Consider the following 70,154-nt stretch of genomic DNA (forward strand, 5'->3'; position numbering starts at 1 on the left):
CTGACCACACTAACTACGGCGTCCATTTTTGCAGTGATGGCCGATGAAGCACCTCCCTGGGAGACGGCGTTCTCTGGTGCGTGCGCAGCCCCCGGGGCTGCCCTCGCAGCGATCCAGCACGTCGGCCGATTCAGGCAGCCGTGACGTCCGCAAGGACCTGCGCGGGGGCGGGGGGGTGGGGGCAGGCCTGGGCAGTGCCCTGGGCCAGGGCCAAGGCAGAACTCAGGGGAGGCCGCTGGCTCTAGGCCCTGGGGCGGACGGGGGCTGCTGTCCTGGGGTGGGGTCCACCGGCCAAACCAGCGTAAACCCTTGGGTTCCTCCCTTTTAACTGCCAGGAAGAGGCTCCGGAATTTGGGGACCGTGACTTCTGAGGGTGACACGCAGGGGATGTCCCAGTGGGTGAGGGGCCCTGAGAAGCACCTGCGCTGAGTGACCTGCAGGCCGACCCACCTCGCTGGCCCGCGTCGCCTCCTAGTGTGGCCCGAGCACCAGGGGGACACCGGGGCGGTCACAGAGACCCCGCTGGCCGCGTCCCGCGCCGCCCTTCCCACCCCGTCCTTCCCTGGCAAGCCGCCTGCGAGGCTGCTGTCCCTGCTGTCCCGTCGCTGCTCGACGGCTCCTGGGCTCAGGGCGCACTCAGGCCAGGCGCTGCCCAGTGCCTTCCGCATGGACGGTGCAGAGAGGACAGTTTACACTTCCATTTGGGTGCGATTTCTCAAATCTGTGTTTTAAATAAATTCTTCTAGAAGCATTTTTGCATGAAAAATACACGTAACTGCAGAGGCGACGATACAGCTGACAAGCCGCTGGGAACACAGTGTCCCCGAGGCTGCGGGAGACGGTCGGCCTCTGGTCTCGCTCTCGCTTGCTCTTCTGACGGGCTCTGAGGCTGGGCCGTGGGGCGGGACCCGCGTCACTGGGTTGTTTGTTCCCCGCCACGGGCTCCTGTGCCGCCTGCTGGCGGGGCACCTGCGTCCCCTGCTCTCCCCAAGCGCGGGCGCCACCGCAGCTCCTCCAGAGACCAGCAAGTGGGGCTGGCGGGAGGCACCTCGGCCAGGCCCCGCGCCCTGCCCAGTACTCCCGGCTTCCTCGCTGCCCCGTGCTGTGCCCAGCAGTGATGCACGGGCATTTGCTGGCAGCACGCACACACACACACGCACACCCCCCCCACATGAGTGTGCCGGGGGCTGTCCCTGCACCCTCGGCAACCAGGGTGCTGCAGGGGCAGCGTCCCTGGCGGGGAGGAGTCATGGGGTCTCGCCCTGGCCCTGGCCCCGATGCCTTGCGCTGTGAGAGACGGACCCGCGCTCCAGGCAGCTCTGTGACCCCGCGGTCTCCGAGGCAAAGCCGCAGGAAACAAGAGCAACAGAACTGCGAGGCGGAGGCACGGGCAGGGCGGGTGCGGGGGCAGCTCCTGAGGGAGAGGTGCCGTCCTCTGTCCCCCGGGATCCTGGGACCACGCGGGCTCTGGGGCTGCGGAGCGTCTGCTCGGGCGCTCATTCGTGTCCTTGATCGGCAGACACCCACCCCCCGCAGCCAGCGCTGGTTCGGATCCACCCACATGCTCATGGCTGGCGGCGCTGGGGACGCGGGCTTCGGAGGGGGCGGCCGGTGCCCAGTCACTCCCCGGTGGCCGGGGCTCTGCTTCCGCCGCAGGATTCCTGAGTGCAAACCCATCGCCCAACACAGGAGGGCCTGGCCCCGACTGGGGAGTCACGCCCTTTCCTGTAATGTAGCTCGAAGGCGATCATCAGCGTGAGGCGGTCCTGCCAGGGTCCACACTGGGCCCTGACGAAGTCGTCGACCTCTCTGCCACGTTCCGTGGAATAAACCTTGTCAGTGAAAGAAAAGGAGCCGAGGAAACACGCCAAGCCCTGGGCTTCTAAATAGCATCACGAGGCTCGTCTGGATGCGCCTCTGAGAACGGCGAGGCCCCGGGCAGCCCTGGCCAGCCCTGCCCAGAGAGCAGCGAGTGGGCGCCACACGGCCACCAGGAGACACGGCCAGACGTGAGAGACCCCTCCCCGCAGGCCTGGGCCTCGGCCGCGTGGTCTCAGCAGGCGCCGCTCAGCACACGCCCATGTCACGCAGACACTCACAGTCTGGAGAATCTCAGGAGGCATCGGAGGCTTCAGGTAAGAGGCTGCATCCGGTGTGTCACGGCTTGCCAGCCGACACGTGTGACTGACAGGGCCCGGGACATCCCACTGGCGGTGGACGCAGCACCCACCTCCGGGCCCCCCTGGAACCCCGCAGGCCTGGCGAGCTGAGCCTGGCTGGAGACCAGGCCTCTGGCCACGGGTCCTTCTGGGGCCAGGACCCAGCCAGGCCCCTCTCCTGGCGTGTCCCTGTCCCAAACAGCCCTGGCATGCGGAGAGCAGGCACACCGCCGGGGCTCCCCTCGCCGGAACACAGCAGCTGCCCCGATGCAGCGGCAAGACCTCAACGCACTTTGCGGAAAGGAACAGTTGAACACAGCAGGGTGAGCTCCTGAGGGCGATTTCAGGGAAGTGGGGAGTCGCCATTAAACGCCGGAGCAGTAACTGGGGACACCGAGCACCTCAACACCTGCTGCCTCAGCTTCTCGGGGCCCCAAGGCTGCCGCGTCTTCGGTGTTGTTTCCTGAGGGGCCCCAGGTGGCCGCACCGGCCTGCAGGGCCCGAGGCCAGGCCGGGTGGAGGGGAGCGGCCCCGCCGCCCAGAAGGTGTCGCCGCCCCAGCCCCTCAGAGGCCAGCAGGATGATTTATTGTGGACGCACTGTAATTTGGGGCTCCAAAAAGGACATCAGGGCTTGCGCGGGCGGCTCTCCCCGCGGGATGAGTGGTTTGTATTGATCTACCCACCAGAGGGAGGACCTTGCTGCAGACCCGCCCCGCGAAGCTGCAGGGACGATGAGCGGAGACGCGGGAGTGAGCACGGGGGAGTGGCCGGCGCCCCCAGCACCCCCAGCACCCCCTGGCCTGCAGCCAGGCTGCGGCTCTCTGAGGCCGGCCCCGGCCCCGCGCCGGTGCTCCTCCGCTGTCCACGCCGCGGCCCGACCTGGACCCGCAGGCGCGCGGGGGGCGGGGGAGAGCCCAGGGCCGCCCGCCTGTCCAGCCCGCGCGACTCCCCTTCCCGCCAGCCTCTGCCTGTGCCCGGTCCCCCACCTCCTCCAGCCGGGACGCCGGAGCTGGGCAGCATGAGCGCTCGCCCCCCGCCCACCCCAGCCGCGAGGGAAGAGGACCCGCATCCGCGCCCCCTCTCAACGCCCCGCCAGCCTCGCGGGGCCGGGAAGGCGGCAGGTGCCGGGGCTCCTCCAGCGGCGTGACCCCGGCTGTGACGGGCGGAGAGCGCGCGGGGCAGCGGCTGCGGTCCCCTCGTGTCAGGGCCCGGCACCAGCGCCACCTGCACCTCCGCACCAGCCACCAGCGGCAGCGCCGGTCCTGCGCCCACGGCCACGGCCACACCACGGCGGCCGCCGCGTCAGTGCCCCTCGGGTCCACCGTCACTGCCAGCGTCACCCCAGCCACTGCCGCCGCCAGCCATGCCCACGTGACGGAAGTGTCAGCCTGACCTTTTTAGATTTTTTTGGCTGTTTTATTTCGCACATTTGAGTTCTTCCCTCGCGTCCTTGGGGGCGCGGCCCCGCCACCCCTCTGCCGTCGTCCTGGAACTGGCCGTGCGCGGAGAGAGCCCGCCCCACCAGCTGTCTCCTCGGGCCGGTGCTTGAGCGGCCGGGAGCAGAGCCACGTCTCCCTGGCTCGGAAGGGGCCCGGCAGGGAAGGCTTCCATGTCCTGGAGGTCAGAGTTGCCGCGGACCTCAGGTCGCTCGTTACCGATTTCCCATCAAGTGTCGAGTAAAGCCACTTGCCCGGTGGGGAGCTGGGGCGCCCCCCACCACGTGACAACGGGCGGGAGACCCGCAGAGGGCAGCCTCCAGCACCGGCCATGGGGCCCCGGTCCACCCACGGTCCCTGCGCTGCGCCTGCCGCCGGGGCTGGCGTGCAGGGGGCCACCGAGGGGCTCCTGCCCTTCACCCCACGTCTCCACCGCAAGAACACGGCCGGCGGCACGTTCCCCTCCCCGGCGCCATCGGCACAGCTCGCGAGGCGCCTCCGCCAGGGCCGAGCCAGCCACGCTGCGGCCTGGGGGGAGGCTTGGCCGCGGGGCCCTGAGTCACCCGCGACGGCTGGCGCTTGTGAGGGTCCTGACGCAATGGCGACCTCAGGGAAGACTCAGACAGGCCTGTGCCCCTCGGGCCCTGCGGACCGTTATTTTCTGTCTCCTGCAACTGTAATTTCAGACAAATAAACAATGAAGTCAGACGCTGCCAAGGGGGTTCACTCGGGCGGCGTTACCTTTGCTTCGTGCAGAATAAAACACGAGGCTCCGTCCGCCCAGGAGGAGCAGCAGCACCTGCTCGCACCCCCATAGCCACTGTTTCAAGCGCATCCCGCCAGCCCCCCCCCACCCGAATAATTCTCAAGGAAAACCTGGACATTAACTTCCGAGCAAGACAGCGTGCAGGCCTGCAGCCGCCCAGCGCCAGGCCCAGATAAAGACAGTTAATTATGCCCACGGATATTTATTACCACAAAGTGTCTAAATAAAATGTAGCTCTTAAACTATTATCCAAGTGAACCCAATGATTTTAACTGGTTCTTTTTACTCTGTATTGATAATCTGTAAAGAAAAACATACATAAGCACAATTTCTCAAAACACAACCAACACCAACAAACATAACTCCTCGGTGCAAAGGACATTCTGGGAAGGAAGGATGAGCTCACTTCTGGCCGATGTGACCTTCACCAGAAAACAGCTTTTACGACCCTTCGCCACGACAGTGAGGACTTTGGCCTTTCCAAAAACTCCGTGGTTTGTCCACGAGGGAACCGGCACGAACATCCTTTCACGCTCTCGCATAAAAAATTAGCCATCATAAAAGCCAGGCTGTGAATCATCTCTCTTTGCTCATCTCTGCGTGCTAGATACGAGCAGGGTGTGAGCCGGAGACGGGAGACAGCCGGGACCCGCCAGAACTCGGGGGGACGCGCGCGGGAGCCGGCGAGGAGGCGGGCTCGGGACGCAGGTGAAAAACGGATGTTTACTTTCGGTGTTTTAGTTTGCTATTTTCCTTAAAAGAAAATCTATATAAATTTATATTGTCTGCACTCTGCTCTCCTCTGCTGGTTGGGAAACAGCTGTTCTCCTGCATCGGTCTTGGAATGGCTGGATGGCAAGATTCAATAAGCAGCCGTCCTCCAGGTTAAGTGATGGAATTCATTTAGATGCCACAGAAGTAATCATCCACAAAGACTACATTATTTCTCTTTTATGAATTTTCAAACCTAATACTGATGGGTGGCATGCAATTAAACCTGATCAATATGTAATTTAGGTGGGCTGACATGTTTTCAAATTCTCAGAATATAGATTCTTTCAATATTGCAAGAGCTCAGTGAAATACTCAGCCTTTATAAAACAGCCAAGGCTGCTCGTACAGTACAGGCAAAAATAATAAGTTTAGCCAGGAGATGTATAGAGAAGTGATTACACTTGGAGACGCTCATTTGTGAAAGAAGCCATAATGGGGAAAGCGAGGATATGCTTTATCTTGCTCGCTCTGTCCCCGGCCCCCGGCCCCCGGCCCCCGGCCCCCGGCCCCCGGCCCCGGCCCCGGCCCCCGGCCCCGGCCCCCGGCCCCGGCCCCGGCCCCCGGCCCCCGGCCCTCTCTCTCTGTCTCGCCTCCAAGTAGAAGGCGAGAGAAGGAGGCTCTGTGGGGTTTCGTGAAGGATCATTTTGATAATTTTCATTTGCAGATGCTTTCGAAGTCATTCTGAATATGAATTAAAAGATTCCAGAAGCTTTATTATAAGGAGAATCAATTTCATGCGTATTTATTCACCAGCTTTATTTCCCCAAAATCAAACTGAGACCCAAATTCACAAAAAGCCAAGCAGAGGCAGGCGGGCGGCAGCCGGAGGGTGGGCTGCCCATAATGACCCTTTGTGTTAAGCTAATCAACAAGCTCGGGTACACCGGCTTGTGACCCCAGAGGTGAGGGGTGAGCCGCCAGGACTCCTAATTAGCCGGCTGTCATCTGCACAATAAGAATTACACTTGAGCTCCTATGATTTGACAGGATTCAATTCGGAGTTTCATGCCTGAGGTCTCCGCGCTCTCACCCTGGTTTGCATATCAGGCCAGCCGAGGGCCAGCAGGCGCGGGGCCTCAGGCCCTCTAGGTGACTCTGGCTTCGGCCTCCGCACTGTGCTTTGTTGGTGTCCATTCCACGAGCCCGAGCCCACTGCCCCCCACCGTGGGCAGGATTTTGGGGCAGGGCGAACCCTCGTTCTCACTCTGGCCCCACGGCAGCCGGGCTGGGAAGTCGGCAGGGCTGAAAGGCGCGGGAGCCCGGTGCGTGGTGCTCGGGGTCCTGGCGATCTCAGGGCTGGGCACAGCTGACCGGCAGGACGTGCGCACAGGGAGTCATGCTCTGGGCCCCCAAAGGGCAAGTCAGGGGGGCCCCGCTGGCTGAGCAGGGACCCCCAGGAAACCCACCTGTGTGGCAGGCGCCCCCAGCCCTTGGCAGGTGCCTTGAAAATCCAAGATTCCCCTTTAGAAGTTGAAAAATCTCACTTCCCTACTGTGAAACATTTGAGGCCAACAGAAGAGTGGACAAGGCACCAGTCAGTGCCCCCCCCAACCCGGAGCCCTGCTGTGAGCCCCCCAGGGCAGGGGACGAGGGCCCCCTTCAGGGCGTGGGGGAGGTGCAGGTGCGGGTGCCGCCCTGGGGCCCACAGTGGGGGCCGCTGGGGCCGAGGGTGCGGGGGCACAAGGGGGTGCAGCAACTTGCGGCACCTCGGTTTTGGCAGGGGCTGGCGCTGGGCCCCTCGTGCCTGCGGCCATGCCCAGACGCCCCGGCTGGACGATTTCCTGCGTGGGGACAGGCTGCGCGTCTCGTTGCCCCCCCACCCCCAGGGATGGTCGCCCTGGCGTTGGGGACGCTCTTCCGTGTTAGGAACGTGAACATCGCCTTTGCCTGTGGACTAGAAACCCGCCGGGAGGAGAGGGGGGGACGCTGGCTGCCCGCGGGGGGTGGCAGGAGGACATGTCGTCTCCCCCACCAGCCCCCACGAAGCCTTTGTCCACATCGCAGGGAACCGGCGGCGGAGAAACAGGGGCCTGGTGGGGAAAGCACGCTGGTTCTAAATGCAGGGGCCCCGGGCGGGCGGCTCCTGGTGGGCCCCGGGAGCGCAGGCCGGAGCCAGGAGCCGGAGGTCCAGGGTGGCCTTGGGAGGGTGGGGGTGAGCCGGGCTGTGCAACCCGACCCCCCGCCATCCCGGTGCTCCCCCAAGGACAGAGGGCGCAGACGATCGCGGGGGGCGTCCTTGTCTCCTGACCCTCCTCTTGCTGTCGGTCCACCTGCGAACACCTGCGGGCGCCTGTGCCGGACGCACAGGGCTTCACGGGCATGTGGGCTGCCTGGGCGCCTCCCACGGGCTCCCTCTGCCGCCCGGGCTCCCCGCTGTGCCCAGCCCGCCGGCGTCCAACCCCACGTCGGATTTCCGCGAACGGTCGGTTGAGATCCACGCTCACACTGACACTCAGCGACAGAGGGACGGGGAGAGGCTCCCTCGGGCAGCTGAGACCCCCCTGGTGCTCGGTGAGGGGACTGTTCTAGGCCTGGGCCGCAGCCGCCCCGGCGGAGTGAAGGGGCCGGGAGCCGACAAAGGGCTGGTGCCCCCTCCCTCCGTCCCCGCGGCCCCCTCCGTCCCTGCGGCCCCCTCCGTCCCCGCGGCCCCCCGTCCAGGTGGCGCCCGCGCTCGGGGCTGCTGGGGAAGGCTGGAGGGCGTGAGGCGGGGACTCTCCCTGAGCTATTTGCTGGTCACTGGGACAGAAATGACAAAGGATTCTGTCCATTAGTTTTTCGATACGGTGCTCAATAGGAGGAGGAAATTGATGGTGTAACTGTGGCGTCGCGGCCGGGAAACTTACGACGCGGACAATGGCGCTTTCAATAAAAGGGCTTTTGATTTTCTATGTGTCAAACTGTTTTAATATTAGGGCATTTCTAGGTCAATGAAGGGTTAATGCAGCGTCATAAATCATATCTAAACGAGAGCCCGAGCTGGCTTTGCGTAGAAGGGACTCTGTTAAGGTCAAAAAAGCATAACAAAATCCCAAATGGTGGAGGCTGCGGCCACCGGAGGCCACCTCCGTCTCCCTGCCCCAGCAGGCCCCACGCCGCCTGCGAAGAGCCACAGGAGTCGGGGAATTGGAGATTAATGACCCTGTCTGCGTAGATGGCAATTGCGGGGCCAGCGGGACCCCAGCTCACCCTGTCCGTTAGGGTGGGAATTCACGCACCTGTGGTGCCCGCCGCCGAGGCCGGCCTCCGCCCAGCGCCCCGCTGACCCCAGACGCACCTCCGCGGGCTCCTTCGCGCAGCGTTTCAACGGCCGCTTTGTGTGGTGAACCCTGGGCCGCCGCGTCCCGCAGGGTGGCTGGCAGGGCTGGGCGGCCATCTCCCCGGCCCCGCCAGCCTGTGAAAGCCCCCGGAGCCGCGCTCTCCAGTGGCAGGGACAGTTCTTAAGTTTTTAACTCACTGAAACAATCCTTTCGCCACCATTACCGGAAAAAGCAATTAAAAAGGACGACAAATTCAATAGGATTTAATGAGGAAGCGAGGGAGCGCAGGGAACACCCCTCCGCGTGTGCGTCGTCTCAACCGGCCGCGCCTTTCACCGGCCGAGCGGCCGGGGCCTGGGAAGCCCACTTGGCAGGACAGCGCGGGCAGCCCGCGGGCCGGCGTCCTCAGAGAGCACAGGCACCCGGCCAGGCGTGCCCCGTGGGAAGTCACAGGACGCCAAACCCAAACCAGCCCGGGAACGGGCCGCCAGCACGCGGGCGCCGCCGTGTGTCACTTAAAATCTGCAAGTCCCTGCACTATCGGGCCTCGCGTGAAACGAATGGCTCTGGGAGGGAGCCGCATTGACGGCCGGCGGAGAGCAATTTTCTGTCGTTTAATGAAGGCTGGAGAAGGCGCTTGATAAAGTGCCTGCTCATTACAAGTTGTGTGTGTGTGTCCGGGTGCGGCGGGCGCGCCCGGCTGAGGGAAGGTAATCTCGGCTCAATCTTCTCCGACAAGCTGGAATTGTTACGAGCAATCTTATTTTATTGTGATTTCCCTCGGACGGTACTGAACAAAGAGTCAGGCCGAGCCGCGGCCTGCTGGCCTCTCGCCTTAGTAAAGTGCCGTGAAACACCGTTTGCGCGAGGTTTTCGCCTGCTTTCAGCGCCAGGTGTGCCGTGACGTGACGATGCTGCGTCTCGCTCGCATGCGTAGCATTTTGTTATGATTTAGCAAAGATCCAAGCAACTGGGTTACCCGGGAACACACACGCGGGGCTGCACAGCCGTGGTCTCTGCGCTACCACTCCCCGCGACCGCGTCCACGCCGAGGGCGTCTCATCCCGGCAGCTTAGACACTTTCGGCCGCAGTCAAAAGCCAATTGACCTCAGAGCGTGAACCCATTGAGCAACTCACCAAGGCCATACATACATATAATTATCATGTACATGTTAATTTGAACATGAAAGCAATTAGCTAACATGCAAGGCACCTCGGGCTTCTAGAAGCTGGGCCCGGCTCTGGGTCGCCGAGGCCGGGAAGGTCGGGCCTTGCTCCTCTCCTACCCGCCGCGACCAGCGCGAAGGAGCAGGGGCACCGGGAGTGTTGGGGCTGCTTCTCAACCAGCCCTGGGACGCGGCCTCCGCGGGCGCGGGGAGGTCACCGAGGAGGCCGTGCAGGGTCCGGTGGCCTGGGCGTCCCTGCAGAGCCGCAGTCTGAGGAGGCAGCGGAGACCACAGTGCGGGAGCCGCGTTGGAGGGAGGGTGGCGCTCCCCTGGCGCCCTGCCCCTCCCCGGCCACCTGCCCCCATCCCCCTGGATCCCCTGACCCCCTGGACCCCCTGGTCTCTCTGGCCCTCCTGGCCCCCTGACCACCCCTCCGGCCCTCGGTCCACCCGGCCCCCTGTGGCGCTGCAGGTCCAGAGCACACGGCCGGCCTGCGTCCCCCCCGCCGGCGACCCTCCGCCTGCACTTCCTCCGTCTCGTCTTGGTCCTTGCTTTGGATTTTTCTCCGTGGAAACCTGGCGTTCACCGTCTTGGTGATGTTCGTCGTGTCCTTAAAGCCAGCTAGACTCGGCCGGGAGGCCCGTGCTGTGTGGGTGGGTGCGGCCGCCACCCCGCATCCCGGCCAGAGCCGCAGGCACCAGCCTCCCTGCCCACCCGGAGCCCCCGCGGGCAGCGCAAGGCTCAGGTGAGGGTGAAGGTGAGGGTCTTCCGTCGGGACCGAGAGCTCCGTCTGGGAGCGAGTGCGCCTGCGGGGGCCGCCCGGGCGACTCCGAGCCCTGCAGGCGGCATCGGGGAGCGGCCGGGTGCTGGCCCAGGAGGTGCAGGAAGGCGCGTTTCTGATGCCAGTGCTCTGCTAATTGATTTAATTGCATTATCTTCTAACATCCATTACGGCCCACGCGGAGAGGGACTGCAGCGAGTTAACGGGTCCCACGTTCGGGTAGTAACTCTCTATTAATAAGGGCAGAGCAGACACGGCAATGGAACACCCGAAATGATGGCGCTCCCAGATAAGAATTTAATTTAATGTGTCATTAGCATGTGAAAACTAAAGCGTCCTGTTAGAAATATTTTAAACTCACAACAACAAGCGCCCGCGCCCCCACCCGGGCTGCAGGAACCCGCGTTCCCCAGAAGGCGGAGCTGCCTGGGCCGGCAAGAGCGCTGCGGCGGCATCTCCTTCCGGGCCCGTCCTCCCCGCGCTGCCACGGAGCGCCTGGCAGAAGCGTGAGGCAGCAGCGGGCACTTGCTGACGCGGCTCGGGAGCGGGAAGCCAGGCTCGAGCGCGCTTGCCTGGAGCGGGAGCCACGGCGGGGCAGGGCGCGGGGGCACGTGGGCCGCACCCAGGGGATGTTGCCCACCCCGGAGGGTCCAGTGGCACCTGGGTCAGTCCTGCCATCAGCCGGACCTTATATTCCTGGGAACAAACCCAGAAGATACCAGCCGCTCGGCGCCGCCCCTGGAGTCGCTGCCGGAGTCCCGGGAGGCCCCGGCCACCCAGCGCCTGCTGTGGGTCACCCCGGGGGCGCAGCGGGGCCCCTCGGCTCAGAGGGCGCCGTCTGACAGCGAGGCCCAGATCCCCGCTTGGCCACTCCTGGCGCGCCCGGAGGACTCGGGGCGGGCACAGCCGCATCCCCGTGTGCACACACCTCACGCACATTCTGACTGTTTGTTGACCGAAATGGAAGTTCTTAAGGGAATTTTGAAAACAAGATCCCTGGAAGAAAAAGTTTTTCTGGGCAAAATGCTTACAAGCACCACACGAAAAATGTCACCCCCGGGTGCGTGGCGGCAGCGGACGCGGGAGTCGCTGCGGACATCGCTGGGCGGCACGTGGCGGGGTGTGGGGGGAGCAGGGCGGCTGGGGCGGAGCCGCCAGGCAGAGACAGAGCCGGGGTCCGGCCGCACCGTCGCCCCGGGAGGACAGCAGGTGGCAGCTGTTGGAGGAAACAGGCAGTTTCGAGTTAGGAGCAACTTGCGACAGAAGCGGTGACCTGCATCAGCGACAACTCACGGAGCTGCTCAGCGCCAGGCTGGCGTGGGGCACCAAGAGGACCCAGACACGGCGAAGCGGAGCTCTCTTCAGAGTGGGTTTCTCCAAATCAAACACTTCCTGCTTGATTACATTTTATTTATTTATTTTTTAAAGATTTATTTTTTTATGTATACAAGCACTGGGTACAGTGAGAAGCGCGGGAGGGTGAGAGGATTCACCAGAGCCAGAGCGGGGAGCAGAGCAGGCAGAAGGACCGAAGGACACTGCTGAGGGGAGCAGCGGGCGGCAGGAGAGGTCTGCGCGCCATGCGGGACCCTCGCCAGTGGCCGGGGATTGAACCGGCGCTGCAGAGGCTGCGGGCAGCTTCGCAACCCAGCGCTCAACCGCTGTGCCACCGGGGAGGCCCTTTATTTTATTTTTTAAGATTCATTTATTTTTTTTTATGCAAGAGCTGGGGTGCAGGCCAGAGGTGCAGGGGTGAGAGGACTCACTGGAGACAGAGTGGGGAGCAGAACAGGCAGACTGACTGAAACACACTGCTGAGGGGAGCAGCGGGGAGACAGGAGGGGTCTGCTGCGCCCTGTGGGTCTCTCCCTGGCTGGCCGGGAATCGAACCCGTGCTGCAGAGGCTGCGGACAGCTTCAGAGCGCTGCGCTCAACCCGCTGCGCCACAGGGGGGTTGGGGGGGGGGCTGCATGATTACATTTTAAAAGCAACAAGCAAATATTTCCAAGCCCAGCACGTTTGAAAGGGAGATTCCTTGAGCGCTGCAGGACTGGAAACTCTTGCCGGATTTCAGGGCAAGACGAGGCGTGCGGGGCTCACACAGCACAAGGCACATCTGTCCCTGGAGCAGCCCCCACCAAGGCGGGGAGCGGTGGGGTGACTCGGCCCCCCTTCAGGCCGGCCTCCCATGGGGAGAGGAGTCTGAACAGCAGCCCAGGGCTGCGGCTGGGGGGCTTGGGAGCAGCCGTCTGCAGGAACCGGTCCCCGAACCTTCTTTGAGGCTTCAAGCAGCAAGACAGGCTTCCTGGTTCCAAGCAGCCCACTTCTCGACAGCGGTTTGGCTTATGGGCGCACAGAAGGCTCAAGGCCCTCTCCTGGTGGGGAGGTTCTGCCGCCGGCCCTCCGGGCTCTAACTGGGGAGGCGCTGGGGCTCCCCACACCACCCCCAGGGCCCCAGGCCGAGGCCCGGGCCAGTCCCGCTTACAGGCGCAAACCCGCCCCACGCCAAGGCCTGTGCTCCCAGCGCTGCTCCAGGCTCCCAGCACGGCTGCGTGGACCGGCCACAGCTCAGGGCGCACTGGCCGCTGGCCCGAGGCCCGGAGGGAGGTCCACGTCCCCGTGGCCCCCTTCCCGGAATGCGGACTTGACTTTCCCACGCGTGATTATGCGCCAGCCCCAGGGCTGGAGCAACACAGTCGGGGTTTTAGAACATCTCGTGTCTGCCGGGTCTGAGAAAACTCATGAAACAATCGGGTGAAATTTATAGTAAAATTTGGTCTAAAAATGTCGGCTCAGTGAGGGCAAAGGTCCTGTTTTTCTCACTGTCACTCTCGTGCTTTCACTTATAGCGGAAATTCCAGAAGACTCTGCCGTTTTATTCCCGCCTCCTGCCCACGCTAACACACACGGCAACACCCCAGCACCCCCGAGACGCAGGCGCCCTGGACGATTCACACCTGGGAACTGCTTTTATTTTAAAAGCCCGTTTTCATCACAGAAGTTGCACGTGCACCTGATTTACGCCCTAAAACGAGCACCAGCCGCGCCCCTGGCAGGGGGAACACCGTCCACACGGCACCTCCGGCGCGGCCCGAGGACAGCCGCGTCCCGCCCTGCCGCGCCCAGTGCCAGCCTCGGGGAGCGCCGCCCGCGTCGGCAGCTGCCGGGGGCCCCGCCTCACCCAGCGGCCGTGTGCTCCGTCCTCCGGCTGGCGGCCCTGGCAGCAGCGTGGACACCAGCAGGCGCTGAGGCCAGAGTCCCGGGGCTGCACACGGCGGGGTGCTGACTGGTGGCAGCCCCGGGCCTCTGGCGGGAAAGGGAGGGGCTCGGGAGGGGCAGGTGACCCGAGCACGGGCTTGGTCCCGAGAGCCTGAGTGCCCGGGGAGGGGCCGCCCTTCTCGGGAGAGCCGCACAGGCTGCAGGTGCTTGAGCGAGGGCAGGGGTGCCGCGTGGGGCCGGAGAGGCCGCCCTGGAGCCGGGGCTCCGGGCTCCTGGCTGAGAACACACAGGGGCCGAGGGGACCAGGGCCGGGTCCTGGCTCGGGCTCCCCACGGGAGGAAAGGGCGGGGAGTCACACGCAGGCTGAGGGCGGTGGGGGCCAGCGAGCCCAGCCCAGGAGGCTGCCTCCCGCCCGGGGCTGCACGGCGGCCGTGCCCCCACATGCGTGGGCACCCCCGGCCTCAGCCTCAGCCAGGAGGATGACCGGTGGCCTGGGAGGACACTGGTGGGCGCGCCTGGGTGGGGACGCGGCAAGGGGACACCCAGAGGGGCCCTGGGGATGCTTGAGGCCCTCCTGCGCCCGCCCCGTCCCCGCGCCCGGGTCTTCCCTCGGCCGGAGCCCCCCGAGCCGCCGCTTCTGGATCTCCAAGGAAACAAGCAGAGGCTTCAAAGAGCCTCACCTTGGGTGTCCGCCGAGCAGGGTTTCCTGCCCAGGAAGTTTGGGGTGGGTGGGAGACAACCGCCGCCTCGCGTGGGGTCAGGTGGCGGGGTCACGTCCCTCGTGCGTCCTGGGCCCGCCCGAGGTCAGCTGTGGCCAGGGGTCTCCGCCCATCCCCAGGCCCTGGAGCCGCTTGGGCAGCACCCTTTGCGCCCGGAGAGACGCTCACGGCAGACCCAGGAACCAAGGCCTGTGGGGCGTCCCCTGGGAGGCGCCACGCGACGCGCCGGCTCTCGCCAGCAGGCAGCCGCTCCCGCGTTCCCGGGAAGGTGCCCTCCGGCAGGTGCCCACGCCACTCAGGCCTCCCCTCCCCCACGCAGCAACAAAGAGAAGGCCTCCCGCCGGGGAGAGGCCCTGAGCTGGCCAAGGGGCCAGCGCCCCACGCCCGCGGAGCCGGCTCCCCGGGTGCAAGCGCCAGTCTGATCAGAATATGGTGTATTATCGGATTTCTAATTTTCTGTGGACGGAGCGGCTGTGCTCCAGCCCTCAGCGGCTGTCACCGACGCGGCCAATGAGCACATCCCGAGTTCGCGCACGGCCGGGGTTGCCAAGGAGACGCTGTCCAGGGACCAGGGGTCAGGAGTCAAACTGACCAATATTGAGTAAATTGCATTGGCCTGAATGACTCCCCCTGAGCTGGAGATGATACGGGGGCCAGCGCGGCTGCCGGCAGATGGATGCTGCCTCCGAGCCGGCCCGAGTCGGGGCGTGGGGGCGGGCGCGAGTGTGCCTGAGTGTGAAGTACGGCCGCACAGGGCCGGGCCAGCACCCGGTGGCTGTGAGACACGGGGCGTGGCCGCTCCTTCTGTCTGTCCCCCCCCCCCGCAGGGCCAGCACCGCCCAGCTGGTGGCAGGTGTCCCTCACGGGCCCGCGCTGCCGCGTCCCCCAGCAGGCGACGGTCCGACGAGACCAGACGAGTCTCTATGAGCGGCCCCCACGCGCGCCCGCCACACAGGCCAGCGTCAGCCCCACGGAGCTGCCAGGGAAGAGACTCACTCCCGGGGCGCCGAGAGACGCCTCTGCCGCAGAGGGGAAGGCCTGGGCTCGGCCCCCACACGCCTGCCGCAGACCGTGTGCGGGCCGGGCTGGGTGCAGGGCTGGGGCCTCGCCCGCCGGCCTCACGCCCCCACGCCCGGGGTGGCCCTTCCTGGAGGCGAGGCGGGGCCGTGCGTCCCCACTGACGTGTCAGGGGCTCACGCAGAAATGCTGGCCGGGCGGGAGCCAGGCTTCTACCCGGCTCCGTGAAGGCCAGTGGCCAGCGCGCTCTCCCGACATGTCGCTGCCGCCTGCTCACCGACACCTGTGACGGGGAAGTCGCCTGCCGGCGACCGGGGCAGGGTAGGGAGAGTGTCCGTGGCCACCACGCCTGCTGTCCCCTGGCTCCAGGCCCCCTGGGGTGGGTGCAGGGCAAAGCCCTGTAAACAGCGGGTCCACTGCCTTGGAGAGAGCTCCCTCCGTGGCCGGCTTTTCGCGGGGGGGGGCATCCCCAGAAGGCGCCGAGCCTCCTCCCCCGCCACGGCGCGGCTGCCACCGGGAGCACGTCAGGGCCCGCGTGGGGCGCGCCGGCCAGGGAGCCGCAGCCAGGTCACCCTCTCTTCAAATGTCCTGGCTCCTGTTTTTCACGTTGGGAAAAAACGTCAACATCGGGTGCTTTCGAAAGAGAGTAGAGAGATTTATATTTTAATGAAAGTGACCTGACACGCTCCCTAAATCTACGGACAAGAAGAGCGAACGGCAGCGCCGCGCCGGTGAGGGGACGGAGAGAATCACTGGGCTGCGGAGCAGCACGTTTACAGAAACGCCGGGTTCTGTCTCCGCGCGGCCGGGACGCTGGCCGGAGAGGGCGGGCGCGAGATCATGAAGCTGCCCGCAACCTCCCCGACTGCCCCCCGCCGCCGGGCACCTGCCGCGCTGCCAGGTGAGGCCGGGACCGGCTGGGGCGGCTCCGGCTGGGCGCGCACAGGTGGCCGTCCACACCGAGCCTCGGATCCGGGACCCGAGTCTGAGACGGGAGATTTACGAGGGCGATGCCGGCGAGCCCTATCGCGAACAGTGGGAAGGAAAAGGAATAAATCACGGGGCTTTTCACACGAAGAAGGAAAACCCTTTGTAAGGAGAACCATTCAGAGCACAATCGGCCACTCGTGCCCTGGCGGCAGGAAACACTGGTCTCGAGCCAGGCAGACGCCTCTGCACCGAGGATTTAAGCCGACGAGCAAGTGGCTTCTTCACCAAGTTTCCAGCTTCACCCACTCCCCTGCCCCCCGCTCCCCTGGCCTTCTGCTTCCCTGCCCGGCTCACCTGGCCCCCTGCCCACCTGCCTCCACCCCCGCTCGGCTGGGCCGCCCAACACCTGCGCCCGCTCGCCCGGCCCCTCTCTGCACGCTGTGCACACGGCCGTGCTGGCGCTGAGCCCGCCGCCCTCCCGCCCTCAGCGCCAGCCCCGAGCCGGCCCGGACAGGACTCCAGCGGCCCCCGGCCTCATCCGGAACTCAGAGGGGCTCATGGCATTAAAATGCCTTTGGGGGAAGTACTCGAAGCCTGAGAGCTCCCCAGGGAGCAGTACTCAAGGAAAAGTGACTCTGTGCTTGGGTTTCCACACGGTGCTCCCAGCGGGGGCTCCAGTTTCACCCTGGGGTGACCTTGGCTGCCACCGCTGTGCCTCTGGGCCTGGCTTCTGGCTGCCTGGCCGAGCGGGGCGCCCCCACCCCGCCCCACGTCAGTGCTGAAGCCTGGACCCAGCCTGGCCCTGCTCACAGGACTCCCTGCCGTCCTGGGGGGTACAGACGCTCCCCCGGGGGCCCTCCTGCAGGGACGCCTCCTCCGGTGCCCAGAGAGCTGTCTCCCGGTGCCCCGCAGGAGTGCTGAGCGCAGGCTCCCGGCGGATGGGCAGCTGGGGCGCCCAGGACCAAGACACCCACCAGCTCCCTCTGTGGGCGATAGGGTGGCTGCGGCGTCTCGGGCCGCGGCCAGGGCTTCCCGGCTCGGTCTGCGCTGGCCAGGGGGCCGTCCGGCCGACCGCAGCCCTGGGGCCGCCCTCCCCTCACGCAGCACCCCCCGCCTCTGAGGACCCCACAGCGCCGGGAAGCCCCATGTGCCGCTCGGGCTTGTGCCCCCCCCCGGCAGAAGCACCGCACGTGTACCCCGGGGCCGTGGGAGGCAGCGGCCGGCCGGCCGGACCCCAGGGCACGCAGGTGGGCGTTCTCAGAAGGTGTCATCACCACTTTGCTTCAAAGCCGCTGGATTTCCAGGGTGTCATATATATCAATATTCAAATATAAAGGCAAGGATACCGGTCTCCATAGATCAATAGTAATTATTTTAGAATAGGCGGATACATCGATTTATCCGCGTCTCTGACCCCTTCCCCCATCACAAATGAGCAGGAGGCCCTCCCGTGCACGCGCCCCGCGGCTCACGCTGGCGTCTGCCTGATGGGGGGCCCCCTCCCCCGCAGCCCCTCCCCGCCAACTTCTGGGGGAGGCGGCCGCGGCCTTCACAGCCGGCCCAGCCCCTGGAACGGCTGTTCATCTTCTGAAGCGACCACCAAGCGACGCAGACAGGGGTCACCGTCAGTGGGGGGCTGTGTCCCCAAGGAGCCTGCGGGGAGAGCTGCGTCGGTGGAGCAGCCCCGTCTCGTGCCGAGAGACCCCGGCCCACGCGGGGAGCAGCCGCCGGGGGGCTCCTGCGCGAGGCTCTGGGCGCGGAGGGGCCGCGGTGGGACGAGGACAGAGTCCGGGCGGGAGGGGCAGGCGGGCCCGGCCCGGCCGCAGTTCCGCGTGTTCCCCCAGCGGTTTCCTGACGAGCTGCGGGGCGGGAAGGCAGGGCCTGCGGGCGCCTCTCCCGGTGACAGGGTCCCCCCAGGAGGAGGCCGGTGCTTTCAGAGGCAAGACGCAGAATCACAGCAAACGCCTCGCCCTGGCCTCAGGCGCGCCGAGTAAACTGACCTCCCCAAGGGCTCCGGCTCGCCTCGCGGGACAGACCTCGCAGGGTGTCGGGGTCAGCGCAGGGGTGTCGGGGGTGCCCGCGGTCGCTCAGCCAGCTCTGCCGTTGGGCGGATGCGAGCGGGGGTCTCGCCCCCACCCCAGAGCTCAGGGGACCCGCCTGCGCCCCCCGCAGCAGGAGCCGCAGCCAGTGCCCGGGGGGCGGACGCGCGGGGGAGAGGGCAGGACAAGGCGCGGCGGCCGAGGCCTCACCAACACCGCTGCCGGCGCGCGGGTCACCGGGCATCAGCGCCACCCTTCCAGGCTCTGTTCTCGGACCCGCGAAGCCGCAGAGGGCCCCGGGCCGTGGTGCACACAGAGCGGGGCGCGGGGTCCGCAGTGTCCGCGGTGTCTGCAGCGTCGGCGTCGCGGTCTGGGGCGGAGCTGGGCGCTGCGGGGCCGAGGCCGCGGGGCCCCTGAGCAGCCTGTGGCGGGAGCGGCCCCGGCGCGGGCTCGCTCTTAAGTACAGTAAGTGGCGGGGGTGCGACTGCGTCCTTATTAGAGGAGGTAATGAGGCCTTAAATTGGGGAAAATTTAAAGACCATCGTATTTTATTGGTATAACTTTCCGAAATGATTGCTCCGGAGGCCATTACCCAGGGAGCAGAACAGCACAACGTGGAGACGGCGCCCGTGGCCCTTGGCCCGGGGTGGCGTCCAGCGCTCTCAGCCCGCCCAGGCCGCTTCGCCTCCGAGCCTCCCCACCCCGTGCCTCCCCCGCGCCCCCCCACGTTCTCGACTCACTGGTGCGTGCCCGCCGCACACAGCTGACCAGTGCCCGGCCCTCATGCGCCACGCCCGCCGGCCGGAGCCCTCCCGGACTCGCAGCGGGCTGGGCCTGGAGCCTGCCCTCCTGCGTCCGCGGCGGCTGCCCCTCGCGGCGGCCTGAGCGGTCACCAAGGGAGCCGGCCCCTGCAGCGGAGACTCAGCCGACACCTTCTGCGGGAAACGGATGTCGGATTTATGATTTTATGGCAAATGTACAATCTCGGTCAGGAACTCGAGCGGAGGACACGCGGTCTGTGAGGATGGCGGCTGCTCTTGGCCGAGACAGCGGTGGGCAGGGGCGCGCTGGCCCATCCCAGAGGCCCGTCAGGGGCGCCCGCCCGCCCGCGCTGTCAGCCCGCGATGCTGCCACAGAGAGCAGTGTCGGGGTGGGGTGGGCTCCGGGCCAGCTGGGGCCAGCCGGGCCGGCTCAGGGCGGGCGGGGCTGTCTCGGGACGGGCTTGGGGCTGAGGCCGGGGCCGGAGGCCTGTACACGAGCCTCGGCTGTGCTTGAGCAGGGGGTGGGAGCTGCTTTTCGCAAGAAGTTGGGAAACAGCAAAGAAGAAAGATGAACAACGGCAAAGGCGTTCACAGGGCAAGAGCCGCACGTGGCTGGGGACCGGGAGAGGTGGGGGGGCCACCCCAAACTCAGAGCCAGGAAGGGCGCCCAGGGGTCACGGGGGGGTCACGGAGAGGCGGCCCGGCCCGGTTGCCCTTCAGGAGCGGCTGGTGTGGGTGGCCGAGCAGCCGAGCCCAGCAGGTCTGGTCTGGCTGGGGGGAGACGGGCCTGAGGACGCGAGGCAGGTCCGTGGGGACGCGAAAGGTGTTCAGCACGACCCCACAAGAGAAGTTGGGGACATCGTGACTTTTAGAAAACAGGAAAATTCAAACGTGAGAACAGAGCAGGTCAGCGCTCCTGGACAGCATCACGCGGGGCTCCGGCCGGGCCCGCGAGCTCTGACTCACAACCGCGGGATGGGCTGAGAAGCCGCTCCCCGGACGCCCGGTGCCCTGAGTGAGGCGCGCTCGCCCTGAGAGCCGCCCTGGCCGGGAGCGCCCGCGCCCGCGTCTCGGCACCGTCTGCGCACCCGAGCCGAGGCCAGACGCACACCAGCCCCGCAGCCCCGCGGCGCCCCAGGGGTCTGACCTCTGGCCACAGCCCCGCTCCACGCCGGGAGCTGCCCCCCACTCGTGAAACGCCCGATTCCTTCTGGAGGGTGCGAAGACGTCGGTTGTTACTTAATAACTGAAATCAACAAGTTATAATTCACGAATTTTGTTCCAATATTCTATTTTTCAAGGGCTTCATCAATCTGCTCACGTTGCTCCGATATTCCTTAATGATTTGCTTTACAACGATTGGTTTTTAAGGAGCACAACCCTCTTCAATCAAACCTCGGAAGCGTGGCTCCGGCAAGCCACCTGCGAGGCCCCCCACGGCCCCGAGCGCGGGGTCTGCAGCTGACAACATCGGGGGAGGATGTGCCGGAAATAACAATAAACAATGGCCGGATTTTATTTTCTCTAGCTGCGTATGTAAACGGGAGCTAATTCCTTCAGAAACCGCGGCGCTGCTGAGGGTGACAGAGAGAGGGATGCTTGGCAGCCGACACAATGAATACTTGCTGTAAAAAAAATGTCAAAATGTGGATGTGCCTCCAATCACTTAAAAAATAGAAGGTGATAAGTTGAAAATGTCAGGTAATTGGCAGACAGATAGAAAGTTAAACTGTGTCCTCAGTGAAGAAAATTAACCAGCAGCTGCCAGCGGGGACCCCAAGGTCGTGTGAATGCCAGATCCAAGCAGAGCCCAATCATTCAGAGGGGTCTGGGCTGAGACTCCCTCCCTGGTCATTTCCAGATCTCTCAGGAACTGCCCTGAAGTACTGCCAACATGTGTTCATTTCTAAAAATTACATAGATTGTGATTTATTACCCATCACACTACAAAAATCCACTGTGAATTAAATCAGCCCTTTGTTTAAATTGCTCCTCGGCAATACGTATCATATCATCATAAATGACATTGAAGTTATAATCTGCCGCCGTCCGCCTCGGCCGCTGATAAGGCTCCGCCGGGGACGATCAATACTTACTATTCATTTTTGAAATTATCTTCACATTGATCCCAGAACAAGCACCAGCAACACAGAGGCACAGTGCCCTTAATGCAATAATTATATAAAGGTTTACAGGCTCATCCTCCCGGCCAATAAAAGCTGTCAACCGGCAGGGACAGTTACAATCCCATAATCCATCAAAACCCTGTTCCCTGACCTGTGGGCTTCTGGGCTTTCGGGAGAGCACGGGAAGCCGCGGCGAAGGCGGGGAGCCGGCCAGACAAAGGGGAGCTGAGGCCCGAGGAGCCGGCCGCACGGCACCGCCGCCGTGTTTTTATGAAGGGAACAATGAAGGGACATTTGCTAATTGTGATTCGCCAAGACAGGATGAAGCCGGTCGCTTCTGCTTTCATTTTTCGGTCTTTAATTTATCAGGGTTGACTCTGTACCGGATGGCATGTAGTCATGAAGCAAGCCACGGAGTCACGGAGCAGGCAGGTAGCTCGGCGGGAAGCAGCCCGCCCGAGGGCAGAGGCGGGGCCGGCGTGCGGCTCAGGGCCTCGAGCTCACACTCCAGACACAGACGCACACCAGACAGACACACAGACACACACAGACTGACAGACACACGCACCCCTGCAGACAGAGATGCACAGACACACACCCCCATCACACACACACACAGCCCCAGACACACGTACAGACTACACACAAGAACACACACACACAGTCACACAGAGACGCACAGAGAACCCGAGACTCACGGACACGACCGTTGTGGCTCAGCCACGGCGAGTGAGCACCTGGGCGCCCTGGAGTCCTCCGGAGGCCGCGTCCACACACACGCCCCGCCACCACGCATCACGACCCGGCCATGACCCAGCACGTCTAACGTGCGCCGCTGCCCTTGCTTAGGGAAAGCACTGAGAACAGCAACCGGATGAACCGGGAACCTCGTACTGGCTGCTGGCTGCAGCCGTGATCTGGAACTGATGCTGGCACAGGACGTGCTCCGGGATGGGCAGCGGTGCGTCCCCGAGAGCATGGAGGGGTTCCCTCCTCTGCAAGCTCTGCGGGAGCCCCGAGAGGGCCCCCCACGCGGCCCGCAGGCGCTGCCGGCTGGTGCTGAAAGGACAGCTCCCGGGCCGGGCGGGCGGGCCTGGCAGTTGCGGCTTCCCGCTGGCCCAAAGCCGGCTCCGGCTCCTGGTCAGGGCCCTCCCGTCCCAGGGGGTTGTTTCACGGCGGTGCAGGTCTCGACTGTGCCAAACATGGCAAATTACTGACTTTCATAAGAATTGTTTGGAAAACGTGATTCCTGTTTAAAACTGTTAACGCTCAGAAGGTCGCGCGTCCCCTGGGGCGGGCCGGCCAGGGCCTGCCCTGCACCAGCACCACAGCCGGCGGTGGCAGCTCCAGGCGCTCCTCTGAGACGATGTGAGGGAACTGGAAGCGGGCCCCCCGGGGCCAGGGCAGGCGAACCGCGGGCCCGCACCTGGCGAGGTTGGGGGGCACTGGTTACGAATGCCGGGCAGAGTCCCTGGAGGAACAGGGGAGCAGATCCAGTGCTGGGCGCTCCAGGGGTGCCTTGCGCTCAGCTGAGGTGGGAAGAAGAAGAGCCCGAGAGGACAGCAGGGACCATCGGGCTCAGCAGAGCTGGGCGCGACCAACGGCCCTTTTTGTCGGAGGAGAAACTTGTCTAAATTCAGTTCGGTCACCCAGGGCCCAGGTAAACGAGTCAAATTAGACTCACTTATTCTGAGAGGGCTCCCCAAACATTAACTGCCCGGGAGCGGCTGCCCCTGCGGGCGCGGAACGGGGCGCAGAAGCGGCACCTGCAGGGGTGGCACCTTTTCCAGGACGCCCAACATCAGCTGGATCGACGTGCGGACGGGGCGGGGGTGGTGCAGACGGGGGCGTGGCCAGCCCGGCAGCCCACGGGAGGGCCCGGCGTGGGAGCTAGTTTCTCGAGACCAGAAGACGGGGTTCTTCCCTGCGCCCTCATCCGCGTCTCCCTTCTCCAGAATTCAGGTCCTGGAACATCCCGCTGGAGACACCTCAGCGCCCCACACCGCGCGGGACACGTACGAGGCCCGGGACGCCCGCAACGGTGTCTTGTATTTTTATTTAATTGCTTTCGACTTCTAACAATAGGGGGGTACTGGACTGTGCAGGAGCAGCGGCGCCGGGCGGCCCGCGACGTATCCATTATCTCCCCGCGGGAAGGTCGCCGACCTGTGGCGGTCGGAGCAGCGGAGACATTAGAAATCATGTGCAATTTAATCTTTACACAAATACAGGAAAGTATCACAATGCCTGAATAATGAAGACTCGGGGAGAAAGAGAAGTGTGTCCCGAGGGGAGTCGTCACTCTGCGCTGCGGCCGCGCTGCGGATGACACGGGATTAATAGAGTTTGGGCTGAGGGCGGGTGTCGCCGTCGCCCTGCCGGCCGCCCCCGCTCGCCGCCCTGTCAGCCCACCATTGTTCCCGGGAGCTGTCAGGGCTGGAGCGGACGGTCCCGTCCCTCACTGGGCGGGCGCCGGCGCATCGCGGGCCTGCGGGGACGTGGGGAAACGCGGCCTCCCAGGCGGCGCACCGAAGGCAATAGAGTCGAGCTCGAGTTTGAAACCATCTTCTTTTCCTGATGTTTTGTGGCGGGAACGCCGCCTGCATCGTGGCTTGTGGTCAGAGGCTGGGGTCCCCAGGCACCCCCCCGGCCACGAACCTGGGCCTCCCCTCCTGGCCGGGGGAGAAGTGGCAGAGCCCCCGCGGGCCGGCGTAGCCCCTCCTCGGGCAGCCGGCGGGGGGCGGCCCGTCCCCACTCCTCGCACGCCAGACCCGGCCAACCACGGGGTACAGACCCCGCCCACAGGAGCCAGCGCAGTGGACAGCCTGGGGGGACACCAAGGTCAGGAAGGGCCCACCTCCGCAAGGCAGGGCTTTGGGGTTCAGCTTCTTATATTTAAGCAAACGTCCTGCTGTGGAGCAATTTTAGATTCACACAAAAGGTCGCGAAGAGGTACCAAGGCCCACACGCCCCTTCCGCGGTCAGGGCAGACGTCCAGGGCGCTGAGAACCCAAGGCCGCCAGCCTGCTGGCCCCCTCCCCGGTGCCCCCACACGCCCCGGATCCCTCCCTGCGCCCCCGCCACCCACGGCCCTCCCCGCTGCCCACTGGCCCGGCCTCCCCCGCCGGGGACACGGCTCCCCGCCAGCTGCCCGCCGCATAGAGAAGGCCTCGCCACGGGGCCTGGTGCTGGCTGGCGTGCATTCTGGGCGCCTGATTGGGTGGGGCTGCGCTGCAGAGGCCCGGGGTGGGGGTTCCTGGGGCGCAGGGGCCAGTCCCTGGCAATCCAGGGCCAGCAGCCTCTGCAGGGAGCGGCCCCCACGGCGCCGCCCTGTCCTGCCTCTGCTGCCCCTCTGCAGGGGGTCTCTGCGGCTGCGCCTGTCTGCTCCCCACTCTGCCTCAGGGAGTGCACACCCGCACCTCTGGCCTGCACCCCAGTTCTCATATGCATAAATACATAAAACAAATCTTAAAAAAAAAAGCCTCGGGGTGGGCTGTGGGGTGACCTTGCAGATGTGGCCGCTGCCCACAGCACAGCGCCGTGGCCAGGGCGTGAGGACGGCCCCCCTCCGGCTCCAGTGCACCCGCCTGGCCGCGGTCCCCGGCCCGTGTGGTTGCCTGCAGCCTGGGTCACGAATCGGTGACAATAATCACCTTTATTTAAACTCCAACGAACCACACGCTGAAACAGTTCAAGCTGGTTTGGTCCGTTCTGGGATTCCCCCCACGCCGTGCAGGGCCGAAGTGACCCCTCGGAACACCCGACGCGAATCTCGGGTCCTCGCCCGCGCTGCGCGCCCTCCCCGCCTTCCCAGCGCCCGCGGCTCCGCCAGGGCCAGCGCGGGGGGACAGGCTGGGGGCTTCGCCTGAGGACCTGGGGCGGGGGGTGGGGCGGCGACTGCAGGAAGCTCCAGCGCCCAGAGGTGGAGCCCCGGAGCCCTGGTGCGTTAAGGGAGCCGGCGGCCACGTCCCGCCGAAAGTGGCTTCTTAGCCTGGAAGGACGTTTTGACAATGCAAGCTTCGTGGGGTGGTTTCCCGGGGTGGTTTCCTCAAAGAGCAGTTTATTTCCAGGTAAACTGCTCTTCGAGGTATTTCTCCAGGCGGCGCTGCAGACTGGGCTCCATGGCACGCAAGAGCACGGGTGCCCCGCCCAGGGTGCCCCGCTTGGGGTGCTCCACCCCGGGTGCCCCGCCCGGAGTGCCGACCAGCGGGCTTCAGGGTCAGGCTGCGCTGAGAGCCCGTCCTGTCACCTGGGAGCTTCCGGCTCCACCAGCGCCTCGGGGACTGGGCCTGGCCCAGGGACGTGCCCGAGGAGCACTAGGCGGAGCCCTGAGTTCCAAGACAAGCCCGGCCCTGGCGGAGAGCTGGGCAGGAAGGCCCCTCCTCTCCGCGGTGGCCTCCCGGGAAGGCAGCAGAGGCTCCCGCACCCTCTCCTGACGCTGGAGGGGCCTGGCAGGCGGTCTCCAGGCCAGCTTCGGGGGGGCCACCGCCTAAAGGTCACGTGGGAGGAGCGGCTCCTGCCGTGGGGACGGGTCATGTTCCGGCTGCTTCTCCAGGGCGGTCACGCAGCACTCGGGCTCCGGTGCGTTCTCCGCCCCCGACGAAGACCCGGCGAGGCTGAGCTCCCGGGGCAGCCGAGTGCTCACGGCCAGAATGGGCGAGGAAGGCCGGGCAGGGGGACCAGGCGCCGGCAACTTGGGGGCCTGTGTGGATCCAGCAGGCCAGGTGAGCGAGAGACCGGGCCGTGGAGGCAGTCGGGGCGCCGTGACGGTGAATCAGGCCACTCCTCACGCCGGCCGCCGCCACGGCCCCCGCTGTGCACCCGCGGAAGAGCCTCATGACACGGGGAGGAAACCTGCCCCGCCTCGGACGGGCGACCGAGAGGCCCCCCACCCCGCCCGCAGGCTGCCTGTGGGCCTGCCCGCCCCGGGCTCGAGGCACGGCCACCGGCCACGTCCAACCGCCCCTGTGCTGTCTGACGTGCCGGCCTGGCTGAGCTGCTCCTAGTCTCCCCTGGCGGCGGGACCTGGTGCCCAGCTTCAGTCGGCACGCCAGGGTTTCAGTGGGCTTCAGACGTCAGTCTGTGGAGTCGCCGCTGTGTCCTCAAGCCTCTCGGGCCCTGTCCTTGGTTCACGTTCTGCGACTTTAAATGTGCACCGAAAAATGGACGTTTCTCCCCAAAACGTAGAGCCTGCAGAGACGGCCTCCTCTGGCTTCAGAGGCCGGCGGCCCGCCCGGCCCGCCGCGCCGGGGTTCGCCGGGGTTCCCTGGCGCCGGGCTCAGCGACGCGTCCGCCTCTTCTAATTCCGAGTTCTAGAATCCGGTTTCAACACGCTCTCCTAATTATTTGATATGAAACTTCAAATTTAATTGTGTCTGTTTTAATATAAAGCGTCTTTGGAAAAACACAGAGAATGTTTCATTAGAGCTGCTTCCACCCTTGTTTCCGCGCCAAAGTGCCAATTTACGAGGACATTTCCAAATAGAAACCCCGGGCTCCAGGACCGAATTCAAGATTGCGATTCTGGGGCTGGGACGTCACCCAGCGCACCAGGCACCAGGCGGGTTTGCTTTTGTGTTTTTGTTTCAGTTTTTGGCAGAACCCCTTCTAGGTTTTCCTCCCCTCACATTCAAATCCCTTTTGTTGCCGTAAGTGGAGCGGCACGGTTAGCTGTGCCAGGCACGGGAGGAGGCTGGGGTCGCGCCGTGATTTGAGCAACTGCTCTCCAGCAATGTCCTTGGCCCCCCGAGGAGCTTCCCCACCCCAGGACACCCCTTCTCCTGACGCAGTCCAGCCCCTGAAGTGGGGCACGTGCCCCGGGGCCGACACCTGACGACCCCCACAGGGAGGCCACCGTGCCAGCCCTGATGCCCGGGCTCGGCGTGGGGCGTGGGGCGTGGGGAGCGGAGCCGCCCCAGTGGTGCCAGAGCGCCGGCCGTGGAGCAAGGTGGGCGCGGCGTGTTCAGTTCTCCAAAGGACCAAGCACCGTCTCGACGTGGAATTTCGATTGACAGTCTCCGGAGAGGAACAGATTAACCACCGAGATCTGGACGTGGGGACGTATTTTCATTTTAAAGGAAAGTGCTTACAAATCTCACAGCCAGGGTGCGGAGTGCCCCCGGGCCGGGTGGGGGGAGTCCCGACCCCCAGCTCTGCTCTGCTCCCCACCGCTCGGGAAATAGCGCTGGGCGCTCCCCACGCTGGCAGCCGGCCGCGCAGGGCAGACGTCGGGCCCACTTGCTCTCAAGCAGGCTGTGAGGCCGCAGGCCCAGCCCGAGGACTGGCCCAGCACCGACCGGACGGTCCACTTTTCCTCCTTCCGACCCAGGAGCCTAGTGGGGACCCCCCAAGGGCTCAGTTTGGGGTGCTTGCTCTTCGCCCCCTGCCCTGCCCCAGGAGGAGATGGCCCGTCCTCCTCCTGCCCTCCAGACCAGCGTCCCAGACCCCTCACGTCAGCCTGTGAAGTGCGGCCGAGCGGTTGTACCCGCCCGTGCCCACCGCCTGCCCAGGCCCGCCCCGTGGTGAGGCCGGCCCCTTTGCTGCCCTTTGCTGTAGCACAAGCGCGGGCAGCTTGTCCCAGACCAAGGACCGCTGTCTGCCGCCTGCCCGCCACCTCCGCCCCAGCACAGCTCAGCGCTGGGCTGCCTGTGGGTCTGCGTCGCCATGGACAAGCCTCGGACCCGCGCATGGGCTGGTCCCTGGTGGGCGGGCCAGCGGGTGGGTGAGCCCTGGACGCCGCGTCTGAAACCAGGTCGTGGGCCCGAGTCACCGCCAGCTCAGCAGCCACCCCCCACGCGGCTCAGCAGCCAAGGCGTCCTGCGGGACGGCCTCAATGGTCACCCTGACGTGCGCGCTGGTTCTCCCATCAGAGTGGGAGGCCGGCATGTACACGCGTGTGAGCCGGCGTGTGAGTGCAGACTCGGCCCCACGTGCCTCCTGCCGAGTGGCCCAGCGGTGTCCGCCTGCGTCCCGGGTGGGGACATGCGGGGTCATGCGTCCCCAGCGACGCGGCATTTGGGGGAACAGACTCTGGGCCATTCCGTTGGGGAGCAAGCAAGGTGTGAAATCCACGAGGACGGGGCGGCGGGTCTGAGGGGGGCTCTGCAGAACAGGTGTGGCCCCCGCAGGCTCTGAGGAACGGGCCGGCCTGGCATCCGGGCTTCTCGCCGGGGTCTCGTGTGCTCAAGCAGCCGCAGACCTGCTGGGCCGTGAATGCCCAGGATGCCGTTTGGAGCCGGCCGCTTCCCCGATGGACGGTTCACTGTATTTTGGTCTAGGGGTGTTTTGTGAGGACACCAGGGGCCCCATAAACTGAGAAAGTGGGGGACCCCTCGAAATCCTGAGACTGGGCATCTGAGGCTGATGACACCCCCCTCCTCGCGGGGGACAGTTCACAGAGGCCGCCTGGGAACCCCAGTACCCGATGAGGTTCCGCTGCGCCGTGTCCCCACGGCCGCCTGCCTCGCCCGTGCCCAGGCCGGGCCCTGCCTCGGGGGGAGGGTGGGCAGGGCCTACTCAGCGTGGGACGGGCCGGCCGGGCTTCGGGGCAGCGGGGGGGCGGGGGCGCCGGGCCCTTCAAGCCCGCAGGCGTGAGTAATGAGCGCGCACGCGGGCCCTGCGGCGGCGCCTGACGGAGCGGAGAGCAAGGCCGGGCTCTCTCGGGGCCCCGCTGAGGAACAACGTCTGTGTCTGTAACAAAGAATGATTTAACCCAACGCGCTTTACATGATCCCAGTCAGCGCCTCGGGCAGATGGGAAAAGCGTTCATCATAAACACGAGAAACTGATACCGCCGCCCGCCCTCTCCCGGGCCCTGGCCGCCTGGCCCCGGGCCCATCGCCGGCGGGCCGGGAGCCGCCGCATGAAATGTGTGCTGCGGCGCCGCCTCCCTGGCCTCGGCCCCCAACTTCAGCTTCATTTACACTTGCAAAGTGTATGTGGGATCAAGTCGGGACGGCCGTGCCCGGCGTAATTAAAAGCCGGTGGAAATGGAGAGTCGCTGCGCTCGGGCGGCCTCTCCGCAGCCTTAATTAAAACGGGAAAACTCCCCGAGTGTGTCATGTCCGCAGGATCTCAGAGAGAATCGCTTTCCCCAAAGCACACGAAGTTTTCCGCGAGAACAGGGAGGACGGCGTGTGACAGACGCGCGTGGCCGGCGATCACGCCTCCCGACGGAGAACGTGCGGTGGGCGCGCGGGGCCTGCAAGCTTTCTCGTGAAAACTGCCGTCCTCTCAGCCAATCTCGGGGCCCGGGGTCGCCGGCCAAGCAGCGGGTTGGCGCTGGGGGCGGAACGGAGCACGTCGAGTTGGGCTAAATGTGGGCGCCAGGCGGGCGCAGGCTCGGAGGTGTGCGGGGACCCGCCTAGCCCTGGGTCTTGGAAACGAGCCCGGGAGAGGCTGGTTCCGGGAGGCTCCTGACGACAGGGCAGGATGGCTCTGGGCCTCGGCTCCATGTCACGGCCCACTTTTCAACACTGTGGTCATGTTCGGTCACAACAAATTCGCGTTGTCACCATTTTAAATGGGACCCAGCAGCGGCCTCCAGCGCGTCTCCAGTGTGGCTCAGGCAGGTCACGGCACCGAGGAAAGCCGCCGTCGGCCACGGGCTGGGGCTTGCATACAACCAACTTCCAGACACCGCCACCGGCTGCAGGCGGCCGTGCTCGGGAGCCTCCTCCGGGCCGATTCCAGACCGCGGGCCTGGTCAGGTTCAGTGTCGTACGAGGAACAAGGTCCCTCTCGAGCGCGTGGGCTGCGTGCCCGGGCGGGCATGATCCACAGACAGCGCAGCCCACACGCGTGTGGGGCCTCCACAGCGGGCCAGGCTCAGGCGGCAGCGTTGCTGCCGCGCAGCCGCCGAGGAGGCCGTACGCGGAAGATGGCGGGTGTAATTTCTTTGGAAAAATGATAAGCAAAAGGCTTGAAGTGATTCTAGCGCCGCCACCAGAGCTGCAGTCGCAGGCAGCGTTTGGGCGGTACCTTGGGCCAGAAGATGATCCTCCATTAGCACAGCACACAAATCAGCTTTTCGATTTGTATCAGATTATCTGCATTACCGGCTAATGCTGGCGGACCCGGCCACGCACATCAGCGCTCTCAAGCATCATGTTTCCGAGGGGTAAAATCTCCTCCAAGCACATTTTAATTGTTTTACAAGATAACACACGCTATTTTTGCATGAATAATATTATCCGTATGACATCAAATCTCTTCATTTATTATCACTAATGCTACTTCAAAGAGACGTTAATAGAGTAATTCATTCTGGTACCACGACCTCGGCCAGGAGTACTCGGCGGTTCACACTCATTATGCTGAGCCAAGAGCGGCTTCTGTTATAATATCACTTAATTTATATTCTGAAAAATGCTCCGGGGACCAGGCGCTCTCCTGCATTAGCGCGCGCTAAACGAACGCGCTTGGAGGCCGGGAGTGCGGCTGCGCGGGGCCTGCGGAGGGTCGGGCGGGGGGCGCTGACCCCGGGGACCGCCCACCCCGCGGCCGGTCCGCCCCACCGCTCTCAGGACCCCCACCTGAGGCTCTGGCCACCTGTTGTCCTGGGGTGACCCCTCTCCACGGCCAGGCCTGTCCCCCGCGGGGGCACCGCGGTGGTGGCGGGACCCAGGCTGCCTCAGAACACCGGAGCTGTGTGCGTGTGCATGCACGCGCGTGTGTATGTGTATGTGTGTTAGCTGGAGGAGGCACGTGTGAGAAGAGGTACATGCTGAGGAAAGCATGCTTCCCTTCCTTTTACAAATGTGTCCTCAAATAAATCGAACTCCGTGCGTCCCACAACGCGCACACACGGCACAGCCAGCCTCGGAAACACCCAGGCATTTCTCATCGATTGCTGGATCGGTCATTGTTTTAGTGTAATAAAATTCTTTAGAATTGCTTTTAAAGGTACTTTAAAAAGTGTCTCGGGACATTGTAATGGGCTGGATAAATTTTAATTTATAGTCTTCGCAGAACAGGAGATATTGCCGGGACACGTGGCAAGAACAAATCTCTATTTCAGCGCTGAGAGTGACACGATAAGTATTTTAATTTTGCAGAGAAGTAAGCTGATCCGGCGGATTAAGTGACATCGTAAAAATCACTTCGCAGTTAGTGAAGATTCACAGCAAACACATAATAAATGCATTTGCAGCTCGCGAGTTTATGGAGAGACGCAGGGAAGGAACACATGGCAACGGGGGTCAGACGGTGCCCAGGGGGCTCAGGGCTCGGTCTCGTCCGCCCTCGGCCGCGCCCACGGTCCCGCGGTGGGGCTAGGGCGCCGCTCGTGCCGCTCGTGCCCTCAGTGCGGGTTGTGGGTGTCAGTGGTGGCGCTGGTGGTGGCGGTGCCGCCGGTGGTGCGGGCGGAGGTGGCAGGATGCTGGTGCCGGTGCCGCGGCTGCTCCGGCCGCTCGGGCTGGGGCGGTGGTGGTGACGCGGTGGCGCTGGCTGACGCCCGGCCTGCGGTGATAAACACCGGGAGGGAAAGGGAAGGGCCCTCCCGCCATGTAAGGAACAAAGTGCTTCCAGCTTTGTGCTGCCACATGTCTGGTGCGCGGCTGGTCTCTGCAGGCGCCTCGCGCTCCCCGGGGACAGCGGGCTCCGCGCCGAGGAGCGGCGACCTGTCACTCTGTGTTTTCTTTCCTTCCTCGGCATCCTCTGCGCATGACAGTGAGATTAGGAAGTCTGAACCCTCCAAGTTGCTGAACATTCTGGATTCTACCGAAGCAGGAGGACCCGGGGCCGGGGACGCGGGGCCGGGGACGCGGGCGGACACAGCGGGGAAGGCTGCGCGTTGTGCTGCAGCAGGAAATCGAAGCATGGACCCACAATGTGACCGAAAGTTAACGCAATAACTGATATTTCTGTGACATCAAAATCAATATTGTGAAGTCAAGTATCTAGTCACGTCTGTGCCTCTTTAAATAGCGCAAAACATCGCTGGAGGCTGGACACTCGCTGGCGTGTGTGGCACTTCCGAGCCGCGCGCGCCCGAGCCAGGTGAGAGGCGCAGATGGGACCCCCTCTCCAGCTCTCAGCAGCAGCAGGTCCCGGACTCCCCGCGCCCGCCCTGACGCGCTGGAAGAGGCACAGGCTCTGTGCCGGGGACGTGGTGCCGGTGGTTCTGCAGAGAAAGGAGGCGATGGCCCTCCGGCCCTTGGGGTGGGGGCGCTTGGAATCTCAATTTTGTTGCAGTATCTCCCCTTCCAGGCGGCAGGGAGTGGCGCTGCATGAGGGGGCGGCTACCCGGAAAGCTTGTCCTCTGCCTCCAGCACAGCCCGAGAGGGAGAAACGCTGATGTCTGGTCCCTCCCCTGCAGCTTAAGGAGCGGACGGCTTTCCACAGTGAGACACCAGCGCAGACAAAGGTGGGCACGCGCTGGAGTTTCCACCCGCCCGGGCTGGGGACACGTTACCTTCTGCTTCCATTTTCAAACCCGCAATACACGGTGCCCATTTACTGAGCGGGCGACCCCGCAACAAGCTGCATCTGCTTTGAAACCGACGAAGGACGCACCTTGCCTTACTCACTCCGTATTTAAAAGACACGGTGTGTCCGCCGTTTCCCCGACTGCGTGTCCGACCCACGCGCCGGCCGCCGGGCGGGGGCGCTTCCAGCCCAGTGGCCTCCCCTCCCAGCGAGTCTGCTGCATGGAATCAAACCAGCAGGACAGAACACAGCGTGTCGCACACTGTGCCAGGAATACCCCTGGCCTTTCCAGAAGCAGGCGGCACAGCCCCTCGGGAGCGCGCTTCTCTGCCAGCGCCCGGCGCCCTCGGCGTGGACATCCCGAGAAGGCGGTCCTGGCGGCCGCAGCCGTGCGGACCGGGAGCGGCTCCAGCTTCCCACCAGTGGGGCGGGGCCTGGTGAGAGCTGCCGGCCGCTGCAGCCACTGCCAGGCAAGCCACACCCATGGACACAGCTTCCCCGCGCCTGATATAGAGCCACCAGTGACGGGAGTCCCGACCGTGACCTCCAGGCAGCCCCGGAGCATGGACGGTTGACAGTGTTTAGGGGAAACGAGAGGATTTTTAAGGTCTGAACGTATTTTGCTCATGGCTCCCCTTTTTACAATGATCTCTCCCCACTCAGAGAACATCACTGGATGCGGTTTATGGGCAAGTCTTGTGGGGCAGTCAGCACCGAGGGGCAGGCGCGGCCCTGGGGGGACACAAGCTCAGAGGGGGGCATGGGCACAATCATGACCAGTGGCCTGGGGGACGGAGGGCGAGCTGCCCGGGCTGGGGGCAGCTAGAGGTGCCCGGTGGGGTGAGAGGGAGCAGAACAGATTTTAAAAACCATCACCTGGGGCCTCCCTGGTGGCGCAAGGGGTTAAGACGCAACCTATGAAGCTGTCCACAGCCTCTGCAGCACGAGTTCCATCCCCGGCCAAGGAGCTACCCACATGGTGCAGCAGACCTCTCCTGCCTCCCCGCTGCTCCCCTCAGCAGTGGATTTCAGTAGATCCGCCTGTTCTGCTCCCCGCTCTGTCTCTGGGGAGTCCTCTCACCCACCCCCAAACACACCTCTGGCCTGTACCCCAGCTCTTACATACATACATAAATAAATCTTAAAAAACAACAACTATCACCTGAACAGTTGTACCAAGCCCTCCAGACAACATGTGCTCCATGCCCCCAGACTCGCCACGCTGGCCACGCGGGGCCTCGGCCAGGGACCACGTGAGCATCACCAATGAGGCCTTAGAGGTCAGTGCTCAGGACGTGTGGCCTGTCTAGCTCCAAGGCCTGTACTCTTAGCCAGTTCTGTATCTCAGATCACCGCAGAAGCAAGTCTGCATGACTAACTGCTTTGCAAGTAAAACAGCACATTTAAGAATACCCTGTCTGTAGGTAGGGTGTCTGTCAATGTGTCCCTTCCCACCCCCTCACCTGCCAACCCACCCACCCTCCCACACTCACCCACCCACCCACCTTCCCACCCACCTACTCACCTTCCCACCCACCTACTCACCACCTACCCACCCTCCCACCTACCTACCTACCCACCCACCCCCACCTACCTACCCAGTCACCTACCCACCCACCCTCCCACCTACCTACTCACCTACCCACCCACCTACCTACCCAGTCACCTACCCACCCTCCCACCTACCTACCTACCAACCCACCTGACCCATCCAGCCTATCACCTCTATCGATCCGTCATCGACACGTGCCATCTATGACTCAGTGATCTATGCAGTCTGCCTGCTGTCTCCATCCATCATCCGTCTATCATCCACCGTCCCCTCAGCCACCTGTCAATCACCTACATCTATTTCTCCATCCTTATCGACCACCCATGAGCTGTCATCTCTATCAGCCCGGGGCAGCCACCAGCCAGGAGGGCACACGCCCAGGACTCACGCGGTGTCGAGAACCTTCTGTCTTTCGTGAGAAACTTTTCACTCCAAACTTTCTTTTTCTTGGACGACGTCCTGTTCCGGAGTCCGAAGCTGAGCCTGCACCTGCAGGCCGGCGCCGCCCACAGTGCAAGCCGCAGTGCGCGTGCGAGGGGGCCCGGGCGGCGGGAGACGCGGTGCCAGGCGGCGTGACTGACAGACACGGGCCCATCTATCAGGCGCGGTGACACTGCAGAGACGTGATTTAGTAGTCACTGGTTATTTCAATTTACTCTTTTTGCGTTTTTAATTAGTAAATGAATCCCTCATGGTCAAATGATTAATTGCACAATAACTCACGGCAGAGCCTCCTCTCTGGCCTGGGCTCAGCTCAGCTGGCGAGAACGCGCCGCCCGGCCGCCGCTCGGCTGACAGCATGAGCTACAGCCGGGCATCCGCCAGCCCCGGGCAGGCGTCAGCACTTTCGGAGCAAACGCCCACCTTCCAGGTGCTCGAAACTGAGCTGGGAAAATTCACTTTCCGACGGCAGCTGGGCTGAGCATGTCCACCGGGGACAACGTTTTTAAACCAAACCCGAGCGCCCACGTTGCCCTCGTTGGAACACCAAGCGGCCCGCGAGCGACCATCTTTCTGAGCAAATTCTACAAATAAAGTAAAAAGAAACGAAAGACTGTCTTGGGCGGGGCTCGGGCGTCTCTGGGCCAGGGGCGGCCTGTGTCTGCTCCGTCCTCTTGTCTGGAATAGGCTCTGGCTCCTGGCACAGCTTAGATGTAAAGGAAAGCTGGGCAGAGAGCAGCACCCCTCACGCCCGCCCGGCTCGAGATCCTGCGGCTGCCACACGCGTGTTGTGCACGGTGAACGATGCAATATCCGTCCAATATCCGTGCGTTATTATTACTAAAGGCTGCACTTGTTCCGATTCTCTTCATTTTCACCCCAAGTCCTTGGTCAGTCCCGGGAGACGTCCAGGATGCTGCGGACACTCAATCACCCCGTCTCCGCGGTTGCTGAGGCTGCGAGTCTCCCGGACACCCCGGCTCCCACGACCGTGCGAGTGGTGAAGCCTCGTCTGGCCTCCCCACAGCCAGCCCCACCCAGAGGCTGCCGCGGCTGCCCCCGGGAAGTCCCCCTCACAGCCGTCCCTGCGAGGAAAGCCGCGCGGCCCATACTAGGGGGGCCCAGCCCCGCACCCCGGCGCGGGCCCACGAAGGCGCGGGACGTCCCCTGTGCTGACCGGCGTTTGCCTCTTCTGGCCAGTCACTCCCGTGTTCAATCACTTGCTTGGATCAGCAGACGCGTGAACATGTATTTTGTACCGTGGGTTCTAATCCAGTACTGTGCGTTCATTTTGTTGCCTAACTTGTTGGAGCTGCAGCTGTTCTGGCCGTGGTTTTCACAACAGGCGGTTCCGGGAGAACGCGCCCTCTCCAGTTGCCCCAAGCAGGATCTGCTTCTCGGCAGGCAGCGCCTCCCTCAACCCCACGGCGGGGCACGGACAGAGCAGCGGCCTGCAGGGAGCTGTGGCCAGGGACTGGGCAGGCCACGTGGCCCTGGCAGACTCGACCTCCTGTTCAGCCGGAACAGCCAACTGACAAGCTTTCTGTGGAAGTTGGACTAAAATGAAAGAATAAAATGGCGAAGCAGACCAGCCATACTGGGCTGGCTCCAGCCTGCACGGGCCCTCTCCCCGCAGCTGTGGCCGGAGCCCCTCCGCGACGCACCCCTGGCGGCCCTGGCTCTTACGGCAGGACTCGGCCTCCTGGGGCAGTGGTGCCCGGAGGTGCCAAGCTGGGCCGGGCTGTGGATGTCATGGGAGCCCCCTGGTGCATGGGCAACCCTGCAGGCTGGATGGCAAGCTGAGACCCCCAGTCTCTGCGGGCAGGAGGGTCACCCCAGGACGCGTCCTGGGCACCACCGCAGAGCCCGCAGCGGGGAGCTGACATCTGCTGGGGCGGCAGCCAGCAGGGACCTGGCCCTGGCCAGAGAACACAGCTATTCCCCAGATGCCGCTCAGCCCTCGGGGTCCTCAGCACAGAAAGCCCCTCTTGGGGCCACATTCCAGCGCCCCTCAAAATGGCCACTGAGGGCACAACTTCAGGGCAGACCTTCTGCCACACCCTCTGGCCTGCGCCCAGCCCCAGGCCAGGACCCCACGCTTGCCCTTCCAGCCCAGCCTTCAGGGCCTCAGCGCAGACTCACCTGAGCAGCAGCACTCAAGAGAAGTGGGTTATCGTCTTTAAAACTACTCTAAACTAAAAATTGAGTTAAAGATCTTTAAGTGTAAGACATGCAAGCACAAGGAGCAGCGGGGTGTGGGTTTCCCTTCAGCTGCTGTTGCTAAGGCCTGTGGGGTCCCGAGGCGCGCGGTTTGTCACAGGAGACTGGCACGGGATTACACGCACACAGGGATTCGCACCAGCCGCATGGCATCCAGGGAGCAGGCGGGCAAGCGGCGCACGCAGCCATTTTATGTATAAATGGAAAATCTGTGAAGCGCTGTAAACACCCAGCTACGCGGCCCTCCAGTGCGTGACGCTTCCCTCTGAGCCTGCGCCCTTGGCACGCACGAGTGCGAGGAAGCCTCACACCTTGACGCGAGCTGCCCACTTGACAACATTTGCGAAGATCCAGGTTTCGCTTAAATTCACACACACACACACACACACGCGCGTGCACACACGCACACACCCCATTTGATTTTCGGCCCCAGCTGCGCGCCCGCGGCTCTCAGGTGAATGGTTCCCCGATTCATCCCTCGAGATTCCCTGTTATTTTTTAACTTTTTGACTTGATCACTAAGTTCATAAATTTCCTTTCTTTTATTCTGAGATTCTCACTAAGTCCCCGTTCCCCGTGTGACGCGGCTCCCCTGCACCCGGCCCCGTGAGGAGCCGCGTGCTCCTGCCCCATCCACTCCGCTCAGCGTCTCCCCCGTCTGGGGTTTACAGGCCAGGCCCGGCCCCGCCCTCGGCCTCTGCCCGCCGAGCTGGCTGCGCCCCCCGCGCCGCGGCCTGCTCTGTCACAGCTCCCCGCAGCCCCTCCGGGAGCGGGGGCCGGGCGGCGTCTGCGAGCCCCGCCAGCTCCGGGGGACCTCGCTTCGCCGTGCCGCGCGGCCCCTCGCCCCCGGGGGACAGCGTCTCCCTTCACCTCTCCCTCAGCTCTGGTCCCACGCCGCGATGCTCAGACCGGAGAGCAGCCACTGGCGTGTCTGTGATTAGCAGCGTCTAAACTGAGAATTCCCTTCGCTCCTCTCTTCTCGGTTTAAAGACACTCCTCCCTCATCACACCTTCCTGTCTGGGGCTGATGAGGGCGGGAGAGGGGACAGCGCCCTGCCGGGCCGCTCCCCACCCACGCCGCTGGCGCGGCCCCCACGCGGCCCCCACGCGGCCCCCACGCCGCCTCCACGTGGCCCCCCGCTGGCCTGGCCGTCGCCACCGCTCGAGGGCACATCCCCCATGGCTGTGCCAGCAGGCGTCCTCCACCAGCGGAGACGCCACTGATACGGGGCAGCAAGGGACACTCAGCTGGCCAAGGACATGCCCACGAGTTAGCTGGTCACTGAGCACCTCACCCGCGCACACAGCGGCCAGAGCGCTCGGGCTCAGGGCACGGCAAAGGGATGCACTTAACAAGCCGGGAAAAACAGAGAGCTCCTGAGGCCACCACGGGCCGTTCACTTCACCCGAACCCGCGGCCAGCGGGCCTCGTCCTGCACAAGGGCGGCTGGAGGGGCGTCTTCCCGCCGCCGCGGACGGAGCTCCTCGCCCGACCACAGCACGTGCCCGAGACGGCGTCCTCCCGCCCTGCCCGTCTGGAGCGCGCGGCCAGGCTCCGGGCAGGTTCCGACTCCCAGAGACACCAGAAGATGCAGCAGGAGACACCCCCGGAGCTGCAGGGACGCCCCAGCACCGCGCCAGGAAGCAACGCCCCGAACGGCGGCTGCAGGGCCCGACACGCGGCCACACTCACGCCTTCCAGCGAGACGCCTGCTCCTGGGCGGCCTTCTTCCGCTCCAGGCCGCCGGCTCCCAGGCCCGCTCCGTCGCCAGGCCTGCCGAAGCCGCTCCCAGGGGGCTGCTGTAGGGGGGCTGCTGCCAAATGATACTCGGACGAGGCCGAGCGTGAAGGCCGCCGCCCCGCGGGCCGCGCCCACCAAGCCCAGCCCCGCGGAGCTGCCCAGCCCGTCCAAGCCATCAGGTCTCCGTGCGCCGCCTCTTTCACAGTCGCTTACATCCCGTGCCGGCCGCGCCACCCCAGTTTCCAGCATTTTCCTGGGGCTCTCTATCCTCACCCCACCCTGGCACCGTGTAAAGCTTCACGCACCTGTCTTTGAGGACGTGTCTGCTCAAATCTTTTGCTTATTTTTAAAACGGCACTGGCTGCTGGCTGGCGGGTTTCCAGAATCTTTCTATTTTTAGATAGTTTCAGAAATCACTTGCCCAACCTGAACGCCAATGTTTTCTCCTACCCTGTCTTCTAGAGACTCCACAGAAAAAGTGTTAAATGTAGGTCTCCGCTTTACTTAGAGCTTGTCTTAAACACGGTGCCGTCCTGTTCACTGCGCTGCCTTCGCTGACCGGCTCGACATACTCGCCCTTCATGGCGCTTGGAGTCGCCCTTCGAGGTTGTTCTTTTTCAAAGTTGCGAGCTGGGCTAGAGCCCACCCACGGCCCCCTGGATTTCAGAATCGGGTCATTACAAAGTACGGAAAACCTGCTGGGATTTAGCTTGGGACGATCCCAGGAATGGTGCCTCTTCATGCTACTGGATTGTCTGAAACATGACAACGGCCCGACCTGCCACGTGTTTAGGTTTTGACAAATCTCGTTCAGATGCTTTTCCAGCGCGCAGGTCTGCCCCCTTTGGTCAGATGCATCCCTACGGATTTCGCAGCTTGCGAGGCTAGCGGAAGTGACTTTACTGCATCCCCGCCACAGGCTGCAGCACAGAGTTGGGGCTCCTGGCTCCGGGCTGGTGACCCCGCAGCCCCCTGGAGCGCCAGGTCGGCTGCAGGCACCTCCCGCCGGGGCTGCGGGACAGTCCTCCCGGGGGGCCCGCGGGCTCAGAGCTGGGCTTCCCTGCTGCCCAGGGGCCCGGCCTCGCTTGAGTCCTGTCCCCTGCATTCAGCCTGGCGTCTCCAGCGTGGAGTTGGGGGCGCCTCTTCAGAGAAGCTCCATTTTAAAAGTCTCCACTGCTGTATTTTATCACTTAGACCCTGTTCCAGCACTTTTAATGGTGTTGGTTACCAGCTAGGATCTCATGGTGTCACATTGGTTTCCAATGGACTTTTCAACCTTAATCTTATTTTCATCTCGAGGGTGCTTGTTTTTTCTGAACCAGTTGCTTACAGCCTCAGCTGAGCACCAGAACGACCACGGTCTTTTCTCAAGTTAGCAAGTAGAATAAACACAGATGCCCCGTCCAGGAGCCTGCAGAGCCGAGGTCTCACTGTGCCTGGACAATCCGTATCTGTTTTCAAGCAGAGGCCGGAATGGGCTGGAAACTTCCTTTTGGTTCCTTCGGGTCATCGCTGCAGTTTCTTTCTGCTCAACATTTCTGATAAAGTTGCAACCCTTTGAGGGCTCTGGCAAAGGCGCGTGCCTGGCTTCGAGCTCTCTTCTCGGCAAGCTCAAGGCTTCATTTTACGTCTCTTGACAAGGAATGAAACCTGCATAATAACCGTCTCCACAAGTACCACTTCCACCAGTGCCTCCTCGCCCTCCGTTACCACGGCGCCCGGCATCACCCCACGACCAGCACCTCCACGGCCAGCTCCCCGCTGCCACCAGCGCCACCACCTCGGCCATCGCCCGCCCCGCCTCCATCGCTGGCCCACACTGCTCCACCGTCACCCTCCAGCGCGGGTCCCATCACCGGCCCCACGTCAATGGCCTGATTTTCACTTCTTTCTTCTTGTTCGCGCTGAACATCACCTTTATTTGTGGAAGATCAGCATTGCAATTAAAATAATTGCACCTATCATGGTCTCTTCCTTTCCCAAGGGCCTGCAGCAGGACTCCTTCCAAGCTACCTTAGCTCATCAGAGCATTGGAAATGGCGGCAACCTCATGGCGTGTGAGCCCCAGAACCGCCCGGCTGCTGGGCTGCCCCCTGGCTCTTTGGCACTCGGTGGATGTTGCGCGACGGAAATTAACCTCACAGCTGTGTCGTGTACAAACAGCTTTTAAAATTTCCCAGTAACTGCACCTGACTGGCAAAATCATTCCTTTCTGTGGTGTTTGGTGTTTATCTCAAACCCACCTTGATGGCGAAAGCTTCTACCCTCGGTTTTTCCCTGTTATTTTCTACCAGGTAAAGCCAACCAAATGCAAGTGTTTTCCCTGCAAGTTCTGTGCGATGCGGTAAGTCTCACATCCTACCTTTGTTTGAAACAGACGCCAAGGTGAAGCCTGACTTTCACACCAGTCTTCTGGGAAGCGGACACGTCAGCCTTTGACCGCCGCGGGGCGCGTGTCCCCTGCGCCTGCCGGGCTTGCGCCGAGGGCCCCTCCGCTGGGTCACGCTCGTTCTCTGAAGTAAACAAGGTCTCAGCCGGAAGGGAGAGCAGCCTCACCTGCGCAGGCACAACCGGAGACAACAGGCACCTCAGCTAAAAACAGAAAATTAAATACAGCTGGGACAGAGACTGACAGGCAGGGAGAGATAAAGACAGAGCGAAAACATCTATTTTTAATACAAATAGCTGCTCGCCCGCGAGGAGCCCACGGTTAAAAATATCGGAGTATCTGAACGACGTAGGATCCTTTTATAAGATGATTAATCGGAACTTAATGAACATATGCATTTAAATGTTACGTTTTATGCTCTGCGTTAGGATTCTTTCAAGTAGGATCAATACTATAGTTTTATTCCTGAGGTTTTACTTGCTGATATGCTTTTGCAAAGCTGATATGAATCATCTTTGCATTCACAGCCTGATGGGAAACGGTGAAGCACCGAAAGCTGTGCTGCGGCCAGACACTCCACATGCTGTGTGTGCACAGACATATGGTGTTTGCACAGATACAATTTTTTTAAAGGCCTGTGTTTTTCCCATTTTGCTCAACTACTTGGCCTCATTAACTTGTTTAAAAAAAATACTTTTAATATTGGCCAGGAGTCAACATCAGACTATTTGATCCGCCAAATGATTAGTCAAGGAAAAATAAATTAGAATAAACAGCACGCAATCATTAAAACGTAAAAAAGCAGGAGGCGTGCCAATCAAGCCGGGGTCAGCGGTGACCGGAAATCAATGCCATCGATGGCCGCGGCCCTGGGACCAGGGGGGCCGAGCGGGCCGGGTGCGGGGCGGGGGGTGGGGGTGCTGGCGGGGCCTGCACCTCAGCACCCTCCTGGGCGGGGGAGCCCCTGCCCGCCCACCCCGCGACGCCTGGCAGACAGCTCGGTCCCTCTGGGCGGCGGGGCCACGCGCCAGCAGGACGAGGACGAGCCACGGCCACGGGGTGTGGGCACCTCGCAGCCAGGGAGCCGCGGGCCAGGGATGCCATCCGCCGGCCTCGCTGGAGAATGCTGGTCTGGAGGGACTGGCAGGTGGGGCGAGTGGGCGCGGGGCTGCGAGCGGCTCCTCCAGGCGGGTGCCGGCCTCGGCCTCCCCTGCCCGCGCACGCCCGCGCGCCAGTTTGCACACTCATCGCGCGCAGACAGTCGCCCATCCTGTCTGCGGTGACAATCTAGGAGCTTTAACAAAACAGCTGCCCGGAGGAGACTCAGGAGAAGGCCCCCCGCCGCCCGCCCGCTGATCAATACCCGCGCCGGCGGGGGCCGCGAGGCGCTCGCCCAGCGCCGCCCCGGCCAGCTGGAGGCCGGCCAGACTGATCACCCCAAAGCTCCGCAGCACGGACACAACGATTTTTCCATCAGGCCGCCTGATAGACGGCGCTGTCATCCACCAATCCCTTTCCGATATCGACCTCGCCTGAGCGAGCCGCCCCGCTTTGTACCATGAGCAATAATTAAAAAAGCAGCACATTGATTTTAACTAATATTATGAAGGGGCTGGGTGTGCACAAGCTCACGAGCGCGGCCACCCGGCCCTCAGCGCCACAGAGGAGGCGATCACAGGCCGGGAGCACGCCGGCGGCCGCGCGTGTCAACACGCGCGCTCTGCTGTTTTATTATAAACCTCACCCCGGCACCAGCCGAACTTTGTTTTTTCCCCGAGTTTTCCATGAAATAAATAAGGACATTCTTAGGCCCAGGAGAGAGCCTGAGGAAACGTTTCTTTAAAATGCTGCTTTTACTGCATGCGCTGCACCTGCCTGAGGTACGCACCCCCCTCCCACCCCCACACCCCCGATCCTCACGTCCAGGACTGGAAAACAAGCCACATGCTCGTGGGAGCCCACCGTGGGCTCTGCCGCCAGACGAGGCACTTTCAGGCCTAAAATGGCTTCCGACTCTCCTGTCATGTGTCATCAAAAGTGCCTTCACCCTGGACTATGCCTGAAACGAGAGAGACGAGGTGCTGGTTCCCATGCGGGCGCAGCCGCAGCACGGTGCAGGGGTCCATCCACTGCAAAGCCAGGGGAGCCGGAGCTTGTTTAAGATGCCAAACCGGGCTGTGCTGGCAGATGAGGCCGCGGGGTCAAGGCAGCCATCAGCGTGCCCGCCCCGCTCCCCACCCGGTGCAGCGCGCAGGCTTGCAGCAACGCAAGGGGGCAGGACGCCCCCCCCAGCCCGAGGCCTGGCATGGCGCCTCCTGCCTCAGCGACCACCCACTGGCCTCCCCTCCCGCCCCGCCCAGCGGTGCTATCAGTGCGTCTCAGCGCGAGTAACACTGGCCGATGTCCAAATATACTTAAAAATCCAGTAATAACACGAGAGTGTCAGTCATCGGCAGGTTACTTAAAAGCAACCAAACATCTCCAAGTGTGCCTTGGTGTGTCTGACAGTGTTGTGCAGCCAACTCCAGGGCGTTGCACAATCCTGTGTGACACACAGACACCGGAGCCTCTCCCTGGCCGGCCGCAGCTCTCAGTGGGGTGGAAAATCAAGCCCTGCCATTCTGGGATCTGGATGTTCTCAGTGGTGGCAGCGATGGCAGCGGCTACGAGAAGTCACGTGGGGAGCTGTGAGGGCCGTGTGCTCGGGCCCAGCCTCCAAGGCCCTTTCTCTGCTCTTCACTCCTGTCCTTTTCTGTTCCTCGGCAGTGGGGATTATTGACTCGTATTGACGTGACAGTAACACAAGCCTGAAATTTAAGCCATCGGGTGTGCTCACCTTATTTACGATGGCGGGATATCTCCTCAGACAAATACCACACACAGCAGAGAATATTAACACTGGCTCCAGGATAATTGTTTTGAGGGGACAAAATAAGACAGACCCTTTCATCACACCAAATGGGAAACTTAGCTCCAAGTGTTTTGACATGTCAAATATGCCCCTCCACAGACACTCACGGCTGGGGATGCTGTCTCCCTCTCTCCCTCCCTCTCTCTCTCACAGAGGCAGACATTCCTCTCCAAAGAGAACGCTCATGGAAATCTATAATCTTGAAGCAAAGACGTTTAACCACAACGTGCAGAGAAGCGCGCATTCTCAGCACAGTCTGTGCCGCTGCGGTGTGTGCAAGGCCCTTGGCGCCAGTCTACCCCCCGCCCGCCCCCCAGGAGTAACATGCCACACTGTCCTGGGTCAGTGCAGCCTCTCAACAGAGGGAGATGCTAGGCCACACCCCTCCATCCACCCACTCATCTCCATGAAGGATGGTCTTACTCCCTGACGTGCAGAACACAGATTTATGTTTCTTGACCCAAAACAGAAGTGTGAAGTCATTTCTCTTCTGAATCTTGATGTAATAATTAAAAATCAAATTAATTTCCCCTGAGCCAGAGGAGATCTCGACAGCTCTGTGAGTACCAGGAGGCAGAGCTGCGAGGAGGGGCAGGACGTGTGCTGTGCGCTGGGCCTGAGGACCCCTATCCCTGGCAATCTGCATGGGAGCTGGGGGATGGTCCATGAGAATAGTGCAGGTGTTCCTGGGATCACCTCACTTCACCTTCACCTCACCTCACCTCCACCTCACCTCAGCTCACCTCACCTCCACCTCACCTCATCTCACCTCACCTTCACCTCACCTCACCTCCACCTCACCTTCACCTCACCTCAGCTCACCTTACCTCACCTTACCTTACCTCACCTCACCTCCACTTCACCTCAGCTCACCTCACTTCAACTCACCTCAGGTCACCTCACCTCAGCTCACCTCACTTCAACTCACCTCAGCTCACCTCACCTCAGCTCACCTCACCTCAGCTCACCTTACCTCACCTTCACCTCACCTTTACCTCACCTTAGCTCACCTTACCTCACCTCACCTTCACCTCACCTCACCTCAGCTCACCTTCACCTCACCGAAGATCTATTGTTTTTACCAATAGATTAGTTAACGAGCAAGGAGAGGAGCACCCCAAGACCCCTAAACCTGCTGCTCCAAACAGGCTCTGCCATCTGCCGCATGAAGACGAACACACTCGGTTCTGCGGCCCTGGTGGAAGGGGCTCGCGGCAAGCGCCGCGCACTAGAGAGAGGGCAGAGCAGAGACGAACGGCTTCCCACCCGGCGCCCAAGCTCACCAGCCCTCGCGGGTAAACGGCTCAAGCAGGGTTGGCCCCAGCAGGGCCTCTGGGCCCCAAACACCGCACGTCTAAGGCGGCTCCCGGGGGACCCACGGGCGGGTCGAGGGGCCAGCAGGTCCCGGAGGAAAAGGGCAACATCCAAATCCAAGCCAGGGTGAAGGCCGCCACGGCCCCCCCACGGGGCCCTCACCCCGCCTGACTCTCCCGAGTGTCTCCCTGCGGCCCCTCCCCTGCTGCCGGCTGCAGAAGGGCAGCGCGGGGCGCCCTGGCAGCGCGCACCACCTGGCAACCTGCGCTCAGTCGCTGCGGCTGACTAGGACCCGGCGCGGGAGCCCGGGGGCGCCACCAGGTTGCAGGGAGTGGGTCTGGGGGGCAGGAGCGAGGCCCACGGGCGTCAGGGGCCGCGTGGCCCATGTTGAAACGCAGCACCACGCGCCCGCGGGGACTCCCGGAGGGGCAGCTGCGTCCAGAACCACCTCCGTCCGGGGCCGAGGAGGCGGGAAGACGTGGGCTCGGGGCCCCGGGGGCCAAGGCGCGTGTCCCCAGCGCTCCGGGCACGGGGGACACAAGCGCCCCCGGGGGTGAAGGTGGGGGTCGGATCCGCGGTGGAGCCCGCCGCAGACCCAGGAGTGGCTGACGCCGCGCCGGCCTCGCGTTGGGAGGCTCTGCCGTCGCCGCGGCCTGAACCGTGGGGGCCCAGGGCTGCAGGGAGGGTGGGCTCCGCGGCGGCGTCATCGGTCACGCGGGGGGTGGGCGCTTCCCACGCCTGTCACGCGGGACAAGGACCTTCCCGGCCCCGGCTGGCCCTCCCGGCCGCTGCTCCAGAGCAGCCCGCGCCCTGCCCGCCCCTCTCTGGTGGCGCCGCCCCTGCTCGCCCCTGCCCTGCCTCTGCCCCTCGCCGCGAGCCCGGGCCCAGGGCCGCCCCGAGCAGGTGCCCGAGAGCAGGCGCCGACGACGGGCCAGCGGCTCCCGGGGCCGGGCAGGACAGGGCGTTGGCCGCCTCCCCCGCCCAGGCCCCGGGCCGTCCCGAGGGCGCCGCTCAGCCTCCTGCCTTTGTGCCCGTGGTTCTCCGCTTAGGCTGAGAAATAACCGGGGTCTTGGCGACGCCAGTCCTCCTGGGCCCGGCTCCCCCGACAGTTTTAAGGCAACTGTGAATTCCAGGCCCCGCACAGCAGGCGGCCTGGGCCTCCGGGCGCTGAGTCAGCCGCTCTGACCCCCGGCCCCCTGGCCCGGGACGGCTGCCTCGCGCTCGGTCGGGGATCTGACCCACGCGCGAGTCGCCCCGTCAGCAGAGCGGGCGTGGAGGGGCGGACGGAAGCCAGAGAGAAGCAGCTCGGCCCCAGACGGGCACACGGGCGCGGCCGCCGGCCGGCTTGAAGAGGGAGGCCCAGGCTGCGTCCCGCCCGCCCCGGGAGCGGGGGTTGTGCCCGGCGGGTGGGCCTGGGGAGAGGCGTTTGGGCTGGAGGCGGGCAGGGACCCGAGTGGGGCGAGGGCGGGGCGGACGCGCACCTTGGGCTGGGCAGGCCGGGAGCCCCGCGGCCCCAGGGGGCCCGGCCAGGAGGGAGGTGCGGCTGCAGGCCGAGGCCCCCGCGGGCCTCCCCGGGAGAGACGGGCGGCCGCGCTTCCCGGAGACTCTGCAAGCTGAGATGGAAACGTGCCAGGAGAGGCCCGGGCATGGGCCTTCCTCCCCGCCCGGGCGCCTGGGGCGCGGCTTCCTGTGGTCAGTGGGACCACGCGCCGGACGCAGGCAGGGTCAAGCCGGCCGTGCAGGGCGAGCCGCGGGCGTCGGCTGATGCGTGAGGGGAAGTGGATTTAGTGGAGACCGGTCAGTGCTGGCCACAGCGATGCAGACGCTTTGCCTGTTACAGACTCACGCCAGCTTTTCCGGGGAGCCTATGAGGCCGCCCATAAACTGCCTCGTGTCCAGTAAAAGGGGGTGCCGGCTTTTAAAAGGGGCCAATCACTGCGCACACACAGCACGGAAGTGGGGTCCTACCTGTGGCGCAGGTGTGTGTACCCCGCGGGCAGTCCTGAGCCCTCTCTGCATCCCTGGGGCTGAGGACGGTCATCGCCGCAGCACCCCTGAGAGCCTTTGGCAGACACAGCCCCCTTGGGCCCGCCTGACCCTGGGAGCTGGGAGCCCCCTGCGGAAGCACCCGGCCAGGGAGCGCCCTGAGGCCTGGGGTGGGCCCATCCCCCAGTAGCTGGGCCCCGGCAGGCAGCAGGGGCGGGGTGCCAGGAACCCCCAGGACGCTCCCCCTGCCCGCGGCCCGGCCCAGCTCCCCGGCGCCGCCCCCATAATCCTTAGCATATGGCCTTTGTTTTGATAGGCATGAAATTACATCAAGGTCATTTTTAATAACCGTCAATAGCTGCAGAGCAGCCGCCAGCTTTATCGACACCTGCGCTGAGGAGCCCCGGGAGCCCCAGGGGCAGCCGCGGGGAGCCCCGTCCCCAGGGAAACAGATGATTATTGATATCCGCAAATGAGTATTGATAGGAGTTTGATGAGGCCGCGCATCTGCCAGCGCCCGCGCCCAGAGAGGAGGCAGAGTCGCACCCCAGGCCGCGCCCGCCCTGCCCTCGCGTGCGTTCCTGAGGCAGGAGCAGGGGATGGCCTTTGTTTCAAACGTGTGTCACCGTGGCCCGCGAGGGCCCCAAGCCACGCTAAGTGGCTGCATTTTCAGCACTGCTGGTTCCCCTGGGCAGCAGAAACGGCCCCTCCCCGCTGCCTGCAGCCGCCGGGTCCGAGGCGCCGGGGCGCAGAGGCCTGGCCCGACGTCCACCCGCCGCACCTCTTTCACCCGAGGTTGGCCTTCAGGAGTAGCCACCAGGGTGCCAGCCGCACCCCAGGGCGCAGCGCTCGGAGCCTTACAGGCCGGCCCAGACCCAAGGTCAGCAGGGCAGCCGGAAGCGCACTGACCCCAGGGCGGCGGGGCCCGGCGAGCGGCTTCCTGGGGAGACTGGGGTGACCGTTTGCCAAGGAAAACACCTGAGACACTCAGCAAATGGGCAGCGGAGAAGGTCAGGCCTGAAGCCCCGGGGGGCTCCGGCAGAGGGTCTGACGGGACGGGGGGCGGGCCCTGGGGGTTCACATTCAGGGTGATGGAACGTTCCGGGGCGGCAGCGGTCACAGCCCGTGGCCCACGGAAGCAAGGAGCCTGCCGGCCCACTGGGAGAACGCTGCGGGGGCCCACCTCGGGAACCGGCACCGTCCAACCAGGCACCTGGGGAGCCCGCGCAGGAGCAGCATGGAAGGGGCAGGCGGAGCCGGACACCTACCATCTATTCCATGTGAATGCACAGATTGAGCAAATCAGGGAATTAGTGTCGCTGCCATTACACCTTGTATTTCTAATTCTGTAAATTCAGAGCAAGATAAGATAAGTAGGGTGAAAAACTCTCTGGCCGCTATCTCCGCCGCCTGAGGAGCGCCCGCGGTGAGGGCCACGAGCAGGGCCAGGCGCCACGCAGGTGTGGGGTCCTGTCGGGTTCACGGAGGCTCCAGCCCACGGGACCCTCTGAGTCCGGGGACTTCTCATTCCTGGCTCTGGGCTGAGGGCTGTCACCCCAGCTCTCCACTCCTGCGGACTCCCGGATGAGTCCACCTGCACTTGCTGGTCTCGGTGGTTCCATGTGGGGTTATTTTGAAAGACCCCCCAATTTTAAATATTTCCCCTCTCTGCAAAATGTGCAAAACAGACAATATTGTTGTCAGGAGGGGTGTGCTTCCCCAACGTCCCCACACAGCTGCGGGCGCAGGGCAGACACACACGAGCACCTGGCGTGGCACCTGGCGTGGCACCTGGCGTGGCTGCCTTAGAGCCACGCTGAGGGCAGCTGGTCCACTGCCTTCCTTACAAATGCGGACGAGAGATGCAGAGGCCCACACAGCGCGAACCTGTGGAAGATAAAGAAGACTCAGGTCTTTCCTGAGGGACTCAGAGCACAGTCACGCTCAGGCGGGAGGGGTGGAGTGCGAGCCCGCCGCCCGGGCCCAGGTGCGCCCGCAGGAGCAGCTGTGCGCAGCCTGCCCGTGTCCCCTGTGCGACACTGACGCGGGACACCGGTCCACACGTGCTCTGCCTGGTGCGCGGGCACTCTTGGGCCAGGGCCTCCACTGAGCACGCTGAATGCTTATCCGACGGCACCAGGGAGCTGCTCTATCTGCAGGGCCCCCCTCAACAGGACCACCGAGCCTGGAGACAGCACCCCGCGGGCAGGCGCCCTCGGAGGCTGTCCTGTCCTGCCCCAGCCGCGCGCTGACAGGGCACCGAGAGCTTGTCTGCCGATATTTTTATAAAATGGCGAGGATGCCCAAGCTTCCCGAAACTTCCCCCAGCGGAATGGCGCCAACACTGGCTGGGGTGTGGGCCGATGCGGGCCACCTCGACAGGGAAAATAAAGAGTGAAGCCGGAGGTGGCAGAAATCAACAAATAAGCCAAGACACCGGTGACAAAGCATTTACTACAACTCTCTAATGCAGGCTGGAGCGCACAGAATATGAAAACGCTGTTTGGCGTAGCATTTCGCCTGCCCCTCGTTAAAAAGAGAATATCTTGAATAATAAATTTCACATGATTCCCTCCTACATGTCCATATGCATAATAAATGGGCATTTTAGTTCCTATCTAATTATCTAGATTGGTGCAGAATTTAAAAAAAAAAAAGCCAGTTTTAATTGCAAAAGTGCTGCCGGCTTCAGATTTTAATTGCAATTCACAAATGGTAGGCCTGGCAGTGCCCATTACGAAGGAAAAATCATTTTAATAGCGAAGGCGCTGCCTCTCGCAGATTTCAATTTCATCTCACAAGAGGCAGGGTCAGGGGTGCTGGGGGATCAAGTGCCTGGCCTTGGGGGCGCTGTGGGCGCCGGGGAAGCCTGGCCTCGCCCAGGCCCGGCGGCCTGCAGGGGACAAGACGGAAACCAGAGAGGCCCAAGGCGGCGACCCCCGCGCGGCCTGCTCTGGCGGGGGCTCCCGCGGGTCGCCTGGAGGTGGGGGCGAGCCTGCGTGGTGGGAACGGCCAGTCACTTGGTTCTCGGGCGCAGCTGGTTCTGCTCCAGGGACCTGCTTCCTTGAGCTCCCCCGCTGCTTCACCTGTGGCTCGGGTGGCCGGGTCAGCCGCGGCGGCGGACCTGGGAGAGGCGCCCGACGGTCCCGTCCCCACGCTGGGCTGCGCCCTGCTCTCCAGGCCTGCGGCCAAGGGGCCTTTCTGCAAAGAAACCTCACAACAAAACCGCGGGCGCCTGAGCCGGCGCCGGCATTGCTGAGCGGGTTCCGGCGCCCTGAACCGCCCCCTGGGGCCCTGACTTGGGGGGTCGCCCTGACTTGGGGGGCCGGCGCCTCGGGCGGCCTCTCAGACGACGCGTGTCTCCCAGCGGCCACCGGCCACCTGGCGAGCGTCGGAGCCCGCGCCCGTCACCGCCCCAAACACCTGCGCGCTCGCCCCGCGCGGTGGCCACAGTCTCTCCACTTCCCCACAGACCCGCCTGTAAACCTGGGCTGGGATCGGGTCAAATGTTTACATTTGCTATTGGAGCAAGTAAATCATGCCTGACGGCCGTTCGCCACGTCACACCACCCAGGCGTGCGGAGGGGCACGAGGGACCAGGCGCGAGGGACCAGCGCGCCCCTGTGACTTCACGGTCACACCAGACCCTGGGTCCGGTTCTGAGCGCTGCTCCCGGCTGCCCGGCGCAGGGGCAGGTGGGGGGCCGGACGCAGCCCCGACCCCCGGGCGCCCTGAAGCCTGCACGGGCCTGGGCACCACCCTGGCTGTGACCCTGCACGCACCCCCGGGGGACTCCCAGCCACTGACGGGCTCCCTCAGGTCCCCCAACACCAAACGCGACAGCCCGGGCTGCCCTCCGCGGTCCCGGAGCACAGAGGGGCCACACGCGCCCATTGTCACCTCAGTACCTTGTTTTGACATTTTTCCCCAAAGAGTGACATAAAACAGCATGAGCAGAAAAACATAAAGCGCAGCGTTGTCGCGCGGCCGGCTGGGAGCTCGGCGTCTGCACAGCCAGGCCGGGCGGAGAGGCGCGGCCAGACCGCGGGGCCCTCCGGCTCCCACTGCCCACCCCCGACCCAGGGGCACCCCCCCATTCTGCCCTTGGGGGCGTGTCCTCCCCGACCCCACCCCGCCAGGAGAGCTCACGGGTCCCACATCACCTCCAGACTTTATTATTTCTTGGTATCTGGAAACATCGGGAATTGGAAGAAAGTTATGAAAACATCGCTTGGCGGCAGAGACAGGCCCCGGAAGGGGCGAGCACGTAGCTGGCATCCGGGCACTCAGAACGCGCTGAAATGAATTATTTGCACACGGTTCTTGAACTATTTCTCATTTTAACAATATTGAAACCAGCCAATTTCACAGCCACCGCTCAGACCTGGGCGCGCCGGCCGCGCAGCAGCGACGCAGCGGGATGCCGGGAACCGGGGCACCCTGGCCCGCGGGCCGGGAGAGGCGCTGAGCGGGGAGCGCGCGTGTGGCACAGGCACAGACAGCCGTGCAGACGCCGCCGGGCCAGGCCGCAGCCAGAGCGGGAGGCCGAGGCCGAGTGTCTCCGCCCGGGAAGCAACATTGACAGGTTTGGCAAATGAGGCTATTGCTTTTCAATAGCAGATGAAGTCCACCCGAATTCAGTCAGGACAGACACGCCAGTCTTGGAGAAGCCTGTTCAATATGGACAATAACAGCCCACGGGACGTGTGTGCCCGGAGCCGCACTGCTTCTGGGGTACCACCGGCGCCCCAGACCCAGGAAACTACCGCTGACTGGGGGGGGTGGTGTACTGAGTCTAATTTTCGGGGTGTTCATAAATGTACATATATGGCATTTTTGTGCCTGCCTCAAGTGCGGCATTATTGGAATACATGTTTTTATTTACGAGTGTAGTAAATGCAGCTTTCAGTAGTTTCCTCCCTGCAGTGAGCATCACTCACTCACACAGAGCTGGCGCGCGCTGCTCACAGAAGTCTGTCTGTACGGGATGCGTGTGCGCGTCGCAGAAATACCCGATTGCACACTGATGGTTCACACGGCACAGACGCCGCTGGCGAGGAAACCGAGGGCGCCTTCCTCTGGGGCCAGCACCCGCCCACGGTCGGAGGGGAGCCTCCCTGGGCAGACACGTGAGGGGCAGACACGTGAGGCACGTCAAGCTCAGGCAGCAAGGTGGGGTGGGGGTGCCCCTCACTGTCCACCTGGGTTGCCCAGCAGACCTTGGCTTTGCCCTGGGGGACTTGGGGCACTTTCCTAACAGCGAGGCTCCCGGCTGGCATTCTGGGGGGTCAGCCGAGTGGGCAGAGGTTGAGAGTAACACCTGGGAGGTCACGCACGCCCTAATACCTGCTCCTCGCGTGGGCGGAGCCCGGCCACGGCCCTGCGCAGATCAGAGATGCCAGGAGGGTATGCCAGTCAGTGCACAGCCTGCCCTCGTGCGGGTCCTCCTGAGGTGTCCACGGCAGAAGCATGGGATTTGTGGGCTCTGAGCAATGAGGGTATTTAGGTTCTGGGGTCAGATTCATGGCGAACAGGGTTTTCAGTCTCCTGCCAAGCTGTGCGCCTGCTAGGGCTGCAGCCACCCGGGCGCCTCAGCACTGGGGCACCTGTGCAGCTGCGCCATTCTGACCAGGGACGGTTGCCTTGGTGGCGTCAGCCAGCGGGGAGCGGCTGCACGTGTCTCACCCGGGAGCGGTTCTCTGCGGAAAGTCGTCAGAGGCGTGAGCTGGGTGACGCCGCAGAGGCGGCTGGTGCGAAGCTGGGATGGCGTTGGGATAGAAATGCCGCATGTCATGGCTCGGAATACACAGACATTTCAGATCACCTTTAAAATCAACCTCTGACGGTTCTCATGCTGCCGAGAGAATTGCTTTTTTTTTAAATTTTTGTGACTTATTTTTAGTGAGGTGATATCTGCTTACTCGGTGTGTGGTTTGGGGGTACAGGTTCACCCCTCTGCAGATTCGTGTCACCGCCCTCACCCACACAGGCTGCAGGGCCCCGGGGCTCTCTCCAGGCCGCCCGCCAAGCCCCGGCCTCCTCCCGGGCCTCATCCGCAGTCGGATCTCCAGGCTGTTCCCTTCAGTTTTCTGGCGCTTTGCTCCGAGTCTCTGTGTCTTGCCCGAGCAGCGGGATCATCTGGTGTTTGTCTTTCTCCTTCTGCCTCGTTCACACGGCAGCACCCTGTCAGATGGCAGATTTCCTCGCCACACAAAAGGAACCTCCGAGAATCATCTGTGGGGATCTATTTTGTATGAGTACATGTCTAAATGCAAACATGTGCTGCATGTCAAATAAACACGGTACATGCTATGTCTGCACCAGACACGTGTCTATGCCTGTGCTCCGGGAGAAGCAGAAGCGCAGGTTTCTCAAGCCACTTTAAGGAAGATGTTTCTAAGAGCATGTCTCAGACATGGAGAGACCCAGCAGCGAGGCCCCCACACGGCGCCGGGCACAGCCAGAAGGGGCTCCCCGAGCCGTCTGCAGCGACCCCAGCGCTGGTGCAGGAAGTGCCCCCCCAGAACCCCTGGAATATGCCCGCTCGAGACCCCTTATCATCTGAAACAGCTGCCCCAAAGGAGCTGCACTTTAATTCACTTCCAGTGACTAAAATAAAGGCTTTGCTCATCTGAAATGGGAATAACAGCAAAAGTGAGACTTGGGGTACAGGGAGCAGCAGCCGCCCGGGCACTGGCCACCCCTGAACACCTGGACCTGGGGTCCCTCAGGGGTGTCCCTCCGGGCAGCACCTCCATCCCGGGGGATGCACCGCCATCTAGTGGCCGCTGGAGCCCCTTCGGCCACGCCCAGCCAGGGGCCTGTGGGCAACCTGGCACATCACCCCCGGGCAGCCAGGCCCCTGCAGGGCCTGTCCAGAAGGAAGGGGGCCCTAGTGCCCCCTCCCAGCGGCCAGACCCCGCCTGGGCCTGCTGGGAATGAAAGGAAGGACGGTGGCCGGGCTCCGGGCCAAAGCACTGCATCCCCCAGGGCTTGGGATCACCGGTGCCCACCAAGTCCCTGCCCAGTGGCCGCCTCCTTGCGGCACTGAAGGTCGAGGGGGTGGAAGCTGTGGGGCGGAAGCACAATATTGGGGGAATCAAGAGGCAAGTAGCCATTTAGGGTGGCCCCTGAAGAACAGCCGCCAGGCGCCGGCACCGGGACACCAACCTGCCCTGCACCCCGGAAGAACCCGCTCTGTCCACACGCGGACGAACACGTGGTCTTTGACGAGCCCAGTGCTTTAAAACTCCTGGTCAGGACAAGACTGATTTGCAGAAACTAAAAATACTCAAAGTATCATCAAATCTGTCCTTCTGCCCATGGCAGAGGAGAACAAGAAGAAAATAGGGGACGTGGCTCTTCTGATTGCAGAACGCGCGGTTGCCCCAGGGCCGCCTTGCTGACGAGGGCTGCAAGCGAATGGCCTTCTCGAGCTTGACCGAAATCTCTAGGAATCCCAAGAGTGAAAGCGTCAACACTGGCTCTATCCACTCACCCGAGTAATACATTTTCCTAGATATGTGTATAAACATAAAAATATCACCAAGATTTCAGCAGCCATGAGGGGGCCTGAGCCGGTCTCAGCCCCACTGGGAGCAGCGCCTGTGCAGGTGTGAGGCTCTGACTCCCCCAAGGACTCTGTGCACAAGCATCAGCTGCGCCCACGGCTACCGGGAGCTTTCCCTCCTCAGAAACGCTGTGAGAGGCTGCACAGGCGTCCCCCATAGAGCTACGGCAAGTGGCCTGCAGTGATAAGCGCCTGGATAGCCTTTCCTGCTCCCCCGAATTATTTTCACAAGAGCCACTGACCTCAGCCATTAAATCAAGGGCATCTGCTTTCTGCCGGAGGCAGCTCCTCCCTCACCAGACTCGGCAGACCCAGCTCCCAGCCCGGCTCCCAGCCCAGGGCCCAGCCCAGAGCCCAGTCCAAACGGCTCCCAACCTGGGAATTTTCCAGCCTCGGCCCTGGCAGCCTGGAGGGAGGGAACCGCTCATTGCAGAGGTGAAGCAAGCGCAGGGGAGAGACAGGCCAGCCCTGGGAGCAGCCGCTCCCCTCCGCCTCGGCTCCCGGGCGAGGCACACACCGAGCGGGACACAGTCTCTCCCGGGAGCCAACGGGCGTCCGTCAGAGACGGCACAGCCCAGGTCCATGCGTGCCCACACAGGGGCCCGCGAGCATCCTCGGCCACTCACACTCCCCGCTTGGGCTGTTTGCTGCTATTTTGTACATTTTCTTACCCCCACTGTCCAAACACAGATGAGGCCTTTCCTAGCTTGAACCTGCTCTGCGGGGCCCGTCTCCTTGCAGACTTCTGTGAAAATACAGCCAGGACAACCGCGGTCTGAGGCCAGCACGTCGTGGCTGGTGACACCTGACGTCTTCGGGGAGGGCGGGAGCCGCCGACCGCCCTGTGACTGCCCCGTGACCTCCAGCACTCACAGGCCATGGAGGGTGCCGGCGCCCACAGCCCTGGCCCTCAGGCTGGCCTGGTCTTCCTCGCTCCGTCAAGGGCTGTCCCCCGCGGGCGCGCAGCCAGCTGGCCCCTCCCTCAATGGCAACCAGCACAGCCAGTCACAAGCCTTCCTTGCGGCGGCTGCTGGGGCTTCCGCAGGAAAGGTGGACAGGCAGCTCAGCGGGGCCCCCACCTGCGGGCCCCCTGAGTCTCCTGAGGTAACAGGAAGCCGCTGGTGTCCATGACCCTCTCGCAGGCCAACCTGGCGGCCTCCTCCCACAGGAAAGCCCGTGGCTAGGCTGCCTGTGCGCTGGAGCCCTCAGCACGGCCTCCGGGGTGCTCAGGCCTTGGTGCCTCAGCTCAGGATGGCAAAGTGGAACCGCATGAGTCCTGGGACACTGGGCGGGTGGCAGCCCCACACAGGCCTGCGCAGCACACGGCCCCGCACAGGCCTCGAGCATGCCCCGGAGCAGGACGTGGTAGGAGCAAGAGCTCGGCGACCTCTCAGCCACGGGAGCGCAGGCCGCCTGTGTAGACAGTGGCCGGGTCCATTTCAGATGCCCACTGCCCTAGATGGACAAAATTAAACTCCTAATTTTCCTCTCATCCAATTCAGATGTTATGTTTTGCAAAGGTCCAAAGAACGTGAGAGGAAACCGCCCCCCGCACCCCCCGCCCAGCGTGGCTGTGGCCCAGCTCGCTTGAGACCCCGGCCTGAGGCGCAAGCTGGCCCGGGGCAGCCCCTGCTCTCGGGGCTCCTCTCTCGTAAACAGCCTCACGGCAGGCCGAGCTCAGCGTGGGGCGCCGGTGTCTCTGGCCCAGCCGGCTGTGCCCCCCGCAGCCACCTCACTATCGAGCGCAGTGGGGCCTCGGCCGACTGTGTGCGGCCACCGGGCTCCTCACGCTCGGGCCGTCCACCTCACAACCAGGCACCCGCACACTTGTCCTGCAAGGGCCAGCTCGGACAGTTGGGGTTCTGCAGCTCAGAGGGCCTCACCACAGCCCCCCCGCCCAGCGCCGCCATGGCGAGGGCACCCACGGACCCCCGCGTCGGCCTGCAGCGCAGGAGGGGCTGCGCCGGGCGGCCTGGCCCAGGCTGCCCCTGGGGAGAGCGCGCCCCGTCCGCAGGCCGTGAATCAGCGGGGGGTCTTCCTTTTGCTTCCCAAGGTCTGGTCGCTGCAATGGTGGAGGAAACGGTCCTGAAAGCCGTCCTCATGCGCACAGAGAAACTCCAGCGTCCTGCAGCCCCGGAGGCGAGGAGGCGGCATCTAACGCGTCCTTGAATAGAGATGCAAAAATTGTTGCCTTTTATCTCGCTGGGTGACTTGGTTTGTGTCCCCACCAGCGGCGCAGGCTCACTGGGGACCCCGACTTCGAGACCTCCACACACGGGTGAGTTCCTGCTCTCTTGCTCCCGGCCCGTGGCTCCCACCAGCAAATACACTTCTATGGCAACGTCTCTCCGGGAGACAGAGGTGCACAGGCTGGTTTGGGGACTTACAACACCTGCCGGAAAACAGGCGGCGGAAGTTGCCGATGTTAACCTGCTGCAGCAAAACCTGCAGATAGATCCTCCTGAGCACCGGAAAGGCCGACCCTCGCGGCCGCCGGCTCAGTGGGTCTCCGCCGGGGAGCCCTGTGACACCGGCAATGAAGAAGACAAGGCCACCGCACTGGCGCTGGGAAAACCGCGTGTTCTCTGCAGCGGCGCCCGCGGCCTCTCTGCACACCTGGTCAAGTTCTGGCCACGGAGCGCCCCACGGGCCCCACGGACGTGGCTGGTGCCATTTGGGGGCTAGTTCCCGGCCACAATGATCTAGATGCAGGAGGGGGAGGCCCGCCCGGCCGGGGCCTGCAGGGCCAGCCCGTCCTCGGGAGCGCACGGCTGGGGGCGCCGCGCCGGGGGCTGCCGCGGGCTCCGTGAGCAGATCTGTGGGGTCCAGAGCACAGGGACAGCGTGAGCGGCTGCCGCGTGGGCCCTGAGATGAAGCTGCGCTGGAGCCCTCCCGCACGGGGATGCCGGCGCGGATGCCGGTCCCCGCACCCACAGGCACAGAGCCCCAGGGGCCTCACCCCTGCCCCACAGCCCGCTCTCCCGCCTCCCTCTCCCCCTCCCCCTGCCAGGCCCCGTCCTCCCTCTGAGAATTTGATTAGGGATCTGTCAGCCCTTCACTAATTCTGATTAATTCTGAAAATCGCCTGAGTTAGTAACAGTTGAACATCGTGTCGAAAGGAAGAAACGGAGGAAAAATAAATCTATACGCTCCTCTGGAAGAGCCGTCTCGCTGCAGGTCCCGCGGGGTCCGTCCCCGGGTGCTCGGTGGGGAAACGGACGAGGCTGCTGGCAGCGCGAGAGGGAGCGGGAGGCCGAGGGCGCGCGGGCGGGCGGCGCGGGCAGGCCTCGCTCCCGGAGACCCCGGCCCGGCGCCAGGCAGCACACGAAGGACGAGCCCCGGCCTCCCCGTCTACATCTCACTTTACCTTGCCGTTGGAGGAGGCTTTAATTGCTTTTCTACACATAAGGAAAGTAAACAAATTAAAAAGCAAATAAATAAAATGCTTTTCAGGGTCAGCTCTTTTTCTCCTTTGAGTAGCCGCGGCACTGTACACGCGGCGGTGCTTATTTAATGCTTCTAATTAAGTGAAATGCTTTTGCTAATTCTGAATCTTCATTTACTGTAATTGTGGCCTAAACACTCCCAGTAGGATTCCTCGGGAGATGGTTTTAAATCCACTGCGCTGTGCGCGAGGCGGCCGTAGGGATAACCTGTTTAACTCTTCAGGCGTGGGGCTCGCTGCGGAGACGGATGCGTTTCCACCCGCTCGCCCCTCCCGGCCCCCGCCCGGGCCCGCTCTCCCCGGATGCGCCTCTTGACACGTCAAATGAGCTCTCTCCTCCCGCAGCACATCCTGAACCACTGCGCCCAGCGCCGCGTGCCCGTGTCTCCGCCACCTGACCGCGGGGGCTGCTCGTTGGCGCGCCTTGTAGCCCTTTCGTGGCGCCAGACGCGGGGAAAATGAGCTTCCTGACCTTCCGACACACGCGCGGGCTGTCGGGAAAGCACTTCAGCTCAAGGAGGTGCTTTCACCGGGTCCACGGCGCCCCACAACCTGCCGCCCGTGCTTCCCGCTGATGACACCTCGCGGGTCGGGGTTTGAGTCTCAGGCCCGAGGCGCAGCTCCGCCCCAGCTCTGGCGCCCGCCCGCCTGCAGCTGACCGGGTCGAAAGGTGAGGGAAGGCCTGCTGGCCCCCGGTCCATGCTGACAAAACCCGCCGGACACGGGAAGCTCCTCCTCGCGGGACCCGCATGGAGAGAAGCCAGAGGTCATGGAGCAGAAAAGCTGTGGGGCAGGTGCGCGGGAGAGAAGTGCAAACAGCAGGCGCCACGACGCTGGTCACCGGGGGGTGCCTTCTGCTAGGCCTGCCGGGGACCTCAGAAGCCAGGAGGACTTGTCAAGAAGGGAGGGGGAGACAGACGTGGGAGCAACAGACCAAGGCGCACGCGCGCTGACAGGGGTTCATGTGCACCCAAGCAGGGAATGAAAAATGGGGGAAGCACCCCAAAACCATAAACCAAAATATCACTTTCTCCTAAAGTCAAGCTGACGGGCACTGTTTATTTCAGACACTTTCTACAATAAGTGCGCACACGTCATTCTTCTCACAAGCGAGCACACGCAAGTACTGCACAACCTCAAAATCTGAACCAAGAAAAGGGACAACTAGCCCCACAAAGAACAGAGCGATTGCACTCGAGCGTGTGGCACGAGCAGGTGCCGGCGTGAGCCGAGCTGGGGCCGGCGGGGCCGGAGGGTGGCCGCGGCTGCCCTGATCACTGTCTACCTGTGAGGGAAAAGGCGAGGCTCCGTCCCTCCCTCACGTCACCGCCTCGTGTGACATCCACGCGTATCAGAAACTGAGTGAAAGGGACGATGCCGAGAAGGAAGGAACTATCTGCTGAGCAGCTGGGCAGGAGCCAGGTTTTAAATGTCGGACGCGGAGGAGGTTTCTGTTGCGTCTGCAGCGCGTACAAGAAATAAGACACCTCGGCAGACTGGGGTCCATTTTAAAATCCTGAACATGAAGACTGTAAATGAAAGGTAAAGTTCGCCACGGAAATGGGAGGAATTTCACTGTGCAGGAGAGACAGAGGGTGACCATCTACGTGTTCCGAGAGGCTCTTCCAAATCACTGAGAACGGTGGCCGGGCAATCCGGGCAAAGACATGAGCAGGCAATGCAGACGAGAGCGAAATGGTGGTTGACACCGGCAGAAAATGCCGACCTAGGGAGTAAAATGCCCTGCAGTGCACTGTCTTTATTTATGGCTGAAAGTGCTGGAGGGAAACGCACGCTAGGGCCGAGGCTGACCAAGTCAGAGTCAAGCGGACGGTCGGCGCCAGCGGGAGCGGGACGCAATTTTCAAGATTTCCAGGAGGGCAATTCGGGGCTTTGCTTAAAGCCTCTGACGTGTTGAACATGTCCTTTTCCCTGAGAAGCAACTCAGAGGAGCAATACAAAAACGCGTGTGCAGTTTTCACTCACAGGGCGGGGGTGGCGGGGGCTGGAGCGAGCTTCATGGCCACAAAGGGGGACCCGGAAGGCAGGATGAGGCGCTTCCTGACACGCACTTCTGCGGGAATTTTGGAAAGCTCGTGGTGTGTCTGACATGAATCGCGATTTGTGGAGAAAGCCATGCTTATAGGGAACAAATATATCACCATTTCCACACCGAGCTGTTTGTTGGCAGTGGGGCATGTGTGTTCATTTTCTTCTCAGTATCTTTTCTGAGTTTCTAAATTTGGAAAGACAAGCACCATCAGAGAGGCTGTTCAGCTGCTCGGAGATGCCCCCTTGGGCAGTTCTCCGGGTCCCAGGGCTGCGCCTGGGTCGGCTGGGGAGCCCCGAGCCCCAGCCAGGCCCCTGGCTCTGCACCCCAAAGGCTGCCAGCCCTCACCGCTCCGCTCCGCTCCTCATGAGCACTTCATTTTCCTTTTTTCTTAGCTTTTTATTTCATGTCTATTTTTCATATGAACATCGCACAGAACACACTGGCATTGTGCGGGGTCCGTTCTGTGAGCATCTTTCTCACACGGAGTCGGCTCGGCCAAGGACAAAGGCTGTTTCATCTGCTCAAGGGCGGCTCTGCATCTTTAAGGATGCTTGAAACTTCTCCTGATGGCGATTTTGCACATTACTTCTCCTTATTAGTGACCACGATGTCCTCTGGTGCGTTAATAAGTGCGGCTCTGAGTTCCCCCGCGCCTCCATCGCGTCCATCAAAGCTATTGATTGCTCCACGTCTTGTATTTCCTGCTATTTTATTGATATTGAATACTGCTTATCCGCTTCCTGCGCCGATAGGGGGGACTTGACTTTTATGTGTCCACCCTGACACGTCCAGCAGGCGCCCCCCCCGCGGGCCCTCCCCGCGCTCGGGGGCAGTTGCAGCGGGGTGACGCCCCGTTGATTCTGACGTCTTTGGGTGGTTTTTTTTTTTTGTTTTAGCTCAGGAATTGAAGTTAAATTTTGACAAAAGATTTCAGCACAAAAAGCAGGTGTGAAGATGTTCTCTGTGGCCTGCTAACTGGACGCTTCATGCTAATGGGCTCCCAGTGAGGAGCCAGGCTCCAGCGCGGGGCGCAGCAGCTCGTGCTCCCGGGAAGCGCCTGGATACTCCGGCCTGGGCAATTTTCGGGGTAATGCTGTGGAATTATCTGGCTTTGCGACGTCTGGAACGACGCCTGGCGGAGCTGTGTGCCTCCCGGCTTTCTTGCTGGAGTCATTTCTTGATGACTTTCTCTATTTCTTTTCCTAAAATTGTTTTTGCTGACGTTTTCTCTCTCATGGGTGTAATTTTAGCAAATACATTTCTTTAAGGAAATTACTGACTTCATTTATTATTTGAAATTTATTTTCAGAGAGATTTCCAATCAATTCAGGGGTTTTGGGTTTTTTTTTCCCTTTTATATTTTCCTTCTCACAGTTCTAGGTAAGTAAATGTGTGGTTTTTCTCTTTTCTGATTAAATCAACTGATGGATCCTCTATTTTCTTACTTAAAACATCAAATTAAAGAAGCAGCTGGAAGGCGATGACACAGCAGACAAGCGAGGGCCAGCGGGACGGGGGTCGCCGAGAAGTGAGGTTTCTGGCCAGACAGGACACACGTGGGTCGTGAGCACCCCCGGCGCTGTGGTCCATGAGCTCATTTTAATATTTTTAAAATTCAGAAGATGGTAGAGAAACAATTTATTACCGTAAGTAATGGTCAGAAAGGACAGGGAGTTACTCTGCCTTCCCTCTATGAACTGGAATGATGGCCACCGAGTAGTTAAAGCGAGAAAGCGTTTCTTTATAAAAGTAACTCATTATGAGGTGGAAAGAAATACGGAGCCAGCACATCTCCACTTGCACTGGCAAATGAGAGCACTGAGCATCGGCAGCTGTTTGCAGCAAAGAAAACAAAACCTTGTCGCAAGCCGTGGTGAGTCGTGCCTGCGGATGCGGCCACAGCCCCTTGTCCCGCCCAGGCCCAGACCCGCAGCGCAGGGCCTCTCCCCGCCGGCCGCGCGAGTCAGAGGGGCTGGCCAGCCGCACAGGGGTGCGATTAATAAGCTAAGCAGAGCACCCCAAGTTATGCAAAGGAAAACAGACAGAATAAAGGAGGGATTTGTAGACTGAAAGAGCCTCGGAACCCTCACTTGTCTGTGATCTGTCGAGACTCAGCTGCCCCATCCCGGGCCGCACTCCGCTGACAGGCTGCACAGAAGGACTGGAGATTGTTACCACGCCGTCCGTGGCTGCTTTGGGGACAGGAACTGGAAAAGAGCATTTAGGTGTGAGACATTGTTCCGTAACTTCTACCCCATCATTTCTCGTGTTGGTTGTTTCCGTTCATGTAGTGGCTTCACATCTGTTCCCATTTTTGAGCTTTTGGAAACGGAAACTTATTTAATTGATTTACATCCTTCCAGTCACTCGCTGCCAGGCCCACCGCCATGATTTTCCTGAGTCCTGCTTCGCCTATCGCCACGGCGGCGACTTTCCGCGTCTCGTCCTGAGTTTTCACAAACTCTGTGCTCCTCTGCCGACAGCCGCTTGAGAAGGCGCCTTCCTACAATTCCCCGGCGGAAGGGTCTGCGCTGCTAATCTGGTGCTGACGCCCACTCTTACCGCGTAGCTTGACACGCTCCTTCTCTCCACCCAAACTCGCGGCTCCCCTTGCTGGTGACTGTGCGTCCTGCCCCACCTGAGCTGGCGTGGACGTCTCCCGGAGTCGCCCCTCGTTCCTCCGGCACGAAGACGGCTGCTCTGTGCGAGCCGCAGGTGTGCCCACGGGGGGGTGGGGCCACAGGTGTGCCCACAGGGGTACGGCCACAGGAGTGCCCCCAGGGGTGCGGCACAGGTGTGCCCACAGGGGTGTGGTCACAGGAGTGCCCACAGGGGCGCAGTGCAGGTGTGCCCACAGGGGCACAGTGCAGGTGTGCCCACAGGGGTGTGGCTGCAGGTGTGCCCACAGGGGTGCAGCCGCAGGCGTGCCCACAGGGGCGCGATGCAGGTGTGCCCACAGGGGTGTGGCCACAGGTGCGCAGTGGTGAGGCCAAGCCTATCAGCACTCGGGGGCACCCTCCCCACGGCCGTGCTCATTGGTTTGAATTATATTGTTTCTGGATCACAATCCCCAAATGCTCAGTATCTCCATTAGCAGGTGAACCTGTGCCCCTGCTTTCTTTTTGGTTTCAGCATTACTTCATCACACGCACACACGTGCGCACACACACACACACACTCGCTTGGCTACACACATTGAAAGCCATTTTCTTTTCATAGTCGTTAAAAATAATTTACACTTATTGACGTGGGTGATCTATTTTGTTTTGACTTTATCACAATATTTCGTTTAATATTCCCACCTATATTGTTATCTGCGCTTTGTTCTTTCTCCATGTGAAATTCTTATTTTTCCTTTATGTTTTGAATCTTCTTGGTATTTAGGAAGCTGGACTTTTTTCCACTCAGGCGGTTGCCTTTGTTCTCGCTCCTTCTGAGAAACTCCATCCCGCTTTCGAATCATTTGTTAAAATCTGTGTTGTCAGTTCTGCTGCTGTCCTTTCACAGCTGGTTCTAAACAACGGCCAGTGCACGCATCTTCCCGGCTCCGTCCCCCTCTGCCGCCGGCCGCGGCGGTCCTGGCGGTCCTGCTCCCCGACGCTGCTCTGCTCTCCCCGCTCTGCTCGCCGCGGGGGATTCTGAAGCTGCAGAAGCCGCATCTCCCTGGCCCGAGCGCAGCCTCCTGCAGCAGCCGAGGCCCCGCGTGGAAAGGTTCTCCAGGGCTTGAACTTAAGACTGTTTTTCTCCTGCCCTGTAGTCAGATAAATCAGCTTTGCTGACAAAATCCCGGGTTCACTCTGGCCCTGCTTTTCCCCCTGAAAACGCTGCGTTACCAGCATTTCTCTCCGGGGTCACCCTGCGTGCATGCTGCTTTTGAGAAATCGGATGCGCCAGAATTCTCTCGCTCCCGTCCCACTTTGCACTCAGGGATGCATCTGATATTTAAAGAGCGAGAGTTGAACAGGAGATCAAGATCTCCAAGATCTTTCTGGGCCAGCTCTGCGGAGGCTGCGCAGCAGAACCGTGAAAGCCGTTCCGCCTCCCGGCGTCTGGAAAGCCTCTCCCGGGCGGGTCTGTGGACTCTGCCCTTGTCCGGCACAGCCAACGCCTGTCGTCCGTTCCCACCGCTCTCTGGCGCTCTCGCCTTTTCACTCTTGGAGGCTGTCGTTTTCCTGCCGTCTCTTCCCTCTCTAATCACCTTTTTATTTGAATTTATTCTCTTTGTTGCCTGGTAGTTTAGTCTGTGTTTCTGAGACACTTTTGTGCTCCCTGTTATTTCTAGAGTTCAAGCAGTGATTTTCCCCCTTTCTTCCTTTTACTCACCCATTTTTTGTCTTACATGATTAAAGCCCTTTTTTGGCAGGATGGCAACTTGTCTTTTAAGACTGAGTTTGGGGTTATGGAACGGCACTTTTTATAACATCTTTTTCTTTGTGAAGAGGATTTTGAGGGGGCTTGAGCCTCCGAGGAGGTGCTGGCTCCGCCGCCGGCCTCCCTGCAGGTGCGCCGGGTGAGCACTGCGGCGCGAGCACCTGTGCAGGAGGTTTGCTTGCGGCCGGTCAGGAATCCCATCCCCTTCTCTGCGGGCGGCGAGGGGCCGGGGCTGGGGTCTGTCCCTTCCTCTGCTTCCCTCTGACTTGAGGCCCCACACGGAGCCCCCCGGAGGAGGCGCTGCTCCGCTCCAGCAGTGGGGGGCCTCTCCCCCTGCCTGCCCCGGGCAGGGCCTCGGCTCCCAGCCCACAGCACCGGGTGCTGGACTCAGAGGCCCTTCCCCGTAATTCTCTTCTCTACACTCTCGGGCGACTGCGGCTCACTCTCTGGGGAGGCCTTTTACCAAAATGGCCTCTGTTCTCCCGGCAGAGTGACGGCAAAGGCCGCCACGGCTGCCCGAGGGACGGTTCTTCCTAGAGAGTTTCCGCCCCGGGAAGCTGGAGATTGTGCGCTTCTTCCAACTACCGCGTCGGCGCCGCTGTTTCCCTCTGACTCGTACAGACGCTGCCCGGCGGCGCCAGGGTGCTGACCAGCGTGCCGGGCCCCGCATTTCCCTGGGGGCAGGGAGGGGAGGCTGGTGGAGGCGGGGGGTGGAATTTCGGGGGTGCAGTGGCACCCGTCCCTGGGGTGAGGACCCCAAAGGGCACTGCACCGCAGACCTGCTCCGCCCGCCGAGGGGCGCACCTGGAGCCGTGGCCATCCCCGCGCCCGCCCCCCCGCGGTGAGCTCGGCTTTCCTTCTCCCACTGACAATTCAAGGCAGTTTTGATTTGAGAGGCCAGTATGCGGAGGCTGCCCAGCACGCCCCAGGCCAAGCCCCTGCCATTACCCTGCAGGCGGGTCCGGTGCACGGTGGGGTTGCGAGCTCCACGCGCAGGACCACAGCGCCACCCCCACCCCCGCGCCGGCTCCCCGCACACTTGGCAGCACCACCATGGTCAGGCCCGGGCACTGGACGCACTGGCGACCCCGGGCCTGGGAGGAAGCCGCTCCTCAGCCACCACCCACCCCAGAGCCACCGGATTCGTCGGGCCCCAGCAGTCTGCAGGGCTCGGCCCTCTGAGCTGCTGGCCCTGCCTCTGGGCACCGAGCCCTGACTCTGGCAGTGGGTGGCTCTGCACCGCCACTGACCCTTAGCTCTCAGGAAGCCCGGCCACCTGGCTGGACCGCAAACGGCCTGCGGGGTCAACTGTCCCACCGTCCTCTGGGGAGTGGTGGGGGTATCCTAGTCCTCTCTGCTCCCCAGCTCCCCGCGGAGGGGCACGCCCCGGGCCCTCTGTCCCACGGCCCCTCCCCAAGCCAGATGCCAACCCCAGGGCTCCTGGGAGGCAGCCCCCCATCCCTCTGAACCCCATCCCTCTCCCCTGAAGCTCACTTCTCCGGGCTCCCCACGCCCGTCTCTGCTGGCGACTGCAGGCGCCGTCTGCGCAGGCTGATGATATCACACTGCTGGGGTATGAGCGGATGAAAGCAGTAATTATGCTTTTATTCTCTTCAATTTTGCAATTTACAGTTTGCTTGTTTCAAGAATAAAAGGAAATTGCCACACTTGAAACAATATGATTTCATCTCCAAACAAAGAAGGAGGAAACCCAGTGTCGCCCTCATCGGCGGCCACAGTCGGGGGAACTTTTAAAAGTGAAAAAATGAAATAAAGGCGTCTCCCTCCGGAAGTTAGCGCTTCTCCTGGCCTCCTCGATCCCAGCAGCGATCCGGGACTGAGCCCTCCACGCGCGGCGGGAACAGCAGAGCCCGCGGCGCCGACAGGCGCTTCTCTCCGCAGACCCCGGCGCCGCCGGCCGAGGCGCGGGGCGGGCGCAGCGGGCGCCGATGTGGGTAGGAAAGGGCCCGGGCCTGTTCCCACACGCAGACATGCTCAGCGACGCGTCATCACAGGACTCTCAAGACGAGCGCGGACGCTCATTCAAAATAGGCGGGTCCCCCGTCGGCGCTACAGTATCTCGGGGCTGAAAGGATCCTCGGACGCCCCACCGACGCTCTGCCGCGTTGGGTTATGTTTTCACCGTGAACACATTTTAATTTGTTGTTGTTGTTGTTTTTTAAAGATTTATTTATTTATTATTTATTTATACAAGCACTGGGCACAGTCAGAAGCGCGGGAGGGTGAGAGAATTCACCAGAGCCAGAGCGGGGGGCAGAGCAGGCAGAAGGACCGAAGTCCACTGCTGAGGGGAGCAGCGGGCAGCAGGAGAGGTCTGTGCGCCATGTGGGACCCTCCTCCGGTGGCCGGGGAGCAGCCGGGGATGGAACCGGCGCTGCAGAGGCTGCGGGCAGCTTCACAACCCAGCGCTCCACCGCTGCGCCCCCGGGGAGGCCCAGTGAACACATTTTAATTGGGAGAAAAAGCATGGTGTGAAGTGTGTGACTCCTTTGAAAACGCTGATCTCTTCTCAGAAGTCCCGCTCACCGCCTCTCCGGCGCCAGTTGTTTCAGGAACGTCAACAGGAAAATTTCCCACGTAAGTAAGAAGAAATGTCCCGCTTCAGCCCCAGGAGACCCGACGCTCCGGGCAGCTGCCCACCCGACCTTCCGTTGCCTGCGTTCTCGGCCGCGCGAGCCGCACCCGGACCGGGGCCGCAGCAGCCCCCCGCCCTCCGCACCGCCAGGGCTCCCCGGGGCACTCGAGCTGTCTGCACCCAAGTCAGTTTCTGAATGACAGGACGGACAGCAAGCTCGCCAGTGCCGCAGACCCGCCGCCGGGCAGAGCGCCTGGGGAAGGTGCATGGACCCAGGTCTGAGGCTCAGCGAGCCCCCGGGGTGTGCCGTCCTGCGAGGCCGCAGGTGCTCCTGGCGGCTGTCTGCACCTGGAGAGCTGCGCCCTGTGCGCAAGCCGGGCCAGGCCCACACAGCGGGCGCTGGGAGCCGGACCTGCAGGCATCCCCTCCGTGGCCCGTCTTCGGAACCGAACATGGGGGGCACCCGCGCGGTGTGGAAACACCAGGAAATGGACGCAGGAGCCCCGCGCGGTCCCGGCAGACACACAACCCTGCAGACAGCCGGGCCTGCAACTCTGCCAGCTGTCGCGGGTCTGGCGTCAAAAGTTCAGGGTCGCCCAGGCATGTCGCTCTTGTTTAAGCAGCTTTTTATGATTACACTGCTGCCGCCGTCATTTCATTTTCTGTCGGGAGCAGGTGATTGTCTGGCCTGCTGACCACATGTCGGGGAGGCAGAGCGAGCTCTTCAGCCGGCTCGGCTGGTCACCGGGCCACCTGCTGGGCCCTGCAGCTGTGCCTCCAGGCGGCCTGGCTCCTCCCCGAAGGGTGACACGCGGACTGAAGAGGCTGGAGGACCCCGCAGAAACGATTACCTGCACGGGAAATAGCGGCTGTGGAGGGAGATTAAGGGATCGGCGCCGAGTTAGCCTGGAGAGGGGAGGCAGACCTAATAGCGTCCTCAGGGCGCTGAAGGGCTATCACGGAGGACGCGGACAGCTGCCCACGGGAGCCGGCGGAGGAAACGAGCTTGCTCTTCACCAGGGAGCATTCGATGAGCTGGAGAGCGCTTGCTTCCAGGGGGCTTAACGCCAGGCCCGCAGCGCCCAGACGTCCCGTCTCCGTGGGGGGTCCCTACCCCGGGGGAGCCCTTTCCTCTCGGGCCACCACGCGGCCCCAGCAGGGCGCTGACTGTGCAACCTCTACTGTGACATGGGAGTGACCCGGGCTGCGTCCCTGCGTGCCAGGCCCCAGCGCAGAATTCCCACTTCCACCGGCTCTCGTCCCGGGTCTCTGAGAGGTGCTGCCCGCGAGGCCGGCGGTGCTGAGGGCGGTCAGCAGCGATGGACAGGGCCGGGCTGCGCGCTCTGCTTTAGCAGATGGTTGTAGCAACGTCACTGAAAGGACTAGAAAGCTATTTTGAAGAAAAGAAAAACTGGAATCAACTCACTTGAGTTCAAATCCGCTTCAGTGGAAATAATTATAGTTTTTAAAACAAATGTGTCCAGCAAATCATGCTTGTTGCCCAGGGGAGCGGAGCCTGGGAGACGCCGAGGGAGGTGGCTTCTCCCGTAAGCCTTCTCCGTGCAGAAGCTTTTCTGATACGTGACGTTTCCTGTGGGTCTCGGCTCAGCCCAGATACAAGTGCTTTGAGACCCCCGCATGGCGTCGGGGACAACTTGCTTAGGCGAGAAAGAAAAACAGGACAGTCAAGTAGGGACGAGGTGGCGGACCATGGCCAGTGGGTGTCACCCATGATTTCACCCTAAATTCTCGTATTTTCCTTAGTGCCCATCCATAATGACAACTCTTGGAATAAGTTTTTGGGGTGACAGAATGAAAATATTCTTCCCACAACTTGATCTCCACAGCGCGGCGGAAGCAGAGCTACTGAGACATAAATCCAATCTGCTTTTCTTTGGCGGGGTGGGGGGCATCCTCACCGTCCAGTTTCAATCACCCCCGCCGCGTCCGAGCCTCCGGAAGGCGGGTCCCACCGCGGGGAAGGAGCCAAGGGTCCCGGTGCCAGACTCCGTCTGCCGCTCACCCGTCACGTCACCCCTGCCTTTCCAGGGGCCCCTCCAACCTCGTCCTCACCCCGCCCGGCTTTCACCTCTAGGCCGGCGCTGTGCTCGGGGGCTAAGCAGAGTGTACCTGGAGCCCACGCACCGCCCTGCGGGTCCCCGGAGGACCGGCCAGGCCTGAGCTTCTGGCCGCGTGTGCAGGCCCGAGTGACCGTGGGGGGGTGGGGCTGGACGGTGAGGGCTGGGGAGCAGGCGGGAGCTCTGCCGGGGTGGGGGGGCGTGAGTGGAAGAGCAGTCGAGGGTGGAAGGATGCTGGAGGTGCGGGAGGAGGGTGACCTTCTCTGCACACGCATGGCCCCTGGGTTCACAGACGCCACCACCACGAGGCCGCGGGTCTGACAAGGAGCCGTGCCTTGCAGTCTCCCTTCGCGGGGGCTGCGGTGGCCGGCGCTGCAGGTCCATTTTCTCCACCACCACCACGATTTCCTCATTAATAGCATTTTCCAGACGTGGCTCCACCCGCAGATGACAGCGTCAGGCCCGCAGGAGCCGGTCTCCGGGCGCGTCGCACAGAGCTGCTGCGTCGGGCGACACCGTCGGGTAGTGACGAGTGACAATTCACGCTTACAAGATGTTCAAATAGTTTCAAGAATCCCACAGTGACGGAAGCGCCTCTGGGCTCGGGTGACGGAAGCCGCTTGTAGGAGACGTTTTTGATGGCTTTGGAAAGTGCAGATGCTCGCCCAGGACATCCGGAACAGTCTAAGAACCCGTCCACGCGTCTCCAGTGGGGCCGCACGAGCCCCCACGCCGTCAGCGCGGCGAGAGCCAGGGGCGCGGCAGACCTGCCCGCGTCCAGCCAGCATCTCAGCCGAGGAAGCCCCTTTACGCTCGGCCTAACCAACCCGCCCCCTCCACTCGGCGAGGAACTGGGCTGCTCGGAGAAAGTGCATCTGCCCAGGTTCGGCTGGCAGGTCTGGGCGAGG

The sequence above is a fragment of the Talpa occidentalis genome, unplaced genomic scaffold, assembly GCF_014898055.3.
Source record: "Talpa occidentalis isolate TD23 unplaced genomic scaffold, MPIMG_talOcc4v2.1 talOcc4.13, whole genome shotgun sequence".
Classification (NCBI taxonomy): Eukaryota; Metazoa; Chordata; class Mammalia; order Eulipotyphla; family Talpidae; genus Talpa; species Talpa occidentalis.